Genomic DNA, 56,659 nt, shown 5'->3' on the forward strand with positions numbered 1-56,659 from the left:
CAGAGCTGAAGTCCACAAACAGGATCCTGGCGTAGGTTCCTGGGGAGTCCAGATGCTGCAGGATGAAGTGTAGGGCCATGTTGATGGCGTCGTCTACAGACCTGTTGGCTCTATATGCAAACTGCAGGGGGTCCAGGAGGGGGGCCGTGAGGGTCTTGAGATGGGAGAGAACCAGGCGCTCAAAAGACTTCATGACCACAGATGTCAGAGCCACGGGTCTGTAGTCATTTAGTCCAGTGATCCTAGGTTTCTTGGGGACAGGGACTATGGTAGAGGACTTGAAGCAGGCAGGCACATGACATGCCTGCAGTGAGGAGTTGAAGATGCCAGAAAACACTGGGGCCAGCTCGTTTGCACAGTGTCTGAGGGTGGCAGGAGACACGCCGTCTGGGCCGGGAGCTTTCCGAGCATTCAGGTTCTTAAACTGCTTCCTCACATCTGCTTCATGAATATGAAGAGTTGTGGTCGGAGGAGGTGGTGTGAAATCCTCTTTTGTGTGGGGTGAGGGGGCGGGTGTTGCAGGTGAACAGTTTGAAGGTGGTGATGGCTCTATGGAGGGGGGGGAGGTGGGGGAATGAGTGTCCAAAGTGCCTCTATTGTTGGGGTCGTTGGAGGTGTGAAGGCTGCCTGATGGCTCGTCAAAACGGCAGTAAAAGTCGTTAAGGGTGTTGGCTAAGAGCAAGTCATCAGTGGAGTGGGGGGTTTTAGGCTTGTAGTTTGTAATATTCCTAAAACCTTTCCACACAGAGGCCGAGTCATTCTCTGAGATCTGCTGCTGCATCTTCTCAGAGTGCTGATGTTTGGCAATGTCCACTTCTTTAGTGAACCTGTACTTGGCCTCTCTGTAGCAGTCCCTGTCTCCGCTTCTGAACGCCTTACTCTTTTCCAGCCACAGCTTTTTGAGTTTAGGAGTAAACCAGGGTTTGTCATTGTTATAACTCACCCTGGTGCGTGATGGCACAATGCTGTCCTCACAGAAGTGGATATAGGAGGTGACAGTGTCCGTAAACTCGTCCAAGCTGTTAGAAGCAGCCTTCATTGTGTCCCAGCCTGTAGACTCCAAACACGTGCGAAGCTCCTCCACAGCCTCGTTGCTCCACAGTTTTTTAGTCCTCACGACAGGTTTGGAGAGCTTCAGCCTCTGTCTGTACGCGGGGATTAGGTGGATCATGACGTGGTCAGAAAGTCCGAGTGAAGCGCGGGGCACCGCGCGATAGGCCCCGCTGATCGTGCTGTAGCCGTGGTCTAATGTCCTCTCCTCTCTGGTCGGGCATTTAATATACTGCTTATATTTTGGAAGCTCATGGCTCAGATTGGCTTTGTTAAAGTCCCCAAGAGCAATGATGAGAGAGTCCGGGAATGTCCGCTCCGTGTGGAGAATCTGCTCCGCGAGTGCGCACTGAGCTGCCTGCGCATCTGCGTCTGGCGGGATGTAAACAGCGGCCAGGATGAATGAAGCAAACTCCCGCGGAGAATAAAACGGTTTGCAGTGAATAAAAAGATATTCCAGAGAGGGAGAGCAGTGCTGAGCAATCACTGTTACATCTGTGCACCAGCCACTATTGATGTAGAAGCAGACACCTCCACCTTTGGTTTTACCGGAGAGAGCGGCCTGCCGGTCCGCGCGCAGCAGATGAAAGCCCTCCAGCTTGAGCGCGCAGTCCGGGATGTCCTCACTGAGCCACGACTCCGTAAAACATAAGACACAGGAGGAGGCAAAGTCTTTGTTCATGCTTCTCATCAGGGCCAGTTCGTCTATCTTATTCCAGAGTGAGCGTACATTAGAAAGGAAGATCCCAGGAAGGGCCGTTCTCAGTCCGCGTTTCCTCAAACGCACGAGTACGCCGGCTCGCTTACCTCTCTTTCGACGTCTCACTTTCCTGATCAGAGTCAGCAGTAAATCTGCCGCAGATACGACAAATATTGGAAATAAATCCACAGGCGTTGTAGTCCTGCAGTTAAGGAGCTCTTCTCTGGTGTAAGAATATCCAGAGGAGTGCCCAGACACAGAAGAAATGCACAAAAACAAGACAAAAGTAACGCACTGAAGCACCAGGGCATCCATACGCGGCGCCATCTTGGTTTGGTTTTTAGCTAATATTTCTCTTAAAATTGTATTTTTGGGGGGCGTTCACTTCAAATATTTGGTGTGTTTTCAGTGTTCTATTAATCTCCTAGGACCTGGCGTCCACATATGTGGACATCACTTTTTGGGTTGTCTAGACCAAAATACTAAATTTTGCTCTACAAGGGCCTGATATCCACTTACGAGGACAGTATACTGCCACTGCTCTATCGAAATTTAAACCAAATGTGCTCATATGTGGATCTCATTTTTCTCAGAAACAAAAATCAGGTAAAAAATAAAAATCAGGCAATTCTTTGTTGTTACATTCATCAGGTCCCAATCAGCCCAAATAGCAAAGAGAAATATAAATGCACGCCATGAAAGAGTTCATGTCTTAGGAGGTTACGTTTTGGAAATCATTACATTCTTTTTTTTTCTTTTTAATGTACAGTACATTTGACATAAATAGACTTCCTGGCCGCTCCCTTAGAAATAGGGTGAGAAGTTCAGCCATCCAGGAGGGGCTCAGAGTAGAGCCACTGCTCCTCCACATTAAAAGGAGCCAGCTGAGGTGGTTCGGGCATCTGACAAGGATAAGATAAGATAAGATAAGATAAGATAAGATAAGATAAGATAAGATAAGATAAGATAAGATAAGATAAGATAAGATAACCTTTATTAGTCCCACACGTGGGAAATTTATTTTGTCACAGCAGGAAGTGGACAGTGCAAAAGTTATGAGGCAAAAATTAGAATACAATAAGAATAAATACAGTACACAGCTGTACAGAATAGAATAAAATAAAATACTATATACAGTAGAATAAAATAAAATAAATATACAATAAGATAAAAATAGAATACAAATACAAATACTATATACAACTGAGTAAAAATACAACGATGACAGAAAGGATTATTGCACTTAGTATTATTGCATATGTATGGATGTGTGTGCTTGATCAGTTAAAGTCTTTATTATGGAGTCTGACAGTAGTGGGGAGGAAAGACCTGCGAAATCTCTCCGTCCCACACCGTGGGTGCCGCAGTCTCCCACTGAAGGAGCTGCTCAGTGCTGTCACAGTCTGCTGCATGGGGTGGGAGACGTTGTCCAACAGGGATGACAGCTTAGCCGCCGTTCTCCTGTCACTCACCACCTCCACTGGGTCCAGAGGGCATCCTAGAACAGAGCTGGCCCTTCGGATCACCCTGTTCAGTCTCTTCCTGTCCCCAGCAGAGATGCTGCCGCCCCAGCAGACCACGCCATAAAAGATAGCAGAAGCCACAACAGAGTCATAGAATTTCTTCAGGAGTGGGCCCTCCACCCCAAACGACCTGAGTCTCCGCAGCAGGTACAGCCTGCTCTGCCCTTTCCTGTAGAGGGCGTCTGAGTTATGAGTCCAGTCCAGTCTATTGTTCAGATGATGCTTCCTGGGTGCCTCCTGGGTGAGGTGTTCTGGGTATGTCCCACCGGCAGACCCAGGACACACTGAAGAGATTATATCTCTCGGCTGGCCTGGGAATGCCTTGGTGTTCCCCAGGACAAGCTGGAGGAGGTGGCTGGGAGAGGGAGGTCTGGGCTTCTCTGCATAGGCTGCTCCCCCCGTGACCCGGCCCTGGATAAGCGGAAGAAGATGGATGGATGGATGGACGGATTTGACATAGCCCAACAGGGTTCCAACTTTTTGTAAGTGCAGTCATAAATCTGTCCCCATGAGTTTAAGGACACAGGATGTCATGTGCTGTAAACCTTGTGAACCAAATGTGTAAGTTGCTATATTGGGCTATATAAATAAAACTGACAAATGTGGAATGCTTGAGTAAATTTCCTCAGCTACATTACACCAGTAAAAGAAATCATTGATCATTAACGCGACATGTTTTTAAGTCTGATTTCCAGAGGAAGCAAGGTCAGTTATATTTCATTTAAATAGGCTGACTGTGTAGCTACAAATCTAAAAGCAGAGACACCTTAATGGCAAATAGGAAACTATAAAAAAGCGCTATAATGTTCTATTAGTAAAAGACATATTTGCTGAGCCCACAGTCATCAAGAGAGACCGGAGCATGAAAAAGGAACCTTGAATTTCTCTGGAAAATCTTACGTTTCTATCAAAGACACAGTGCTAGTTTTCACTTTTGACTGCACACCCAGGGTCTGTCATTTATCAGCCTCTTGTAGTGCTTCATCAGCTCAAAATGCTCTCACTAGGATCTCAATTACTGTGACGCAACTGTGCTCTATAAACAAACCATTGTGTGCTGCTTAGGAGCAAAATACAGTTTATATTGCCACAAATAGATTCAGTAACTACCGTGCAATCTGAATCTGATGATGTTTAAGAGAAGCGCAGAGCTCTGCAGTTATGTAAAAACATGAGGCAAGCAGGGGTCTGAGATGAAAGGTTGAGGAAAGGAAAACATAGCGCTAGATTTGGGATGAACTAGTGTTCATCCCAGATATGTCAGTTTTCCACTCGGAGTGAGCTATCAATAGACCTCGCTTTGGGAAACTCTGATTCCATTATAAGCTTGTTTTTCTGTTTTGTCTCCATGACAATTGGCCTTCAAAGAGAAAGCTGAAGAACACTAATTTCCAAAAATATACACAGCAAGCCTCATTTCCTGAAGACTGTCCCTCATCTCAGTCTCAGGATCTTCCTTTTGTAAAGAACCATCACCAAGATTTCAGAAACACTGAACCTCCCCACTGATATCAACCACCAAGCATTTTTACTCTAATTAGATTTCATATACTAAAGTAAGAATATATTTTTACTTATTAAATGAAGTTTACCACCAATTGTTCTGTTATTTATTGTCTAAATTAATCAGCTGCCACCTGTGTCTTAAAATAAAGCTATAACCTTAAACCAGAACAATGAAGCTGTGGCTCAATAGTGACCCAAGACTCACTTTGATAACTGATTCATTTTACTGTGAAATCAAACATGTTTTTTATGTCTCCATATTATTGTGAATGTGGTGCAGTGCAAAGGCATTACATCAAAGTTGGTGGTTTTCCATCTTCATTCAACTTTTACCAAGTTTTCCTGTCTATTGTGGCTGCTTTTAACACAGCATTGCAACTAGTATTTGTATTTGTATTTCTGAATTACTTTAACTACTAGAAGACTTTGGTTTTAGAACTGAGCCAGGTAACATGAAGCCTATGTGGTAGTACAAAATGGAATGACTTCCAAAGTTGCCCTTTGGACTGTAAAAGTGAGTTAGGGGTAATCACACCTAAATCACCAACTTGTATTATCAGCAGGTGGAGATATATATTTAATATATTTAAAGCCACAAAGTCAGTAGTGAGCAAAAAACGTATGAAGCACATTTCAGGGCCTGTAATTGGTGGAAAAGATAAAACTAGGCGGCTAATATTTAAATACATTAAAATTTGTTTATAATGTTTTTTTAAATGTCATTTTTTTATTTTGGCTTGAAATCTCCAGAGATGTTCAGTCAGGTTCATGTATGGGTTCTGGCTGGGCCATTCAGGAACATTCACAGAGTGGTCCCAAAGCCACTCCTGTGTTCTCTTGCCTGTGTGTTTAGGGCAGAGGTTGAAAACCTGCAGCTCAATAGCCGCATACATATACTATATGTATTAATTTATGCTCCCCTAGTTACATCTATCATCTGCCCATCTGTCCCCCATTACCCCCTGCTGCTCTTTTTGGTTTGGTAGGAGGAGCTAAAATTGTTCTTTTGATAGTGAAGGCTGCCTGGCTTGGGTTCATTGTCCTGTTGGAAGATAAACCTTCACCCCAGTCAGAGGTCCAGAGCACTCTGGAGCAGGTTATCATGAAGGATGTCTCTGTACATTTTGGCATTCATATTTTTCTTGATGCTGAGTAGTCTCCAAGTTTCTATTGCTGAAAAGTCCCTACAGCATGATGCTGCCACCACCGTGCTTCACTGTAGGGATGGTATTGGACAGGTGATGAGCAGTGCCTGAGTTTCCTCCAGACTTGACGTTTGGTATTCAGGCCAGAGACCTCAAACTGGCCACTCTACCATACAGGCCTCATTGGTTGAGTTCTGAAGAAATAGTTGTGCTCCTGAAAGGACAGTGCCATGTCGGAGTGACCATCAGATTCTTGGTCATTTCCCTGACTAAGGCCCTTCTACTACTCTGGGAAGAGTCCTGGTGGTTCCAAACTTCTTCCATTTATGATGATAGAGGACACTGTTCATTAGGAACTTCAATGGGTTTTTTTTTTTTAACTTTGTCATTATTTGTTAATTATGTGTTAATTTAATCTATTTTGGCATATGACTGTAACATGTGAAGTCCTGTGAATACTTTCCAGATGTACTATATTCAACATCTAATGATCAAGTACAGCGGTCCCCAACCGCCGGGCCAGAGTTGAGGCCTGGGTGTGAAATTTATGGTTTTCAGGGTTTTTATAGGATTTTATCGTTATTTTTTTAAAATCATTTTTATCATTAACTTGGTTTCCCTGGGTATTTTCCCGTGTGTTATGTATAAATTTTCTTTCTTTTTTTTTGGTACCGGTACTGTTTTTATTTTGTTGTATTTATCCGCGACACCTTAAAGGCCAGTCCGTGAAAATATTGTCGGACATAAACCGGTCCGTGGCGCAAAAAAGGTTGGGGACTGGTGGTTTAAAATACATAAATAACCAAAAACAAATGCATAATGTTGATGTCCTTAACAGTAACTAGAATCTTAGAGTTGCAGAACTACTGCTCTATGTTACACAATGTTCCCACTGAGGTACCTCATTGTTACAGTGGCATTTTCAGTTATTTCATGTGTTTGTTTCATTCATATCACATTGTAAATGGTGAGAGCAGGAGTATGTGAGGGGTGTCAGGCTTGTACAATATAGAAATTGAAGGGGTGAGTCTGTTGTGGCAGCCCAGGGAGGAAACAATGGCCGGCTTCATGAGTTCAGAGTACAGCTGGTTAACATTCCCAACTAGCGTTACTACACTGCAGATTGAGGCTCCAAATGTGTGCTACAGCTTGGCACATTTAGCATGGCTGCTTTGCTAATAAATAATGCAAGCAAAATAATACTGGATAAATGTAAAAGGAGTGATGAATAAATGCTATCACAGTAAATTTATTAGTGATTATCGTGATTTATTGGGGATTCGAAATCGATGCTAGTTTGTCGTAGCCCTTTCTCTGCGTGTGTGAAGCAAAAACACTGTGTTATACTGCCATCCGCTCATCTCTTCATTAGAATGCAGCACCAGTCTGCAGCTGCACACAGCAGAGAGAGAAGAATGATGAAACCAGAGCTAAAAATAGCTGCCTCCCAGGATCCCCCTCTTATGGCACTGTAAACACTCAGAGAGCCAGCGACAGGCAGTGGCTGGCAGCATGTGTGTGTGCGTGCATGTGTGTGTACATGTATACATGGATAAGGATCCTGTGTGTGTTGGACATACTGCAGTCCTCGCCCTCCCCTCCCCCTTCATAAACTGGTGTTTAGATTGGCAAGCATTCATCATTGAGCCGCTGTACAATTAGAACCATCTGTGGGATTTTTACTTGAACAAGCCGAGGGAGCGTTAGTGCCTTACAGCTCTACAGAAGAAACAGTCACCTTGATAAAGCTTAGAGACACGTTCCCATTAAGAAAGGGCAAATTCCAATTGGGCAAAACCTGACATTATCCAAGCAAAGTTGTGGCCTTAGTTTGTAGTCCACATGTCAACTGCTGGTTTCTCTGAACTATTATAGCAGTGAATGAACAACTCAGGTTATTATAAAAATGCTTATTGTTATTATGGAATGAAATTAAGGATTAAAAACCATTTAATTCACTGTTTTTTTGACCAGTAACATTGTTTAATCGTTCCCTAAATTAGTCAAAACAAGAAGTCAAAAGCACACCACCTATGTGGATAAGAAACCAAGTCACAGCTTTGGAACCTTGCTAGAAATCTTATTCCTCATCCCAGGAATAAGTGAAAACAGTTGAAAAATCTAATTGCATGAACCTGCTTTGAAACTAAAAATTGACATGTAAAAAATAATGAGGACCACTGCATTAAATGGAATCTGGGTCACTTTTCTTAAATCTCAAGACTCTGAAGATTCAGGGAACATCTTATGATTGATCTTTGAAGCGATCTGAGTATGAGTAGTTAACTGACTTTAACTATGGTTTCTAGAAATGAAAGCATTGGTTTCTCTCCAGGACAGTCACACACTGCATCTGTTCATGGCAACAGACAGCATTTAGTCTTTGTTTAAAGAGGCAGTCAGCCTTATCAGAGGAACAGGTTGTCCACTTTTTACACACTATATGCAAACAGTGTCAGATTCTGCACACATGCCACAGTAAGGTTAGCTTCCTGCTGATCTCCAAGTCAATTAGGCACCATCATAAAAATAAGATGCAAACCTCCTGCTTACTTCACACGTTTCGCAAATTTACAAATGAATATGCTTTACTCTGTAAAACAATTGGTGTGACGCAGTAAATACATCTCTATATACTTCTGTTTCCCGCAGATTGAATTGAGTAGATTACATGAACAGTTCAGCCAATCTCACAGGCTCATTCAACAGCAAATCCGCATGGCTAAAGAGGACAACATGTGCACCACAGGCTGGAAACAACACAGGAACACCCCTGGAGATTTAAACAGTAGGTCTGAGCCAGATGAGGCTGTGACAACCTGATGCAAAAATAAAGAGTGCAGCTTCACCACATTCGACCCAAGAACCAAATAAATGCAAGTGTTGAGTGCTGACTTAGAGTCCTAATGCATCTGTGCAATGAAAGAAAAGAAGTGTTCAGATAGATGTGTATCTGTGACACCTGTGAGCTCACTGTAAACAAATTAGACTGGTAATATAAGATGGGGCCTGAAAAACAATCAGGAAAATATTCAACTGAATTCTAAAATTAATGTAGTAATACCAGGATGAGGATGAGTGATCTCCTCATATTTTTTAGTGGCAGTCAGTAATTTTGAGTTACAAACATGTAAAATGTTAAAAAATAAATAAATAAATAAAAAGTTTCTAAAAAAAAGTCACGGACGTCTTTTTCATATCATGCAAAGAAGAATTTGTCAGTGGTTCTAGCCATTTCTTTCTTTGTCAAAGCAAAGCTGCGAGTGACAGCTGTTTCAGCGCTATGAACAGCCTTAGAGCCCAACTCAAGTGGTCGGTCTATAGAGCCATGCTATATATATGTATGTGTGTGTGTGTGTATTTGAGGAAAGTTTAACACAAGGTATATCACATATTACACACGTTTGAAACATCGTTTGAAATTCCACAAACAAATGTAGTCATCTGTTTAACCCAGTCCTTGAAGAGAAAGATTATCTCTTACTGCAGCTCCTGTCATAGACAATCCACCATGGGCAAAGTTTGACAGGCCTCACAGGGAACATAACACACTGGTCTCCAGCTCAGTTTATCTTATGTCCAATTCAGGCTGAAACTTATGCTGGACAAGAATTATGCTGCCTCCTCACTTGGTGTTTGCTAGTCAAACAACAGAAGTTATTGCATTCTTCTACACAATGAAGAGGGCTCACATCATCAATTTCCCCAAATCTAACTAGCTAATGAGAGACTAATAACTCTTTAATAACACATTAGACATGCACCACCTAAGTAGCCAGTTTAATTTATTGATTACAGCAAATCACCGACACAAGTATCAACATTGGACAGCCATGACAGAGCCCATTATGCTGTCTCTTTAACATCTGTAAGTCCAAATCCTCGTTTTGGCTGTTTTAAAGCAAAAAGTATTTGCTGGTGTGCGGAAACACACAAGAATCATTGTGGCTCCCAAACCACCCTTAAAAGCTTTGATGATGGCTTGAAGTTCATAAGGTCAGAATCTGTATATGGGACTAAATGTGTGGTTACACTACATTAGCAGCAGCCTGTCATTGAAGATAAATATGAAATCTGAAACAGAGTCCAAAGATATATTCAAATCTCTCCTGTGCAGTCATCTGCTCTGCATCCATGTGGTTTCCTGAAAGGATTGCCACGTCATGCACAAAGATGCATTATTTTGTGCGTGTCTGTGCAATAATACAGCCTTCATGTTCTCAGATTCAGGATAGATCAGAGATCATAGAGAAACTGAGGGAGATAGGTTTCCATGGCAATACCGTTTCTTTTTTCCTTGTCCACTGTTTGACGTCACATCAGGCTCCCTGGTAAACCTTTAACACAAGGGTGTGTGTGCACAGATGAGAGCAGAAGAGGTACTAATAGAAAAGTAGGTTACACAAGGCTGCAAAGATTCATATTCATACTCTGTGAATGTAGTAGAAGCATGAGTGTCTGACCTGCTTAATAGCACTGCACGTCTTAGATACACGATCTCTCTCACGTTTTAAATGTAGCTAGCACAACAAAATAATTCTCGTTCTTATTTTCTAACACCCTCAAGTCCCTTTTTATTCATTCTCAGTTTGTACGAGAAGATCGGCTTGGGGGGTGTCTGCTTTTTTAAACTGCTGTTGCTGCAGCTTTAATGCTACACATCAATCACCTCGTGAAGGCTTTTTGGTTTTTTAAACTCAGCCTTACCCTGGTCCAACACTGGTCCCGGTCCAACACTCTGTGTGCAATTCCGCCATCTTGTGGTAACTCGTGACTCTTGTGGCTTGATCAAGCAGCAAAAAACAGCCTCTGAACATGAGATACAACCAATAAAACTTCCTGTAATTCTTAAAGAGTTAATGCAGTTCATTTTTTCAAACAACTTTAAATTAAAGCTCAGTTTGCACTTCAGCTACGTGATGATTTTTTAATTCATAATCCACTATGGTGGTAAAGTTATATAAGTACTTATATAATAAGGAAGTAAATAAACACAAGTAATCGTTTAACATATTTAAAAATATTTTTGCATTAAATGTGTTAATTTTTCATATATTCATTAGATTATGGTGTTTATGCTTTTTTCATTTTTTTTCTTGTATTGTCTAATCTACATAGTGTAAATTCTTTCAATTGTTTTACACCAGGTTCTATTCTAGTGTATAAATGTGCTGTCACTGTCTATCATCAGCCTGAGCAGATAAGTGACTTACAGTGGGGCAAAAAAGTATTTAGTCAGCCACCGATTGTGCAAGTTCCCCCACCTAAAATGATGACAGAGGTCAGTAATTTGCACCAGAGGTACACTTCAACTGTGAGAGACAGAATGTGAAAAAAAAAAATCCATGAATCCACATGGTAGGATTTGTAAAGAATTTATTCGTAAATCAGGGTGGAAAATAAGTATTTGGTCAATAACAAAAATACAACCCAATACTTTGTAACATAACCTTTGTTGGCAATAACAGAGGTCAAACGTTTACTATAGGTCTTTACCAGGTTTGCACACACAGTAGCTGGTATTTTGGCCCATTCCTCCATGCAGATCTTCTCGAGAGCAGTGATGTTTTGGGGCTGTCGCCGAGCAACACGGACTTTCAACTCCCGCCACAGATTTTCTATGGGGTTGAGGTCTGGAGACTGGCTAGGCCACTCCAGGACTTTCAAATGCTTCTTACGGAGCCACTCCTTTGTTGCCCGGGCGGTGTGTTTTGGATCATTGTCATGTTGGAAGACCCAGCCTCATTTCATCTTCAAAGTTCTCACTGATGGAAGGAGGTTTTGGCTCAAAATCTCACGATACATGGCCCCATTCATTCTGTCCTTAACACGGATCAGTCGTCCTGTCCCCTTGGCAGAAAAACAGCCCCATAGCATGATGTTTCCACCCCCATGCTTCACAGTAGGTATGGTGTTCTTGGGATGCAACTCAGTATTCTTCTTCCTCCAAACACAACGAGTTGAGTTTATACCAAAAAGTTCTACTTTGGTTTCATCTGACCACATGACATTCTCCCAATCCTCTGCTATATCATCCATGTGCTCTCTGGCAAACTTCAGACGGGCCTGGACATGCACTGGCTTCAGCAGCGGAACACGTCTGGCACTGCGGGATTTGATTCCCTGCCGTTGTAGTGTGTTACTGATGGTGACCTTTGTTACTTTGGTCCCAGCTCTCTGCAGGTCATTCACCAGGTCCCCCCGTGTGGTTCTGGGATCTTTGCTCACCGTTCTCATGATCATTTTGACCCCACGGGATGAGATCTTGCGTGGAGCCCCAGATCGAGGGAGATTATCAGTGGTCTTGTATGTCTTCCATTTTCTGATGATTGCTCCCACAGTTGATTTTTTCACACCAAGCTGCTTGCCTATTGTAGATTCACTCTTCCCAGTCTGGTGCAGGTCTACAATACTTTTCCTGGTGTCCTTCGAAAGCTCTTTGGTCTTGGCCATGGCGGAGTTTGGAGTCTGACTGTTTGAGGCTGTGGACAGGTGTCTTTTATACAGATGATGAGTTCAAACAGGTGCCATTCATACAGGTAACGAGTGGGGGACAGAAAAGCTTCTTACAGAAGACGTTACAGGTCTGTGAGAGCCAGAGATTTTCCTTGTTTGAGGTGACCAAATACTTATTTTCCACCCTGATTTACAAATAAATTCTTTACAAATCCTACCATGTGGATTCATGGATTTTTTTTTCACATTCTGTCTCTCACAGTTGAAGTGTACCTCTGGTGCAAATTACTGACCTCTGTCATCATTTTAAGTGGGGGAACTTGCACAATCGGTGGCTGACTAAATACTTTTTTGCCCCACTGTATTTAAAGACAACTTTCAAATATTCCAGCAACAGTAAGTGGCTAAAAGGTCAAGCACTAATGTAATAAAACAACATGCGAAATACATAAAAACTGCATCGCCTGCAAAGCACCATTCATCTACTACTGATCAAGATAAGGTAGAATAAGAAATTATGGAGAATAACATTTTAGGAAGGAGCTCAAATTGGGATCATTTTGCCTGAGCCTGCATAGAGCCTAAATCCATATTAAGGTCCCAGCAGGTCTGCATGAGTGCCAGGTGCATGCTGACAAGGTGTTAACAAAAGTCCATGTGTTTGCTTCAGTGGCTGCTGTGGGATGGAAACTGTGAAGTTATTGGCTGGCCGAGGGTGTCGTGGGCTCTCAGCCACATCGCAGAGACACGACCTCTCAGTAGTGGGCATCTCAGAGGACATGAGGGTGACAGGAGACCGAAAGCAAATATATCTCGTCTGTCTACAGCACAAGCCAGAAGCGATTTTAGCATCGCCTTTAATAAATTACCCTCCCCTATACAGTACATGCCACTTTTTACAGCAAGTTGATTTTGATTTGATTGGTAATTTATTTCAACATGTGAACAATATACAAGTACATTTAGAAAAGAAATAAGAGAGAAAAAAAATACTATACAAATTACATACAAAAAAAACATTCTGATTAATTTACATGTTGAAAGGGAGTGGGAAGAAGTATACACTTATTTAATCCCACCCCTGTCCCATAAATTATCAGTGAATATTTAGTCAGCTTCCTTACTGATATAATTTGTAATAAAAATAGTGAACAGATTTCTGATATACTATATACTATAATATCACATCATGAATTTTTTGTTTGTTTGTTTTTAAATAGAGACATTCACTTAATTTAAATATTTTCCTTTTCTTTATAGATCGAGAAGATCATATTTTTATAACTCTTTTTGAACAGTTTTATGTTTGGACATTGCTTTAATTCCATATTCAGTTTGTTCCATAGTTTCACTCCATGAACAGAAACACAAAAGCCTTTTCTTGTAGTACGTACCTTCATTGTTTTGAAGTTACAAAAACCCCTTAAATTATAACTTCCTTCTTTCAAAAAAACCATACTCTGAATATTACCTGGCAGTTCTTTATTTTTTGCTTTGAATAGAATTTGTGCTGTTTGGAATTTCACTATATCGTCAATTTTCAATATTTCAGACTGCAAAAATAGTGAGTTTGTATGTTCCCTATAACCTGCATTGTGGATGATTCGAATTGCTTTCTTTTGAAGAGTAAAAAGTGAATGTAATGTGGTTTTATAGTTATTGCCCCAGACCTCTGCACAATAGCTTAAGTATGGTGAAACCAGTGAACAGTAGAGAATATGAAGTGATGTTCTGTCGAATACCTGTTTTGCCTTGTTTAGTATTGCAATGCTTCGTGATACTTTGGAATGAATATATCTTACGTGAGCTCTCCAGTTAAGTTTTTCATCTATTATTACCCCCAGAAATTTATTTTCACTGACTCTTTCAATATCAACACCATTTATTTGAATCTTTGCATTTGTATTTAAACTACTATTTCCAAATAACATCAGTTTAGATTTATTCAAATTTAATGATAATTTGTTTTTATCAAGTTGGCTTATTATGTTTTCATTTCTTATACTGGGTTTTCAGAGTGTGCATATCAAATAAGTTATTTGCAATATTAAACATAGCTATTGCATTTTCAGGCTCTTTCTTGTGTTGTTGGTATGTTACTCAGTATTTCATACGACATAAACTTCCAAAGCTATGGTTCCACTGCAGAAACACACTTAATTGACACATACCGGTAAATATGAAGCTTCATTGGAAATGACAACTGCACAACTTCAAGCGACACGAGGAATCATACATTGAGTAATAGAGAACCACCTGTCCCAACCATTGTATAATAATTTAGCTCTTTTTACCCAGTTTTCATAGAGTTTCATGGGACGCATCAGGAACCAAATTAGCAAAGAGTTGAAAGTCAAGTCAACTTTATGTATATAGCACATTTAAAAGACATCAAGTGTCGGCCAAAGTGCTGAACAGAGGGATAATATAATCAAATAAAAAAGAATTAAAATAGGTAAGATAAAAAACATTGTAAGACATCCACATATATATAGACACACAGAGGCAGACTCTTATATACACTTGTTTGTAGAAATACATATGTACATGCACATATGCACATACATATACAAAAGTGTACACATTCACACACAAGCACAAATACGTGAACATAACATACGTGTATAAGTATACACATGCAAACATCATCCAGTGACATAAAAGACACTAAAACTGAATAAAAGTGTCAAAGAAATCTGAAAGCCTTTGAAAATAGGTTGGTCTTCAAATTTGATTTGAAGATTTCCAAAGAGGAAGAGAATTTTATAAAAGAGGGAAGATTGTTCCAGAGTCTCGGAGCGGCAGTGGAGAAAGCCCTGTCACCTGGATATTATGTCTCATTTATAACAGTGGTGTCTGCACAAAATAAGTCCTGAATGAGGTGTATGGGGACGGAGGACTGTTATCTCACAAGTTATCCACCTCACATTCCCCACCCAGTGAGCACTGTTTTGTCTAAACTGGTGCTAAACTGTGAACTGATTGCCTTATAGTCATTTGTGAATGTTAAGTCTCAACTCCAGTGTAATTTGACAAATTTCTCTGACCACAAACATTAGTACTGCATTATTAATTGCATGTCATTTTTGTGCCCAGACATTTTGCATGAAACAGTGATGGTTCTTGTTACCACTGTATCACAGGCTTCTAACAGCAGCTTGCCAACCTTTTAAACAGCCCATTAGGAGTACTGCTGGGAAAAAACATAGTAATCAGTGATACCGCCAGAGTAGCTGTGCTCATTTTTAAAATGAACTTTTTCATTGCTATTCTTATCCCTGTTTAAGACAGCTGGATTTCTCTCCATCTACCCTGTGTTTTCTCTCCCTCCTTGACTTTTTTCATTGTTGCCATACAAGGTAACTCTTGCAGCCAGAAACTGCATTCTTTTCCCAAGATTAGCATGATTCCTCTCAGCTCCTGAGACAAATCACAGCCGTCGACTTGTAAACACCAGAGCTGGAGGAAACAGGCAGCTCGGGGGTTCTTCAGCCAAAATCTTTTAGGACTAAAGCTGTTGTAAGTGCTGTACTCTACAGAAACTACAATAAAACAGGAGTATGCACATGATCCAGATGAGTGTACCCCGTTAGCTACAACAGCTAATTCCTGCAAAATCTACAGAAAATCTCCACCTGAGTCTTCATGATCTTACCCTCAGCTGGACTGTGAAGGACTGGGATGGATTGATACCACTGAGATCTCTGTTTTTATTACAATTGTGAACATTTTAAATGCATCAATTTTCCAATACAGTTATACTTGCCTTCTGTGTTGTTGATTGTGTCGTTGATGTTTTGTGTTTATGAAATCGCCACTTTCATATTTTACAGCCAATTACATGCGTCAAGAAGGGAACATATATTCAGTTCTTGATGACGTTGTTATCTGCATGTCCTTTTTTCTCTGCATTTTGTAAATATGTAAATATGTAAATGCACACAGTTATTATAAATGCATTCTGCAGTTTTCTGGGTCTGTCTAGATCTAGATGTCTTATTTCTAAAAGCATTAATTTATTTATTTCTTCACAGTTTTTTATTTTAATGTATTAATTTATTCACTGTTCTTATGTATTTATTTATTATTTTTTGTTTTATTCTTGTGCTATTGCTGCATTTTCAAGAATTTAATGCAATTGTATGACCGATAAAAGTTTACTGGGTGGTTATTCGTACACATTGTTTTGGATGTAAATAGCAGGTCTGTCTTAGCCACCCATATAATTTATAGTTATACATAATAACAAAAGCTTTCTGAATCATAAAAATCTGCACTGAAATCATTCCCTGCTCCATTACAGAGAATGATTTCTGTGCAAATCACTTCTCTGACACACTAAAGCTATTCTCTCTTTATAGAGCTGTGTAGAGGACACTACTGGAACTGAAATAGAAACGGAGCCTTCACTAATAATTAAACATAAACGCTTTCTGAAAGTTTGTTGTAATGATGCAAATGGAGAAACAGACAGACCCAGACTGCTGCTCCCCACACGATCCATAAGAGGGTGCACTTTCTCTCTTCTCATGCTCTCTCTCTGTCCCTCTATCTCTCTATCTCTCTCTCGTTGTCCTATCCAGTCAGGACATGAAGGGTCACCACAAACAAAGAGGCTTTAGAGGTGAATAACCCCAGCTAGGAGAACATGCTGGCTGGGCTCCCTTTGTGTTGCTGCGGTCATAGTGTTGTTCCAGCGAGCGTCAGCACTAACAGCAGCTGGTGTGCTTCAAGCTCTTACTGGCAAATCCCACTGAGTCATCAGCAGGCTGTTCCTCTTTGTCCACAGGTTTAGGTGAGCCCTGTGACCTCCTTGTTGGAGTCCTGTCTGCTGGGTGTCACACTGCAGCACCACCTGCACTGACATTAGGACACAGCAGGGTGGGATACAGGCACCCTTTAAAACACCTGTTGTTCTAACTCGAGCAAGATGTGACCGTGTGCTTACTTTGCCATCCTTAACATTATTACCTTCCTTATGTACTGTTTTCTTCTGTCCATGCTGTGATGCCTGTAAGCTGCTCTTTTGCTAACATTTAGCCAAACTTAGCCAAGTTAACCCTTTAACATTTAAACAAACTACATACATGGCAACATTTATTTCATTTGATGCGATGAAAAAAGGAAGCATGAAATAATGACTGAACACATATTTGCACCGAGACATTAAAGAGGTAATAAAGGACTATTGTTCCTGTCAAGTTGAACTCTTCGAATAGTTTACACCAGGAGTGTCGGACTCCAGGCCTCGAGGGCCGGTGTCCTGCAGGTTTTAGATCTCACTCTGGGTCAACACACCTGAATAAAATGATTAGCTCATTCCCAGGCCTCTGGAGAACTTCAAGACATGTTGAGGAGGTCATTTAGCCATTTATAATATTAGTGATGTGCGGATCGATACTGAAATATTGATTCCTCCCATACCAGTCATTTATGCTCTAAAATCGATTCTCATATTAAAATATCGATATTTTAGTAATTTAGGGTAAATTTGTAGTTTATAGAGTGGAAAGAAACTATATCATTCGGATTGTCTACATTGGAAGGAACTACTTCCTCTTCCGCCTTTAATAGTCATGTGTGAAATACAGCTGTATAAATGTGTCGCAGCCCCTGGCGTGCACACTCACAACAGTGGCTGAGCGTAAACGGAGTCATGTGTGGACGTATTTTACCGATACATGTGGCAAGAAAGTGAGGTGTTGTGGCAACACCTCTAACCTTGTCAAACACCTCAGAGCAAATCATATCACAGAATATGACGAGCGTATGTTGAGGCGAACTGAAGAGGAGAGGGACAGGTGCTGCTAGGGCGAGACAGACGTCTCTCACGGGGAGATGCAAAAAAAGGTTTTTGTACAAAGTATTGGTATCGGATCAGTATCGCTGATACCACCCTGAATTTTACTTGGTTTCAGATCGGAAAGGAAATCAGTGGCATCGCACATCACTATGTAATATATCTCAACTCCTAGGTTACTTTTTAAAATTCCCAGCTGCAAGAAATATCCCCACATTCAGTCAACAGCATCTCCATAAATCCACGGACTCCTTAATGATGACTGATTGAGAAATAAAATAAGTCTCTGTTCCAATCAACACGTTAAAAAATGTGGGGGAAAAATGTAAATAAACACTTTCTAACACTGAGTCACGACACTGATGTTATTGAATCTTGGTTAATACTTCTCTGCATCTCTTCAATAGCTGTTCTGTTATGTTTATGAGAATATTAGAGGAGCCGTATTGGTTACTATAAGCATTTCCTCTTCTTTTAGCTGCTCTGTTCAGCGGTCGCCAGATCTGCCTCCATCTCGCCCAGTGCTTAACATCCTTTTCTGTCACACCAACCCTCTCCACGGCTTCCTTCATGACATTCATGAATCCTCTCTGACATCTTCCTCTTTTCCTCCTGCCTGGCAACTCAATATTTTATATCTTTTGTCCAATATGCCCACTATCCTTCTGTACATGTTCCCAACCATCTGTTCAGCCTGAGCTGGTCACTCCCAGAGAAAACCTCAGCATATTCAACTCTGACAGCCTAACGCCTCCAGTGCCACCATCTCCAAACTATACATTACAGTAAGTCTCATTTTCATCTTGTTGCTGTCCTTCTTTCACAAGTCACCCCGACACCCATCCCCACCCACTCCATCCTGCTTATACCTATTCTCAGTGAATTTAATGTAAACAATATTCATAAAATTGTTCAAATTCATTTGGTAATGATGTCATTAATCTGTATTGCTTGAGGAAAAGCTTAGATCAGGTCGTGGATGCAGTAAAGAGGGCGTTACGAGTAAAAGAAGAATTAGAGGAATTTTAAAGTTTAATAAATCATGCTCTTTTTCATCAGGACAGAGGAGGGTTTGAAAATCATTTTACACTTTCCAGCACTCATGAGCATGAAGGGATACACATACTGAGCACAATTCTTTTTTATTAAATGTGCAAAGAACATGAGATAGACTGAAAACATGCGATAGACTGTCTAAATGTCATGGACACGGCGGAAAGACCCCACATTGGGACTCATTGCAGCCCACTCATTGAAGCGGCGGTACTCTCCTCTTTCCAGGAGATACTGGCGTCCACGATAGTTGGGAAGCTCGTAGAAGACCCAGGCGCCATCCTGCACTTGGGCAGAGTGAACCTCCCGGTGGTGCCAGCGGTCGGGCAGGTTGTTCTCATCTTCAGTGCAGTCCAACATCTGACCGCTGAAGTCAGGACGCTCATAAACACGGACCCTGAATGCACCAGAGGTCTGTAATGCAAACATCAGTTCAGTCTGAGTGGTAATACCATTTGTGTTTTACAACAGTGCTAACTGGCATCTACAGCCATGTGAATGCAGTATGCATTTTAAAAAAAATCTATTTGAAAAAGACACTAGCAAATATCCGACATTGATCTTGGAATATAAATCATTTATCATTTCTAAGCTCTTCAGTCTAATTTGTCATAAAACTGATTAAAACCTGAACCTAAGTGAAGACTAACTGGGGTTTTCATTGTCAATAAATGTAACATCTGGAATAGACAGTTAAACTATCACACTAATGACATGAGGTGAAAAGTTACTAAAGACTGATTAATTCCACTCACGTTCCGTATGATCCGACATGACCTGATGCTGTCATTGTAGCCCATCCAGCTCTGATAATGTGGATACTCCCCCCTGGTCAGTATGTACTGGTAGCCCATGTAGTTAGGCCTCTCGTAGAGTACCCAGGACCCACTCTCTACGCGGATAGAGTTGCAGTGACTGAAATGGGCGTTCAGCTCTGGACAGTCACTGCTGCACTCATAATAGCGACCTTGGAAGTTTCTGTCTTCATAAAATACGATCTGTGAATGGATATGCATATTCACACTTCATGCTCGAGGTGCTGCTGCTGCAGTTGAATCTTTAAATCAGATAATGTTCGTCCTCCTACCTTTCCCACACGGTCCATGTTTGGCCCTCACACCAATTTTTGAGCACCGTTTCTTTATCCCACCTTTTACATAGACATTATTGCCTACAGCCTTGGTCCAGATTTATATATGCAGTGTATGTGGGCACACTGAAATGCACTGCCAGGGGCATCATTGTTATTTTAATAGCCTCAGCATTTATATCAGCACAATGGCTGATGCTGCATTTGTTTTAGCTTTATACAGTGTTTACAGTGGCTGACCTTTTGATCTGTCAAAGCCTGATTCCAGAAACGATTTATTGATCCAATTAAAGTGTCTGCTGCAAAGCTGTTGCAGCTGCACCTGATGCTGTAAAGTTGGCTTGTGGGCACATAGCAACATGATACTGGCTTTAACTAGGCTTGAGTGGAGGGGACAGGTGATGCTCCACCCTCCATCAGCAACCCCACCTTGGTACAAAGTCAGCTGACAGCTATCACATGAGCTCTGCCAGACGTGGTGTACAGCTACATGTAGAATTAGGAGCAATACAACGTTTGAGAGAATATATATTTTCATTTCCTCTAACTTGTGGTGAAAAGATTGAGATCATGCGATCTCCCCTTAATGTATTCACAAGAAGAGACAAGTGCAATGACACATTCAAATTAAAACAATATATTTGATTAACAGGTCACATTTTAAGCCTTTATGATTCTTCTGATGGAGCCTACAACTGCTTTCAGAGCTCCCCACTCTGAGCAGTGGTGGTACTCCCCTTTCTCCAGCAGGTACTGACGGCCGCTGAAGTTGGGGTGTTCAAAGAACACCCAGGTCCCCTCTAGAACCTTGCAGGACTGGACTTCTTGCCGGAGCCATTTATCCTGGACTGACTTTATGCTTTCTGTCAGCTCCAGAGATTGGCCAATAAAGTTAAGTCGTTCATACAGCATCAGCTTGTAGGGCCCTTTGGGCTGAAAGTAAAGAAATGTAGTCAGTTTGACGTGTGACGTGTTTTTCTACTGATCACTTCTAGGCGGAGACTTACATTTCTGATGATCCTGCAGGATCTTACACAGTCATTGAATCCCATCCAGGAGCTGTAATTATTGTACTCTCCTGGACCAATGACATATTGGTAGCCGGTAAAGTTGTTGCGTTCGTACAGAACCCACCAGCCACCTTCTACTTTCACTGAATTGCATCGGCGGATGTAACCATGCAGGTTTGCTGAGTCCCCTTTGCAGTCATAGGACTTTCCTTTGAAGTCCCGATCTTCAAAAAACACAATCTAGAAAGAGCAGAATTATACAGAATTTTACTCGCATCGAATTCAATCTGAATCTGTGTTAACTGAAATATCTACAGCACTAAATTTAGAGCCCAATTAGATCGTCTATGAATGCTGTAAATTCTCACCTTCTCCATCTGCCGAGCCTAAAATACTACACTAAGTTACCAACGTAGTACTCTTTATACATGGCAGAGACAATGCTACCAAATGCATGGTTAGCAGTGCCTGTAACCATGATTACAATTCAAATATTCGTCTAGAGTCTGCCTATTGTTCTTACTCACTGAATTGCTTTTCCGAACACAATGATTGTTTAGCAGTGCCAAGAATCTAAACCTGCTTGGTCTAAACAGATTTGAAGCACAGCTATAAATGTGTGTGTGCAGTTTTGTGTAAAGCTTTTGTTAAGCTGTTGATTATGAAAGTTTGAGTTCAAATAAAATCTATGATCCTTTTTTTAACCTTTTTTCTTTTGTATTATTATCTGCATGCAATCATGGAAACAAGTAGTGTATGTGTATCCTTGAATGATGAAACATTAACTGAACTGGTGTACAGAGGTCCCTCATTTATCGTGGGAGTTACGTTCTAAAAATAACCCACGAGAAGTGAAATCGGCGAAGTAGCGAACTTTATTTTTTACAATTATTATAGATGTTTTAAGGCTGTAAAACCCCTCACTACACACTTTATACACGTTTCTCAGAGAGGCATGAAAATTTTCACACTTTTCTCTGTTGTTTAAACACAAAGTTCAAACCTTGTAGAAAAACAAGTCCAGTATTATATAACGAAACCAAAGGCTCCCGCAGGTGACGATGTTTCGTTGACATTGTTGTGTTTGTTAGGGAGAAAACTTACAAACATACAGTACAGCACATTCAAATATACAGATTTATGTATATTTGAATACGAGGCTGCGAAAAGGTGAACCACGTTATAGCGAGGGACCACTGGACTCACAAATCATATCTCTTAGGAAAAATTCCCAATATCAAAAAAAAAAAAAAGAAAAAACATATAAAAGTAGAGTATTTTGAGTCAAGTTCCCAATCAGGGAATTTGCTAAAACCAACACTAACAAATATGAGAACATTACAGCAATGTTTTAGTAAGTTCATAACCTTACAAGATCATTATAACCTGTTCACATCCACCAATGACCAGCCAGCAGCTTAGGGTGTGTCTTTGAAATAGAAATAGCTTCAAATCAACTCTCTTAGATGGAGTTCTTCCCTTTATACTACAGGTGTACTATCCATTATTCTATTTCAAATATGTAAGAAGACAAAATGTAACCTAACCCAGAATAGGTCACTTGCAATGTGATGGTTATGTGATGGAAGTTAAGAAATTCAATTATGATGCATTTTATCAATGTAAAAACAATCATTTTAAGTTTAGCCCTATTCATGTTATAGGTTCTATATTGGTACAGTGATTATTGATTTTTGATTTTACAGTTGAAAATGGCCATCTGAAAATGCATTTTTCTGTTATTTTCGTCATGAACCTAAATACTGCAGGATGCCTAAAAATGAAGCTTATGTTATACTCAGTTAATTTGTTTAGTAAAGTTCAGTAACCACAGAGTGATATAGCAACCTAGTGTGTACCACAGAGTGTAATAAACACAGTGTATCAGTGCTTATACAAAAAAGTGTACATACACTTTTCTAAAATGATCAAATGAAAATAAACACTATATCATCGTTTTATATCTTATTTTACATATTTGTACTGAGCCATAGAGTGGAAACGTAAAAACTACAACTTTGCAAGAGGGTCTTTATCTTTATGCAGCCATCATTTCACTCAGCAACATGCATTATTTGAAAATGTTTAACTTTTATGGGTTTGTAAAAGAACTTTCATCTTCCTGTTGTTAAATTTACTTGTTTTTTCTCATCTGATTATGCATATATATAACTAGACCTCTGGGTTGACTTAAGCAACTTCAAAAAAGGTTTAAAGAAGATGAAGGAGAGACTAAAAGCAGCTGACATAACAGGTAATGTAATAAGAAGCAACAGAGGCTGCATTGTTATGAGTAAGAAGGGTATTTATTTATTTAAGTATAGCACTTGGAGTGCTGGAAAGAAGTACAGGGTATAGGAGGGAAAAACAGTGTTGGAGGGAGGAACTTCCGGATCTTCTTCAAGAGTTCTAGAACTTATTTAAAGGTTACAAGACATCCATGGTATCAAGACTCTGTTGGTTGTCTTATCAGCAAGACAACCAACAATAACCAAGCAATGTTCTAGAATACAGAGTCCTGCAGCTTGATCCGTCTGTCAGATTAAGAACATTGTTGGCTTGGATAATTTTTTCACAAGCTGCAGAACCCTACTTTGGTGCTGCTGCTCTAGAGTTCTGTGACCATTCGGAAGGATCCTGCAGCAGGGGAGTTGGCGCCCCAGTCTGTATAGTTGGGGTACTCTCCACGTTCCAGGAAATACTGGTGTCCATGGTAGTCTGGTTGCTCATACAGGACCCATGCACCATCCATCACTACGCAGGAGCGCAATTCCCGAAACTTGAAGGTCTCATAAACTGATGGGCAGTCTTCGACACACTCAGCTGCCTGGCCTCCAAAATCCTGCTTGTCGTAGAATCTGATCTTCCAGGATTTTCCATAGACCTGTAGCAAGTCAAATCTCACAAAATCAAGTTGGTGTTTTGCATTAAATAATAATACTTTGAACTCAAAACTACACATGGTTTCTTGGCTGTTTTCCCACTTTCCTTAAATAATTGATGTGCATTGGCACGGGCATAAAGCACCCAGCTGCCAAATCATGAGCCTTTTATCTCTCCTTTTTGTCTGTTGGTCTTTGACTGATTACTGCTTGGTTGGTGCACTCTGTGGTATTTTGCTGCAGCCAAGCACTCCTCTACAACTTGTTAGAATAGGCTTATTGAACCTTGGAGAAACTGGGTCACATTATGATATTGTCAGAGCTGTTACATTAAAAAGGAAAATCAATTCTAAAGAATGAATGTTAGTGTCTACCGCCTTACATTTTTAATTGAACGACATGACTTGATGCCATCGTTGAATCCCATCCAATGCTGGTGATCGGGGTATTCACCCGGGCTCAGGATGTACTGGGAGCCTGTGTAGTTGGGATGCTCATACAGCACCCAGCACCCACTATCCACCTTAATGGAATTGCAGCGACTAAAATATGAGGTCAGGTCAGGACTGTCAGTACTGCACTCATGACTACAGCCTTGGAAGTTCTTGTCTTCAAAGAACGCAATCTGGATAGATGAATATACAAAAATTACTCAGTATTTTACAACATTAGAATACTTTGACTTCTTATGCAAATAAGACAGGCGATAGTTTGCACTCTATTCACTCAAACAGCATTTGTTCCTTACCTTCACCATTGTTACTGATATTGCTTGCCTGCCATCCAGCTGCAGCTGTGTTGTGGCTTATATTGAAAAGTAGAATGTGCAGACGAGGGAAAGCTATTGTCATCTAAATTACCTTGATTTGCATATCAGCAAAATGGTTTGGTCAAGTTTGATTTCCCTTTGTCTACATGTGATAGCCTCATATCAAAGAAGTGCCAAATGTGACATGTAAAAGTACTACTACTTGATGATAAATGTGTTGTTGTTTTTTCCACTGAATTCTTAGTCTCGGTCAGCACTCTCTTTTTGTACACCTGGAAATCATTTGGTTATTTATCTACATTTACAGTTTGTTTTTTGCAGGATGAGATAACTAATGCATTTTATCATGAGGGCAAGAAGAAGCAAGGCAGTTATTTAGTTTTGGATGACTGTTGGCTGTATTTAGCCCTGAAAATAGGATCTCTTGCTGCTTTTGTCAATAATTTATATCCATATTTGTCTTGTTCTTGTCAGTGATTCATGTATTTTGCACGCTAATCTAAAGACCTTTTCACCTGTAAACAAGTGCGCTCCCACAGACTGCCAAATTAAAGTTTAAATATCTTCTATAATATGACTTGTATAAACAGTGGTACTATTGGACATAATATCCATTAAATTTTCTGTTATTTTCTTTGATGAGCGATCAAAAAGGTTGGTAATTACAGGTCACTGTTGGCTTAGGATGCTCCATGATGGGCATGGTTTCTGATTATAGTACATATTAAATAGAGTTAGACTTAATTTGGTTTTCATTTTAGTTACATTTAATTCAGTAGTCTGATGATCTTGTGTATGTTTAAATACATACAAAAGTTACATAAAAATGCTAAACAGTCATTAAACTAGTTAAAAATGATTAAATACACACTAAACACTCTACGTTAAAGCCATCATTACTGCCAGCGATACACTTAATTGTAAATGCTTTTGGTTTTCTTGTATCTCTTATATAATGCATTGTATACATTGTACACTGAAAAACGCTTTGCTCAAAGCAAATGCAGAAATTCGCTGACTTCTTTAATTTCCATTCTTGCTCTTTTTCCCAAATCTCTTTAACCTTGTGAGGTATAGACCATAATTGATCAGTCATGATCTATTACCCAACCCTCACCCTGTGCTGTCTGTATGTCATACTAATCTGTTCTTATTTAACTGTTCATCAAAGTATTGGCATTTTCAGTTTGTTTTCCTTTTCTCCAAAACATAGAGGATGACTCACAGATTCTCATGGAGACACAGCTGGGAAAAAGCCAGAGAAAAACAAAATATTAGATCTTTGGTTGGTATTCTCAAAATCAAATGCATCTGCAGTGGGGGAAATCAATATTTCCCCCACTGCAGATAGATAGAAAGATTGACTTGATAGACTTGATTTTGCCACCATATAGTTGCCCCTTGCTCACCATTAGAAAGAATGCAGCTTGTATGCACTTCATCACAGGACCTGCAAAACTAATGGGGGAGGGGTGTGTGTGTTTTGTTTTTGTTTTTTTCTTTAAACAGACGTGTTGCATTTCATGGCATTATGATTGCAAATACAAATTTTTGCAGATGCAGTAAAGTAAACCTATGGTCGTTTGAAAATGATGATAGTGAATTCTTACTGGTCTGAATTGATACATCCAAAAAAAGTACAACAATTAAGCCAAACACACAGGTTAAATGTGACCAAATGAAGATTTGTGTGAAGACATGTAGAAACTGTAGCTCAGTTCTCCTCCCTCCTCTCCGGCCTTGTGTCTTCCATCCACTTCCCCTCCCTTTGTTCTGGATCGTGATGGCACAAATGAAATTAACAGCGATCGCAGAGCTGCTTATTCATCAGCTTCCAGATAATTTGAATGACAAAACCCTGTTACAGCGCGTATCAAGTATAAAAGCTGTCTGGCAGCCACAGGTTGTTGGACAGTTTCCCACAAATACAGAACATCAAACATGGGCAAGGTATGCAGAGAGCAGACCGGAAAACAAGCACTTTTCAAATTTAAGACAAACTCTGCAGATGAACAATGGAGAGAAATAAAAGAGAAGGTCAGCTCTGACATCTTTTCTAAATCAATTTTGTAACGTTTTTTCTTTCTTTTCCACAGATCATCTTCTACGAGGACAGGAACTTCCAGGGTCGCTCCTATGAGTGCATGAGCGACTGCTCTGACATGTCCTCCTACCTGAGCCGCTGCAACTCCTGCAGGGTGGAGAACGGCTGCTTCATGGTCTACGATCGCCCCAACTACATGGGGAACCAGTATTTTCTGAGGAGGGGCGAGTACTCGGATTACATGTCTTTTGGCATGAGTGACTCTATCCGATCCTGCCGATTAATTCCTCAGGTACTCAGGGATTACAACAAGGAAAACATGTCTAGTTCATATAATATCATAGTTTATATGATATTAGAAACTATGATATTGTTGAGCTGATGAAACTGCTTTTCACACACTAAGTCTGCAAATCTGATATCAGCAACATTTCACTGTAGCCTTTAACGGTCCAACGTTTCCTCTCCTCCTTTAACTAACAGCACAGAGGCTCCTACAGGATAAGGATCTATGAGAGGGAGAACTTCCAGGGCCCGAATCACGAGCTGATGGACGACTGCGACAACATCATGGACCGCTACAGCCTGTCTGACTGCCAGTCATGCAATGTGATAGATGGCCACTGGCTGATGTACGAGCAGCCCCACTACAGAGGCAGGATGGTCTACCTGAGACCTGGCGAGTACAGGAGCATGAGAGATATCGGATATAGTGGCATGAGGCTCAGCTCTGCTAGACGTATAATGGATTCCTGTTGATGCAAAGGAAAATAATGCGCTGAATAATAAAGTGAAAGATTAAACTAATGCCATCTGATATTGAGTAGATTTGTGATGTACGTGTGTGCGGGTGGGTGTGTACGTGTTTGTGTGTGACTGTGTATTCATATCTCTGTGGGGACCAAAACTGTAAGTTTACTATACTTTTGGGAACCAACAATTCTTATGGGGACAGAATCCCAGTCCCCACAAGTTTAAAGGTATTTTTCAGACTCAAAATGTGGTTTTAGTGTCAGGGTTACAATTAGGTTATGGTTAGGGTAAGGAGCTAGGGAAGGCATTATGTCAGTTAGACGTTCCCACAAAGATATGAATACATGGTAGTGTGTGTGTGTGTGTGTGTGTGGGGGGGGGGGGGGGGGGGGAGTCGGGTGTCAACTACACTGTAATATATGAACTCATGCTAAAAAGCACACTACAGAGCTATAATAGCATACATAATAGAGGGATATTCAATTCCTCTAATTTCTAATGCAATTCTAGTTTATTTATAATAATCACAAAAACAGTTGCCCCAATCTCCATTAGAGAAGATCCTACAACGCATACAATAATAATACAAGAGCACATGTGTAACTTAAGACAGTATTATATCTGCTATGAAAATATCATGTTGCAGAAATATGTACAAAATGCAGTTAAATTACACATTGTCACAACAGTGTATATAAAAGATGTGTGCCTTAAACCAGATTTCTTTCTCCAACAGGAGGTGCCGCCTCTTGTTGCAAAAAGAATTGCAAAAATCTAAAATAAAATTCCCATTTATTTCTCTTGATCTCAGGCCAAACTAAACAGTTCATGATCTCAAGTTTCTTTATATCTAGTTTCAAGTCATGCTTCTCCTTTTGTAAAATATGGTCAATATGAGAGTCAAAATGATAAAAAAGCAGGATATGCATTTCCTTGATTGTCATGTCATGTTTCAAAAGCAATGGTGAAGACACTCTGGATTTTATATGCTACACAGGTTACAACACACAGTTTAGACTGAATGATTTGTATTCACAATAAATGTTATTAGTAATATCACACATACAATTAAACACGCTTCTTCTGGGCTATAGTCTCAGCAGCATATTAAACATATCACCTCCCCATAAGGAGAATCACGTGCTAACGGCTGTCTAAATGACTCGGGTAAAGTTTGTAGCATGCGTGCTTGTTGTTTTTGTCTGCTTCCACTTGTCTTTGCACTAGGATGCTGTCGGAGTAAATGTGCAGTCATATTCGTTGTGTTCCCACTAGTGCTGTCAGCGTTAATCTCGTTTAAATGACGTTAACGGCACAACACGGCAAATCTCCGTTAACGAGCTACCGTGGATCGCCCCGTGCGTGGGGCTGGACAGCCAACACGTTAACGAGCTAACTGCGCTAACACACTAGCTCCCACCCATGTAATTGAGCATTGCGTGGCGTAGTTCCAAACGCCAGATCTGAATGAGGGTGGGGGAGGTTCAATTTGCCATGTTGCAAGGAGAGCTTAACTTCTGTCTCGCTGGCTTGCCCTGCGCTCAGTGAATCTGCGTTCGACTACTCCGCCTAGGCTGCACTGTCGAGCGCAGATCCACTGAGCGCTCAACACAGACAGCATCGTCAGAAGGAAAGTTGATAAAATAAATTTAAAGTTTTGTATTGTTCGATACATATGTGTACCGAACCGAAAGCACTGTATCGAATGGTTCAATATCGATACGAGTATCGTTGCACCCCTAATAGATATATATAGATATAGACAGTGTTGGGAAGGTTACTTTTAAAATGTATTCCGTTACAGAATACAGAATACATGCCCCAAAATGTATTCTGTAACGTATTCCGTTACGTTACTCAATGACAGTAACGTATTCTGAATACTTTGGATTACTTAATATATTATCATGCTTTTTACAACAACGTGAATGTACTATTGCTGTGTGATTTATTACTATTACTGAAGGTCCGCGACTCCGAACTGTAGTAAAGGGACCTCTGACTAATACGGCGGGGTCCCTGTCGGCTTGTAGCCGAAAAATAGCTTTACTTTGTTGTGTGGGTCAACTTTTCTTGCGAGAGACAGAGAGAGGCGTTGAAAGACTGCTGCAACGGAACTTATTGTTTTCGGAGGAAAACACAAACACGGTGTACAGTCGAGTCTTAATAACTTACTTACAACTGGGCTCGTCAGGCAATCTTCTTGGCTGAAGTGGTTATTATTATATTTACATGCTTCCAGCTCCCGTTTTTCTTCGATGACAACTCGTACCTTTCCACTCCCCTTTTTCTCCCTCCTCGCGCTCACAGACATATAACGTGTATGGCAGTCCATTCTCCCTGCAGCACGGACTACACTGCCCATAATGCTACATTCTTTAGAGCTATGCTTGTAGCATTCTGCCTGTTAGCTTAGCACAACAACAACAACAACAACAACGAAAAGGCGCTCTCTCACCCAGGAAACACACAGTCGCAGAGAGAGAGAGAGCGTCACCATGTAACCATGGCAACCGTAACGCTGCCGCCTGGAACAACAGAACGTAGCTGTCAAACAAAACCCAAACAGTCCTGACCCGCGACAATATGAAACAGGAAAGTACCGCAGTGTAATCCATTTATTTCAACAAAGTAACTTTATTCTGAATACCACCTTTTTAAACGGTAACTGTAACGGAATACAGTTACTCATATTTTGTATTTTAAATACGTAACGGCGGTACATGTATTCCGTTACTCCCCAACACTGGATATAGATACATACAATGCTGAGGATGATGTACATCAGAGGTCCCTAACCTTTTTTTTGCAACGGACCGGTTTATGTCTGACAATATTTTCACAGACAGGCCTTTAAGGTGTCGCAGATAAATACAACAAAATAAAAGCAGTACTGGTACCAAAAAAAAAGACGATTTATTCATAACACACGGGAAAAGACCCAGGGATAAAAATGATTAAAACAAATAATGATAAAAACTGATTAAAAACCCCGAAAACCATCAATTTCACACCCAAGCCTCAACTCTCGCAGCCCGGTACCAAACGACTCACGGACTTGGCCTGGGGTTTGGGGACCGCTGATGTACATGATGCAGTGGTAGACCGTGATCACCAGTCAGTATTGGTAACTAGTAAATGTGTTTGCGGAGATGTAAATGCTGTGATGTAAAAACTACAGTCTTTTCTTCACAAATGTAACTGTGTTTAAATCTAAAGTTGAAGCATTTGTACATTTGATCAGTTGCTCAGCTCTGATATGCATTCACATAAGAGTAACAGAGTGCTTTTCAACACACAGCAATCACTGACAGTACAAAGAGTCCCAGCTGATACATCTGTTCACTGTCACCCACCTGTACCCCATATGAGAGCCACAGAGGTTGGCACTGCACCAGATGCATACAGTCTGGAATAATAACCATTTACAGAGCGATTTAACAAACATTATAGCCCTGTATGGTATCCTGCTGAGTAAGATATTCAAAACAATGGCTCCATAGATCATTTAGCCATCATGATGGGTATAAAAGTGACAGAGAGCTTGGCTGGGCCAAGTACGAGTGGAATCAGGGACAGAATTGACGACCAAAATGGGCAGAGTAAGAGAGAAATTTACAAACTGTTGCTGTAATTGAGACCAATAAACACTTGATTAAATCATACATTAAACTGTTTTATTTTCAGATCATCTTCTATGAGGACAGGAATTTTCAGGGTCGCTCCTATGAGACCAGCAGTGACTGTGCTGAGCTCACCTCCTACCTGAGCCGCTGCAACTCCTGTAGGGTGGAGAGCGGCTGCTTCATGGTGTACGAACGTTCCAACTACATGGGTCACCAGATGCTGGTGAGAAGGGGAGAGTACCCTGACAACCAGCGGCTGATGGGAATGAGCATGAGCGACTGCATCCGTTCCTGCCGCATGATTCCCATGGTATGTAAGACCTGAAAATATATAGAAATACACAGAAACTATGGGGTACCCCACATGTTTCAAAATAAAAGCATCTATCAGGCACTGAGAATGTTTTTTGCTTGCATGTGCTGTGCACAAACTTGTAAGCTTCTTAATCATTTTGTGCTTTACTTCTATCTACTTCTATTTTCTGCAGCTATATGTGTTAAACAACAACTCTAATATTGCTGATAAAGTAATGATCTGTCCTTTCACAGCACAGAGGGCCTTTCAGCATGAAGATCTATGAGAGGGATAACTTCGGTGGTCAGATGCACGAGCTGATGGACGACTGCGAGAACATCATGGACCGCTACCGCATGTCTGACTGCCAGTCTGCCAACGTGATGGATGGCCACTGGCTGATGTACGAGCAGCCTCATTATAGAGGCAGGATGATGTACCTGAGACCTGGAGAGTACAGGAGCTTCAGGGAGATGGGAATGGGTCCCACGGACATGAGGATTGGATCCATCAGACGTATCATGGAATCCTGTTAGGCAAGACAGACAAAATAAATAAACTGTTAATAAACAGTTCATATCTGTTTCAGTTCATCATTTGGGTCGACTTCCCTGGCAAACTCACAAACCTGAGAGAAAAGTGCATGAATTATCAGCAACTGGCTGCTCTTACTGTTGATAGTTTATCCACAGTGTCACTTAATTCTTCTACTTATGAAATGTGTGGTGTCATATGAAGCACATGCCACTGAAAAATAAATTACTTAAATGTAAATAAAGCCGACATTACAGAACAACAGTTGTCTTTTATTTATGTTAATGCATGGTGCACTCCTGGTTAGCATAGGGCTGCTTTTCAGTCAGTTTTAATTTCCTGTTCTGCTCTGTGAAAACAGAAACAGAAAGTGTGTACATAAGAACATCTTTTGGTTTTATTGAAATACATTTTGTGTGGCAGAAATAACAGCGATGCATAAATCAGATGTATACAGGTAACATAAATGGTTAGCACACACTACACACAGCGCACCCAGTAACTTATACTCAATCCCAGCCTATTGGTCTTGATATGTCATTATGTCTTCAGACTTTCTACTTGTTACAATTCTCATAATGGCCATCAATAATGAAAGTGAAGGGTAATGATAGCTCTACTTGCCCTGCGTGTCCTAAAGATGGAGATTTTACAGCTGTGGTGAGGACACTGCATATAAACTAAAAGAAGCTTCCGCATCTTGTTTGTTCTGGATCCTGAAGGAAGGAAGATTTAGAGCCACAAGAGAACACTTTACTTTTATGTAAGCTAGCAAGGTCATGACAATGTTGGAACACAGCTGTTTGACAAGAATTTAAAAGGGCTACTCAGTAATGGTCTTTCGCATCAGAGCTGGCTGAAAGAGCATGGGTCCCAAACTTCAATGAGCTGTGGCACTGTCATCTCATGTGAGGGCCACTTTAGTGTTAAGGTTGTACAATAAAACAAACAAACAAATATTTATGAAAATGTAAATGTTTTTTCTCACTCTTAACTAATTGAAGCCTTTCATGAACTACCAAATGAATATAATAACTATAACTGTTTGTATTTAACAAAATGACACATAAGTGAAAACTTTTCTTTACAAATAACTAACAAAGTCAATCCCTCAACATGTTTGTGCTCTCTGCTCATATTGCCTTATTAAATCACTTTGTGCTTTTTAAAGAACTTATTTTAACATTGGACTCAACAACAAACAAATCCTCCCCAACAAAAAAATTAACTTCAAGGGTCAAATTGCATTATATTTCTTCACGTAGGGGTGATGTAGGCCGCAAGTGGCCCCCGGGCCGCGAGTTTGAGACCCCTGTTGTAGAGCGTGGAATATTTAATTTTTGTGTTGACAGTTTGGATTTTTGAAGCAGGCAAAGTCTTTATAAGCTGAAGGTTGCTCATTTTGGCCTTTACATTCTCGAGGTAATGCTGACTGAATATGGCAATGTTTTTCTGGTGGAAATGTAACAAAAACATTATAGTGGGATTGTTTAATCCCACTATAATGGGATTAAACAATCCCATTATAGTCCATAATATCCATATTGCACAGGCTCTCCACCATATCTCCCTGACAACTTATTTTTTTCTGTTTTCTGATCCGTATACAATCCATAACAAGTAGAAAGTCTGAAGACATAAGTGAAGTTATCTTTTTATGGAGCACAACCATTGCAGATATAAATAATTTGGTGATGCTTTTCCTATTAAAACTGGTCAAATTGCCCACTGTGATAAATGTCTATACCAACCTGATCTCATGTTGTCTGTTCATTTGAACCAAATAAACAGCAACTCTGCAGTGAATCTTATTAAATGGTATCCTGACAGACTTAGTGCTGGATGCTGTTTTCTAACTTCATCATTTTAACTTGTTCACATATTAGTATTCCCACAACTTGCACTCCTCACGAGCAGCCAAAAAATGCTCAGTTTATTTAAATTATTAGTTCAGAGGAAATTGATTACATGAAATGTTTCAGTTATTCATGTTTTTAAATCTTATCATGTTGCTCACTTGTAGCTGAACAAATTTCTAAAAACAAAAGAGAAGAAAACACTAAAACTTTCTACCTTTACATATTGCACAGGCTCTCCACCATATCTCCCTGACAACTTATTTTTTTCTGTTTTCTGATCCGCATCTAATGCTCTACTTAACTGGACAATAAATCAGTTTTTGTGTGTTTTCATACCTCAAAAAAGGAAATGATCTCTACAGTGTTCATGTTTATATTTATAGTGTTTTATATTTTTACATAAACATATAATGACTTCAAAAACATCTGTTAGTAAATGAAATGTCCTTTACACTGAAGACAGAAATGGTTGTCATACTACAGTTGGAAGCTTCTATTTATTTTCTTTATGTGTAGCAACAATACCACATGTATACACTACATGCATTTCCACTAGTGTGGCGTCACAAAATAACCCTTTAGTTCCCTGACTGCTCAGTAGGCTTCTATGCTGTGTTGCTGGGTCAGGGGTTTGCACAATAGACGCCACACATCCTATGTTCCCACGCTGCAGGTATAAAAGTAACAGCTACCACTGACAGGAATACACAGAAGCCACAGCTCAGTCCTGAGGAACCACCAGAAGACCGTGACCATGGGCAAAGTATGTAAAGCATGGGAAAGATGTTTATTCATTAAAAAAAACAATCTGTGGATTCCTATTCTAACGAGCTTTGTTGTTCTTTCAGATCATCTTCTACGAGGACAGGAACTTCCAGGGCCGCTCCTATGAGTGCATGAGCGACTGCTCTGACATGTCCTCCTACCTGAGCAGGTGTCACTCCTGCAGGGTGGAGAGCGGCTGCTTCATGGTCTACGACCGCCCCAACTACATGGGAAACCAGTATTTCATGAGGAGGGGCGAGTACGCTGACTACATGAGCATGATGGGCATGAGTGGTGGTATCAGGTCTTGCCGTACGATCCCCATGGTAGGTGTAAAGTGGTGGTACTTCCATATAAGACCTTTTTGGAATTAACATAAGTTTCATGCTTAATTTTATTTTGTCTTGTGTCTATAAAACAGTACAGAGGCCAGTTCAGGATGAGGATCTATGAGAGGGAGAACTTCGGTGGTCAGATGTACGAGCTGATGGACGACTGCGACAGCATCATGGACCGTTACCGCATGTCCGACTGCATGTCCTGCAACGTGATGGATGGCCACTGGCTGATGTACGAGCAGCCCCACTACAGAGGCAGGATGATGTACATGAGGCCCGGAGAGTACAGGAGCTTCAGGGAGATGGGAATGAGCGGGATGAGGTTCATGAGCATGAGGCGCATCATGGACATGTGCTAATTTTACATTTTGACTTCAATAAATGATATAAATTTCTAAATTCTTGTGTCATGACATTTACTTTCATCACTGTGAACCTTTTTAAGATCATTCATACTGAATTCAAATGCATTGAGTATCAGTGGAAACCACCGAGTACAAAACATGTTTTCATTCTTCTTTTGAATGGCATCTCCAAAAGACTGAATTACCACCTGTTTCTATTTGATTTGTAGAAGTCAGCTGTGGTAGACAGCGATATATGGATATGCATCCATATATATGAAGAGATTTGCTTCATTTTGGGTTCAGGGTCAACAAATTATCAGTATTTATTAGTAGTAGTCATTGTTTTGGAGCATCAAAGTGATATAGTTTATGGATGTAGTTCCATTCTGCCAGCTGAAAAGCACAATGTCAGCAGTAGTGATGTTCTGATTTGCAAAAGGAGAAATTAATCTGAAAGGCAATAACAGTACAAAGATATAAGGAACATAATTGTGTAGTGTTTTTCTTCAACTATCTGAGTATTCAGGTGAATATATTTCACCAAATCTTTACCCTGATTGGTTTTGACAGACTGCTCGAGAGCCAATTAGAATGCCTGAATAAGTAACATGACCACAACAGAGATGACGTTTGAGAACTGACCGATAAAAGCAAGGCACCAACGAAAAGTCAGTGGCTCATATGGAGAAACTGGAAGAGTAGGTTTCAAATAAATTTTACCAGCTGACCATATTTGATGGTTGTGGAATTCCAGGTGGAGTTTATCTTTTTTTCTTACTGTCCCTGCATGTGTTTCTTCTAGATACCCCAGTTTCCTCTTACAGTCCATATGCATTAGGTTAATGGTGATTCTCAGTTGGCCATGGATGCAGATGTAAGAACATGTGGCTGTCTGTCTCAGTATAGTAAGAACATGTAAACCCCAGCCATCTAAGGATTCAAACCCAGGACCTTCTTACTGTGAGTCAGTGATGCTAACCACGGAACCACTGTGCTGCCTCTAAATCCAGTTCCCCTACAATCCTAAATGATTTCAGATCATTTGCACTTAAATCAGTTTTGATAAAAATATTTGAAAACTGGTGAGGTAGGCGATCTTGAGAAAAACAGCAGGTGGTTGACCCGGTCTCTCTACAGGCTAGTGGGAAGAGTAGAAGATGCCACAGTAACTTTGTTCAACTCAGTTTTAAAAAACTTGGAGAGAAAAGGTTCTCAGCCACAATATTAAAACCACTAATGAGGCGAGGTGATTAATGAGTATTGATCATTCTGTTACAATCCTTTGCTTTTCCAGAAAAGTTTAGAGCATTGCATTCCTGTGGATCTTACTTTGACACTGAGCGTCTGCCTGAACTTAGCTCTGAAGTGACTTGTGACACACAACAGAGATTCCAAGGCTTTGTTTTGACATCCAAACTCCCCAGATGACAGTCCAATCAAAGAACTCCTTAATGAGCAAGAACAAACCTTTCCTCCACAACTGCCTTTTAGAAATGTACTGGAAACACTTTAAAACTACTTCAACAGAGGGAACATGTCTGTGTGAAAAGAGGAAGTAAAGCTTGTAGAAGTGCAATGAATACAGTTATTTCCTTTTCTAAAGTGGTGTTTTTTCAAGGTGTTTGATCTTTTTTATGAAAATAGTTTATGATCAGAAATTATTATCAAAATTATTCAAAAGAAAGACAATGAAAGTAAAAAAAAAAAAAAGACTAAATACCTAATGATCTCACGGCCCAATTCCTATTTTTAAAACTTCATAGCAATGGAAAATGTCAAAAGATGAAGACTAAAGAACATATACATTCATCTGCACAATATGAATCTGCTGAAATCATTTATTCTGTTCATGAAATTGTCACGGTCTGGCTGGCAGACCGTGGGGAGATGGGGAAATAGGACCCAAACGCCGGACTCTTCAGTGCAACAGTGTTTATTTACAAGGTGGTGAAGTAAACAACAATAAATCCCCAGTTTCCCAGACTCCCGTGTAGTGTCTTCTTCCCAAAAGTCCCTCTCTGCCCCAGTGTCCCTTGCACTCCCCGTGCTCACTGCTCTTTCTCGTCCCACACTATTCCTGAGGGGAAAACAATAGAGGCAGCCGTTACACACTTATCCCAGCAGGGATACACTCACACTTGACTGTGCTTGAAGACTGACGTGTAGTCAAACGTAATAATCCAGCGTCGGTGGAAGCTCCATCGCTCATCTAAATAGCTCCCCCGACAAGCCCAGATGAGGAGCAGGTGTGCGGCAAGGACTTCGGGTGTGGCCAGCCCTCAAGTTAGGCCACACCCCCAGGGCTGAAGGTGCCTGTAACTTGGCCACAGAAGAAAGGCAACACACACACACACACCTGCCTACATACAGATGTGCACAGGGGCAGTGCAGACAACACACCAAATAATAATAATAATAATAATAATAATAATAATAATGATGATAATAATAATAATAATAACAATAACAACAACAGTCATAGTCCCCACTGCCCACGGACCCTGAGTCCCCAGAGCCGGGTCCGTGACAGAAATAACAAACAAACAACTCTCTTTTTTTGTAAATACCACCACTTGAAAACAAATTAAATATACAAATACCTGCCATAGCATTGAAAATCACAAATTCAAACTCAGTTATAACAAATCACCAAGTATACTATTTCTTTTTCCCTCTTTAACTCATACTCAGGAGTTTGGCAAAAGTTCGTATTATTAGCCTTGAGGGGCTCACTTTTACATACCTGATGAAAACAAATCCACAAACTACTATCTATTTATCTGGCTTGATAACTGCTATCTGGCTTGTTCATATAAACTCACTATTGTACTATACAGCTTGCAGAAAAATCTATACTTTTCAAAAGTCATTCACATCTATATAAATAACGTTCTAAGCTATTTTTATTTAAAAAAAAAAAAACAACCTCTGCTCTTGTGAAAGGAAAATTCTGTTAAGAGGTTATGACCTTGTTGGTATATGGGTAAGCAACTAAAAACTGTATAGGCTTCTATAACAGCTTGCTGTGTCAGGGCTTTGAACAATGGACAGGCAAACTGTCTTTGTCTCTGGCCAGGTATAAATACAACTTGTTCAGACAGCCAGTGCATCAGTTCAAAAACAGTTCTCTAAGAGACCTGAATCACCGCAGTCAACATGGGCAAAGTAGGAAACTAAATTGTTAAATCAACATTAATTAGCCTATACTTAAGTTATCTTGGAGAGCATGATTGTAAAAATGTCCTTTAAACCCATTGTACTTTTTTCAGATCATCTTCTACGAGGACAGGAACTTCCAGGGTCGCTCCTATGAGTGCATGAGCGACTGTCCCGACATGTCCTCCTACCTGAGCAGGTGTCACTCCTGCAGGGTGGAGAGCGGCTGCTTCATGGTCTATGACCGCCCCAACTTCATGGGAAACCAGTATTTCATGAGGAGGGGCGAGTACGCTGACTACATGAGCATGATGGGCATGAGCGGTGGTATCAGGTCTTGCCGTATGATCCCCATGGTAGGTGTAAAGTGGTGGTACTTCCATATAAGACCTTTTTGGAATTAACATAAGTTTCATGCTTAATTTTATTTTGTCTTGTGTCTATAAAACAGCACAGAGGCCAGTTCAGGATGAAGATCTATGAGAGGGAGAACTTCGGTGGTCAGATGTACGAGCTGATGGACGACTGCGACAGCATCATGGACCGCTACCGCATGTCCGACTGCCAGTCGTGCCATGTGATGGATGGCCACTGGCTGATGTACGAGCAAGCCCACTACAGAGGCAGGATGATGTACATGAGGCCCGGAGAGTACAGGAGCTTCAGGGAGATGGGAATGAGCGGGATGAGGTTCATGAGCATGAGGCGCATCATGGACATGTGCTAATTTTACATTTTGACTTCAATAAATGATATAAATTTCTAAATTCTTGTGTCTTGACATTTCATTTCATTTCTAACTCAGAGAAGTAACATTTTAGTATCACAGTCATTAAGAAGTAATCCATTACATTACAGCATCACATCCTCAGAAACAAATTCATAAGAATACTTTTGCTTTACCAACATATAACACCACATACACAATGGTTTATTATGCATTTGGGTATTGCATAAAAATAGAAAATAAAGTACATCAAGTAAATAAGAATATCTTTTGGTTTTAATGAAATACATTTTGTGTGGCAGAAATAAGAGCGATGCAAAAATCAGATGTATACAGGTAACATAAATGGAGCTAGGATTAGGTTAGCACACACTACACACAGCAGATCTCAGTAATGGTTTTTGGCATCAGAGCTGGCTGAAAATCTGGACAACTTAATCAGAGATGTGCTTTCTGAACACTGGAGAAAGCAATACAAGTAAAAAATGGATGCTCTTTTGGTATATCTCTAGATACTCCAGGGGTACATAACTATGTTCAAAAAGTATGAAAAAGTGATTTTGTCCACTAACAGTTCCAATATTGTCATGTCATCGCAGGAGGTAGAATTTATGTTATTGTGAAAAAAATCATCAAGACAAACACTGTGCAAGATGTCCCAAATAAGATTCTCAATTAGTTCTCTACTTTCAAGGTTGTAGAGCATGGAATATTTTATTTTTGTGTTGACAGTTTGGATTTTTGAATTAGGCAAAGTCTTTAGAAGCTGAAGGTTGCTCATTTTTGTTTTACCAACATTGAACACCCCTTAGCATTTACATTGATCCTGTTGGTTATATGGTTCACTTTACATATGACTGCATTACTTAACCTTACTGCATAGGAAGTTGGCATTGGTGGCATCTCCTATATCACATTACCAGCTTGTTTATTTCCCCCTGAGGACACGCTTCAGCCAAAAATCAGAACAGTGTCGTGGAGCTGCGGAGCTTCTTAGTAGCTGGCAGAAACTGATTGTCACCACAAAGTGTTGATTCAAAATGTCCTCTAGCACCAATCACAGGTATGGTCATAGCGTCAGTTGCTACTGATAAATGAAAAACAGCAGTTTCAAGTGGGGGATGCTGTGGGGTAAACAGTTTTTCATGATGGGCGGTGAGGGGGTGCAACATATTCAGTTTTAGAATTCATATTTAATGTTAATTATAGCTACACATACTTCACAGTGTGTCTCTATCCAGCCTTCCTCCCTCACCCCAAACGTCGCGACAGATGGCCGTCCCTCTCTGAGCCTGGTTCTGCTGGAGTTTTCCTCCTGTTTAAATGGTGTTTTTCCTTTCCACTTTGACCAAAGTGCTAGCTCACCGAGGGTTACATGATTGTTGAGGTTTTTTCAGTTTTCTTTGTATTATTGTATGGTCTTATGTTACAGCATAGAGCACCTTGAGGCAACTGTTGCTGTGATTTGGCGCTATATAAATAGAAATGCATTGAATTAAAAATGTACTTTTACAATGTAATGGCCTTTCTTGTTGCCATCTCACTTGCTGACAAGTACTTTAAAACATTCATTTGTAACCACTGCCAGTAGGAATTGGGCAGGTACCCTGTCAAACTAAACTGTTAAACGAAACAAAACTTGAGTTTCTGAAATAACCCCCAATGTGAAAAATACTATTGACATATTTACATGGCAACTTTAACTTTAACTTTGTATTTCTTCTTATACAGTACTATAGACAGCACAATCTTATGGGTTTACTATATCCATGTGTGATTTTAGACTTCAAATAAATGCACTGGCTGCTCTCATTTACTATATAATGTACTGCATTTACTTCATGCTACGTCCACACGTACACAGGTATTTTTGAAAACAGATTTTCCATTTTCGTTTTTTTTTAATATATATATATTATTCCGTCCACACGTGCAGTTTTGAAAAATATCTCCGTCCACATGTAAACGCGAAAAACGCTGTCAAACGTTGTCAAGAACATGCCAAATCCTAGCTGTGTCGGAAATGTTGGCCAAACAGAAGTCTAGAAGCCTGGGAGGGAAAGAGTAAACAGGGTTTTATGCAAACCTGCAGTACTTCTGGAAAGTTTTTGTGTTTTTCGGGAAAGGTAGCTAATTTTGTGTTACTTTTCAAGTGCCTTCATTTCAACCAAAACAGTATTTTGGCTGGTGTAGACTCACAATTTAGGAATGAACAAAATGCATACAGCATGCATAAATTTTAATTTTAAAAAAATTAAATTTATTCCAAACCGACATCAGAGTCAGGATGTAGGTTGTGAGAGCGTCTGTGTTGAATGGAGAATGCCTCTGATGCCTCTGTCTTTCTAAATGGTGGGACAGTAACTGCATGTGTGTATATGTAAGCGTGTATAAACTGCAGATAGACAGATTAACAGCAACAGTATTTTGTCTACATCTGCCATTGTAGAAATGTATCTCACGTCAAAAACGGCACACACCTTTGACTTTGTGTGAGTAAATCTCTGTTTTCCTCGTCCACACATAAACGCAAAAACTGAGTTTTCGAAAATCTCCACCCTGGCAGGAGTTTTTAAAAAATCTCCATTTTCAGTGATCGAAAATGCAGTTTATGTGTGGACGAAAGACGCAAACGCACAGAAAAATCTGCGTTTTCAAAAGTACCCGTGTACGTGTGGACGTAGCCTCAGTCTCAACTACAGTGCAGTGAAAAAGTTGCACCCTCCTGATTTCTACTTTTTTTTTTTTTTTACATATTTGTCATATTGAAATGTTTCAGATGATGAAACTAATTTTAATATTAAACAAAGATAATCCAAGTAAATGTAAAAGCTGCAAGAAGGTCCTGAGTGGCTTTGTAACTCTTTCCACACTGACAGGTGTGACTGACTTTGTCTGATTCTTTAGATTGTGGCATGTGTTCCTTTGTGAGATCTATTAGCCTACTTCAGTTTGAGACACAGGTTCTATTTAAGTGATTTCTTAACTCAAAAGATGTGGCTGTAATCAGACCCGCGGGTGCATTTTTAGTGATATTATATGTATTTATTTGTTTTTGAGCTAAATTAACTTTGTTTCGGATGCTGTAAACAGTTTCCAAACTTACTCAATATCTTATCCAACTTTGAGTTGGGATTTAAAAATAGTATTTTTTATCTTATCTTAATGAATCAAATTGTTTTATGCAGGTATCAGGTATCAATAGCAACTTTTTTAAAGAACTAAACTTGTATAATACTACTCTCACGATGAATTAGTCCCCTCATCTAGTGTTGCTTGAATGACAGAATGATGTCATGTAACACTAACAAATTCACTATTATTAGATACATAATGACAAGTGAGCCGAGTCTGGCCCTTTGGCAAATATATGTGATTGATTTTTAGTTTTCTGTTAACACAGAAACTTAACACAAATCCATTGAAGATTCCGATGAAAATCTAAATATTTAATTCCAATACACAGGACCTTATAATGTATTGATGCTACTTTGAAATAAAATGTAATTGATTTGTTATATTTACACCTGCCTTATTCAAACCATAAACTCCTAAGAGGCAGTTTGCTTTGAAGTTTTGGTTTATAGTTTTGATTTTGATTTCTCTCTGTGTTTTTTAATAGCTACAAGTAGTAGAGACACAATTTGTAACAATCTATTAACCACCATATATTATGAAACACTAAAAGGGTAAAGCGTAGACTGAAATAAATAGCTTTTTCTTTCTCAAATCCATAGAAAAACATGTTCTCAGCTTAAACGTTAAAGAAATCCTTTAGGTTAAGGCAGATAAAGGGCTTTCGTTAATGACATCAATGTTTAGTACTGAAAATGTATCCTTTCGTGAGACTATCATGGTCTCACGAAAGGATACTCATTTCTATAAATTAGCCACTTACAAATGACAGGGCCATACAGTGTGGTTTGAAAGGCTAAAAAAGGGACTATTGTCTGTTTCACTGTATTGTAACTCCAAAAAATGCTCATTGTATTGAGTTCCCTATGGAAAAATCCATTCTAAAGTCTTCTAGGGGATCCAGTCACATGGACATGTAACAAATGTCCTGCACTCTATAGGCCTCTATACCATGTTGATGAGTCAGGGCTTTACACAATGGGAGCCAGAGATTCTTTGGGTTCAGCCAGGTATAAAAGTAACAGTTAAAACAGGACCATCATCAGTGTACCACTCACACAGTTTCACGAAGTAGTAACACACTGTGAAGCAACTAACTGGGACCATGGGCAGGGTATGCGTATTCACCTCATTAACTGCTGTCATCATTGGCTGAATTTTGTATTATTTTGAGCGTGGTTGTTGACGTGTGTCTGCTGAATCTAACTCCAAACCAATGTATCCCTGTTTTTCAGATCATCTTCTACGAGGACAGGAACTTCCAGGGTCGCTCCTATGAGTGCATGAGCGACTGCTCTGACATGTCCAACTACCTGAGCAGGTGTCACTCCTGCAGGGTGGAGAGCGGCTGCTTCATGGTCTATGACCGCCCCAACTTCATGGGAAACCAGTATTTCATGAGGAGGGGCGAGTACGCTGACTACATGAGCATGATGGGCATGAGGGACTGCATCAGGTCTTGCCGTATGATCCCCATGGTAGGAAAGCTGTGCTGTGGATATCATTTTCCTCCAGATATTCTAGAAGGGTTTTCTGATTCTTTGTTGTGAACTGTTTCCCCTACAGCACAGAGGCCAGTTCAGGATGAGGATCTATGAGAGGGAGAACTTCGGTGGTCAGATGTACGAGCTGATGGACGACTGCGACAGCATCATGGACCGCTACCGCATGTCCGACTGCATGTCCTGCAACGTGATGGATGGCCACTGGCTGATGTACGAGCAGCCCCACTACAGAGGCAGGATGATGTACATGAGGCCCGGAGAGTACAGGAGCTTCAGGGACATGGGAATGAGCGGGATGAGGTTCATGAGCATGAGGCGCATCATGGACATGTAAAAAATATATATATATAGAATGAACAAATAAATAAAACTTTTGACTAAATGTTTGTGTGTTACATTGATTATTATTAATTTTACCATTCTTGTATCATGTCACTAAAGCCATCCGATGATTTTAGTACAGAATAACTACATCTTTGGCATCAGCACTGACACAACTGGATGGACAACCAGGTATAACAGATGGGCTCAACTTAATTAGGTGTTGCATAAAAGAAATCACAACCACGTTTCCGAAAAACTTGGCGTCCTGTGCAAAATGCAGATAAAAACAGAAAACAGTTATTTATATATAAGAGAAGGCCATAATATATTCACAGTACTGTAGAATACAATAAATTGAGAAAATTAATAATTTTCAGAAAACCTTTGGCTCTTTTTAAATTCAATTCAAATAAGTGATACTAAAATACAAATAACTGGAGGAACATTTTTGCAACCAGTAATGTTAATTGGCAACAGGTCGGTAACACGACCATGGGCATAAATTATGAGGTGCCGTAAGGGACATTATTACTGAAACGCTCTCACACACACTACTGAAACGCTCTCACACACACTACTGAAATTTTACCTCTCACACACACTACTGAAACGCTCTCACACACACTACTGAAACGCTCTCACACACACTACTGAAATTTTACCTCTCACACACACTACTGAAACGCTCTCACACACACTACTGAAACGCTCTCACACACACTACTGAAATTTTACCTCTCACACACACTACTGAAACGCTCTCACACACACTACTGAAACACTCTCACACACACTACTGAAATTTTACCTCTCACACACACTACTGAAACGCTCTCACACACACTACTGAAACGCTCTCACACACACTACTGAAACGCTCTCACACACACTACTGAAATGCTCTCACACACACTACTGAAATGCTCTCACACACACTACTGAAATTTTACCTCTCACACACACTACTGAAACGCTCTCACACACACTACTGAAACGCTCTCACACACACTACTGAAACGCTCTCACACACACTACTGAATCGCTCTCACACACACTACTGAAACGCTCTCACACACACTACTGAAACGCTCTCACACACACTACTGAAACGCTCTCACACACACTACTGAATCGCTCTCACACACACTACTGAAACGCTCTCACACACACTACTGAAACGCTCTCACACACACTACTGAAACGCTCTCACACACACTACTGAAACGCTCTCACACAAACTACTGAAACGCTCTCACACACACTACTGAATCGCTCTCACACACACTACTGAAACGCTCTCACACACACAACTGAAACGCTCTCACACACACTACTGAATCGCTCTCACACACACTAATGAAAACCAAGAGGATTTCAATTGAACAGGAAGGCATTTTAGCTGCACAGGAAGGTGAGGAAAAACAAATAACACGTTAATGCACAGCTAACACCGCGGTGACGTCGACAACAGTCTGTTAGAGGTATAATTGAAAAATATTTTGCCTTCATCAGTGACTATCCAAACATTGTTGTAGGGTAGCAGCCTATTGCAACAAGTCGGGGCATCCTGGCTATGCTAGCTGCCCGTATAATCTGGAAAGACTGTGTCTGACAGTACCTCATCTACAATGAAATTACATCAGATCCTTGTCATTTTTTACATACTTTCTTTGTTTTTTGAGGTGAGAACCAATGAAGAAGATGTTGAAAGATTTTTTACTTGTGCTCTGCAATGTATTGGGGCGCTCCAAAATGAAAATTCGGACAATATCAGACAAGAGCGGCTTTATAGAGAGCTAGATGATCATACACGAACTCTATCAGAATTTCTTGCTGCTGTATCTCGATATGATCCCAATAATAGGGTTGCCACCAACCTACTACAATCCTTGTATAGATGCTTTTGCAGCTTGCTACATGAATATGATGCTAGACAGAGATCTGCTTATGTGACCCACAGATTGTTACCCCCAACCACCTTGAGTGGTCATCCAGGTCGGCCACGATACACTATATCTGCTGAACAGATTTCTCACTTTGTTTCCATTGGTATGACATGGCAGAGAATTGCATCATGCTTTGGAATAAGTCGAAGAACCCTGTACAGACACAGACAAACTTTGGGAGTTGAGCCATTAAGCTATGTGGATATTTCAAATCAAGAACTGAATGGCCTTGTGACGGATATCCTACAGAACACTCCAAATGCAGGGGAAGTATACATTCTTGGAAGTCTGAGATCTCGTGGCTTAAGAGTTCAACGTTGGAGGGTCAGACAAAGTCTACAGGAAGTGGATCCTATTGGACGTGCATTTAGACGTCGTCATGCGATAAGGCGAAGGATCTATAGTGTTCAGGCCCCCAACCACTTATGGTAAGTTCACTGGTTTGAAACAAATGATCAGGCCTTGTGTTTAAAAGTATTAACACAATACATCAAAATTAATGGTCCTTCATTCAAAACATTACTGAAGTTAATCTATATGATCAGCATAAGATAATAATAATAAAAAAATAATAACAATAACCAAAAAAACTGAAATTGATATAAGTATGTTAAATATTTGGGGGATTCATAGTACATCAATTTAGATGTTGTCTAATGTATATACTGTTGAGTTGTTTAATCCTTTATTTTACATCACAATTTTAATCTCTAACATCAATTGTGCCAGGTAAACGTAGTGTGGAAAAAGACATTTTATGCCACTGTGTGTATGTGTGTGCACGTGTGTGTGTGTGTGAGAGACAGAGGTGTGCTGTTGTTGAAGTAAATGTACAAAATGAAACCTCTAGTTTTTGTTTAAGTACAGGGTCAGGAATTCACTACTAAATAATATGAACAAACATGTGGAACTGTAGTAATGCTTTCTGATCTCTCAACAGGCATTTTGACGGCAACCACAAATTGATTAGATGGCGCTTGGTCCTGCATGGCTGTGTTGATGGCTTCAGCCGAACTATCATATACTTACGTTGCTTATCCAATAACAGAGCCTCAAGTGTCTTGTCATTATTTTTGGAAGGAATACAAAACTTTGGTTTGCCCTTAAGGGTCAGGTGTGATCATGGTATGGAAAATATACAGGTTGCTCGTTTTATGTTACAGAGAAGAGGAGTAGGCAGTGTTATTACAGGTGTTTCAGTACATAACCAAAGAATTGAAAGACTGTGGGCAGAACTCAACAGAGTTGTATCAAGACACTTTATAAATATCTTTAACTTTATGGAAGAACAGGGTATGTTGGATTCACTGAATGAGCTACATCTTTTTTGTCTGCATTATGTTTATTTGCCAAGGATTGAAAGAGCATTAACAGAATTTGTCAATCAGTGGAACAACCATGGTCTCTCTACACAAGGAGGACAGACCCCTCTTCAGCTGTGGCATACAGGTGTCACAAACAATGTGGGAATCCTGTCGTTTATAAATGACATTTTTCATGTTGATAACTATTATGGCGTTGATGAAGAAGGGCCATTACCAGAACTTCAAACAAACAATAATGTCAATATTCCAGCTATTGACATCAACATAAATGAGACTGCAATGAACATAATTCAACAAGTGAATCCATTAGAAAATGATGGAAATCATGGAATAGATGTGTTTTCTTCACTTTTACACCTTCTACATTAAATAAAATATTTTGCAAAAAATAAAAAAAAGATATATAAAAAACATTTCAGAAAACATATGTGATCGAAACTAACATATTGAAACCATTTTCTTTAAAATGATAAAATGACAGCTCTGTTGTCAAACAGAAACTGACACAGGCAGAAGAATAAACAGACACAAAGACAACCAAATCAAAAACCGATGGACATACACATGAAATGAGTAAAGTGACACAAATTTTGTATATTCAAACTCAACAATCTAAATTAACTTCTGACGTGCTGTTAAACAATTGGTATCTACCTGTATGAATCCTGAAGAACAATCACTTCTTGTCAAATTGATGTCTTAAAACATCAATTTGACTGAAGCAGGTAAATTTGGAAATATTAAAACCTTAACAAGTTAATACTCAATACTCACTTTGAATCAAAAGAGAGACCAATACAAAAGAGAAACACGCAAACTCCTCCAGCATAATGTGTTCATACCCTGCCAAAGCCGTAAGTGTTACCTAATGCAAAATCAAACTTCTCCTTGAACAGCTGGTATGAAACATGCAGTGGCAGCCTAATGCAGTTAACACACGTGTTGGCAAGAGGGAAAATTGGTGTAGAAGAGAAGTCATCGTCTCCTCTATGAATGAACTCAATCGAGGGTGTTGGGGAAAAGCCAATAGGTGGCACCGCAGTTGCTCCAGTTGCAAAGGCCAATATCTTCTGTAATTTGGAAGGTCCTTCTTCTTCTGCATAAAACAGAGAAGGAAAAAAGTGTTAAAAGGTTATTTCATTTGGCCAACATAAATTGTCAGTGAGTACAAATCTAAAGCAAGAATCTTAATGACTGTTATTGCAATGACTATAGAGCATGCTTTTCATCTTTCAATAGTCTCAAAGAACTATGTAAAAATGTTACTACAACCAAGAGGGTAATGTGGTGTTATTGTTATATGAGTATGTTATTTAAAATAAAGATTTCAGAAATGCTAACCTATAAATCGTTACATCTATTTATTGTGCACTAAAGTGACAATTACCTTCTGCATCTTGCAGATAGTCTCTCCAGAAGGTAACAACTGTCTCCTCAGCAGCTCTTCTGTTGCTTCCTTCTGGAGATAGATGAATGTTGAAAAGATCATCCACCTGGTCAGCAGTCAGCATATGTGGCTCATAGCAGAACAGCGGGCGAAAACTGTCTGGATGCCTCCTCATTTTCTCGAGAACCCCAAGAGTTTTCAGACCTTCACAAAATCTGGATAAACAGCACAAAGAAATTTTATTCAATAATTCTGCAATTTCATGCTTCTAAGTTAATTGTATATTATCAATTTGGCACAATCAGTTATACTAGGTTATTAACTGGCCATTTTGATTAATAGGTAAGATTTTTATCACATTTTAATTAATATGAAAAACACAGAATACCAAAATACCTTTGAAATGGACCTTGAACCCTGTGGATGACCTGAAACATGACAATATCATGTACCAGCAGATCCCTGTCTCTTAGTGAACGCATAGGCCTCAGGCATCCTGCATTGGCCAAGTAATCAAGCAGAGGTTCTTTTGACTTTTCAAGGTCCTCAAGGGTTGTACTTTGAGATATCTAGCATCACAAAGAGCAGAGGAAGGGCTTGTTATGGAAGTTACTCAGTAGTCTTATAACCTATTAGAAGGAACCCAGCCACCAGTGGTCTACACAATCACAATATGCCCGCGCGTACATTGGAAGTCAAATGACTACACATATTTTTTTAATATGTTTACAATGTGCTTAAAAAAATGATAAAATATACTCTTTCGTCTACCCTTATCTACTGAATCTTAGTTTAATATAGCAGCAAAATATAAAAACTTGGCATTCAGCAATGGCCAGACTGATCCGGATAAACATTCCCTGCAAAAGAAAACTGGAACACAAACTATTTTCAATTCACTATAAGATTTATAAAATAAACATATAGAGACCTTTTGGACTTTTTCAAAGAGTTCCAGGTCAGCTATGTCTTCCAGGGCTGGATTTGCTGAATTTCCAACCAGAAGGGAAAATACTGTTGGTGACAGAAAGTTAGGTGGTGGACCACCATGTACCAAGCTCACTGCAATGGCTCTCCCAGAGATGTAGTACCAGTCCCCTCTGAGAGCTGCAAAGCAACAGAATAAAAGGAAAAGCAAAATTGTCAGTAATGTTGCCTGTAAAAATAAATATCAGTTAAACAGTTCCCACTATTAATCTTAGAAAAATAGGTAATTACCAGTACTGTCAAGAGCCAAGTTCTTGCAGTTTTCTTTCCCCTCAAACATGGCTGACCTGGCAATGGTGTCCATCAATAGTCTCAAGAATTCCCTCCTTGGCCCACCTAAATCAACCCCTTCCTCATTTTTCCCCATATCATCTGAGAATTTCACACAGATCATCAAGTTGGGATCATAAGATAGCCTTTGAAAACCACGCAAGGCTCCCTCCCACACAGCAGAGCGATTTATATTAAATTTGCACTGCTGTTTTGTGCTAATTTTGCTTGATAGTTCCAGCAGTATCTCTTGAACAGGGACTTTTTCTGCACTAAAAAAAGAAAATAAAACAGAAAATAAAATATATCAGCCATGTAGTCATGTTACAGAATTTGAGAATATGTGTCACACTGATCATAGAGAGTTAAAGCTTTAAAGGTTTATATTGATTTGACAATTCTGGAAAGCCCAAATTATGTCTCAAACTCAAATTCTGTATGTTTGTTACTCACATCTGATTCTCCAAGCTCGCAATTATAGCTTGATTTAAATCCTCATCATCTGAAGAATCGCCAGAAAGCGATGCCACGAGAGTTAAATATGAAGAATAATCTTCATCATTAACGCTCATGGCAGGGATGTCTTCACTTCTTGCATTGAAATCTCTGCTGTGACTGCTTGTGCTAGGTTTGTCATCACTTCTTGCCATGTAGCCTTCATCACAAATGCTGTTCCCATCACTTCCTTGCTTTGCTCGTTGCCTTTTACCAACACTCCTTCGAATACAGTTGGTCCCAGTATCATCTTCTTCATCACTGCTAGTGCCAGGGTTATCACCTTTAACATGACTTCTTAACCTTGTAGTGACTTGGCTGCTCATGTCTTGTTGGATTTTTGAACTATCAACTTCAAAACAATCATTGTCACTGTCCTTATCAGTTGCACAACTGCTTAATGCTGATTTGGAGCTGATGTGGGAAGGATCTTTGTCTTCATCTGATTCACTCTTCAACAGAAAAAGACCAAAAACATATATCAAAAGCAAGTAATTATAGCTTATCTTAAAAAGATTAAAATAAGAAATATCCATATTGATTGCTCCCAAACACTTGTTTTAAATAAATATATTCTATTTTGTTAGAAGCCCAATTGTTGACATGTTTTTTCCCAAATCATGATTACTTTTCATTCTTTTAGTAACTTACTAAAAGTGTCCTTGATGGCCTTACATAGAGGGCTTTGGTTTTAAAAACCTTTAGGGTCAGCATCCCATTCAGCTCCTGACCAACTTGGAGCTTTGGAGACACCAGCTTATTGCCACAAGCCATTAGAAACTCGAGGCTACAAAAAATAAATAGGGACAACAGCAATTGCTAATTAGTTAAATATTTTAAGTATTAGTTAAATATTTTATTATATATTGTTCTGTTTGTGTGTATGCTTTTATGACTTAAATTCTACTGGTATAGTCATATGTTTTTATAATGATGAATGATATTTTAAACTTCTTTACTTTGGTATATTATCTTTAAGTACAAGTCATTACATGAATACACACAGTAACAATAAACAATAGTATTTTACCTGACATCCTCTGGAAGGCGTTCACCAAAGCTTTCCTTGAGGTGTTTCACGACAGTTTGGTTGTCCCAGGTCTTCTGGAATTCAAAAGCACTGAGGATGTGCCCATGTTTGTGTAACCATAATTTTGAACCTTGTTTGCACACTACTCCCCATGATGGAGTTGGAAGTAGTATAACATCTTTGTTGAAATGGTCATGCTGCTGGGCCATAGCTCTGAAATATAAATATTAGATACCATAAACAACAGCAAGTGATAACTAATAATACTGAGATGCAGACAGCAGAACACTATCCAAACCCCTACACAGAATGCTTTCATAGACAAAATTGTTGTAGTTAGGCAAACATAAGGGTTAATTTTATATACTTTTTTTTATACTTTTCCGAGAATACGTGCTTCTTTTGTGGTTCGGACTCCTTCTGACATTTCTTTGGAGGTGGAGGAAAACCAAAGTAATTGCTTAAAGGAGCTTCTTCGACATCTTTAAGAGTTCTAAACAAATGTCTGTCCTCCTCCAGAAAATCCTATGTACGCAAACACGCGTTGCAACTTCTTATCTTGTGCGTGTCTTTTGTTTTGACAGCGAATGCGCACCTGCGGACCACTTATGTGCAGCCCTGGTTATTTAGCTCGTCATATTGCAGCCACAGAAATTATTTTGTCCATGAAACCATAAAGCTGCACTTTCTTTTTGCCTTATAGTCTGATTTGTCATAACTTTTCCGTTTTGTGGTAAGTTTTTCTTTGGCTGTCACTTCTTCACCCTGACCTGTCTTATTTGGCTCAGCAGAACTAAAATATAAATCCTGCTGCTTTTACACACACACACACACACACACACACACACACACACACACACAACGCTCAGCGATTCTCTGCGCAATCAACCTCTCACATGTTTAAGCTGCGGGAGATTTCACTTGTCATGTTTGCATAGTAAGCTAACGATTGATAAGACGATGTCAGAGGAATTGGTGCACAAATTATCATCACTCACCAATCAGTGCTGTCGCTCTCTATACACAGTTGCATAACACATAATTGCAAAGTGAAAGCAAAAAACAAGCGCAAATTCAAACGCGATTTCAATATGTCACATATTGACAGTGGCTCACCGATGCCAATGACATAATTACCCAGCTACATTTCCGAAAGAATGCAAAAGCATAGACATATATTTTTCCTTCCTACGATAGCCCGACGGGCAGGGCAGAGATAGATTTTGGTAGCCTGGAAAAATCGCTAGCCCCGGGACGTCGGGCTAGCGATTTTGCGAGCCCTGTAGTATATTATTAAATATCAGACTATTACATATGGCCCCATTTCAGGCAAGTGAATACAAACTCATTAAACTTTGTAACTACCTTTTTCTTCTGGTGCCTGATGTCCAGCTGCCGAAGCATTGCCGAGTTTGATAACGTGGTGCAGGTGCACATTCTCTCCTGACTGTAGATGTCGCTGGCATGGGCAAGCTGCTACGTTGACGTGAGGGAAAGAGGGATGTTAAGTGACTATCCAGTCCGTCCACACTGGTACTTGCAACAGGTTGCTGCCCCACGACTGTGGCATTTGACAAAGTTCTGATGGTCTCTGCTGAGGATAATATACTGTTGAGTAATGCGGCTGCTTCACTTAGGCTACTAGCAGGTTGCTGAGTAGACATCTGTGTAGTGGTTTGAAGTGTACCACTTTTTCCTTCACTTTCCTGGTCTGGACACAACTTCCTGTTCATCTAAAACTCCTTCCTGTTCAACTGAAATGCCTTCCTGTTTAACTGAAACGCCTTCCTGTTCAACTGAAACGCCTTCCTGTTTAACTGAAATGCCTTCCTGTTCAACTGAAACGCCTTCCTGTTTAACTGAAATGCCTTCCTGTTCAACTGAAATGCCTTGGATTTTCAGTAGTGTGTGTGAGAGCGTTTCAGTAGTGTGTGTGAGAGGTAAAATTTCAGTAGTGTGTGTGAGAGCGTTTCAGTAGTGTGTGTGAGAGCATTTCAGTAGTGTGTGTGAGAGCATTTCAGTAGTGTGTGTGAGAGCGTTTCAGTAGTGTGTGTGAGAGCGTTTCAGTAGTGTGTGTGAGAGGTAAAATTTCAGTAGTGTGTGTGAGAGCGTTTCAGTAGTGTGTGTGAGAGCATTTCAGTAGTGTGTGTGAGAGCGTTTCAGTAGTGTGTGTGAGAGCGTTTCAGTAGTGTGTGTGAGAGCGTTTCAGTAGTGTGTGTGAGAGCGTTTCAGTAGTGTGTGTGAGAGGTAAAATTTCAGTAGTGTGTGTGAGAGCGTTTCAGTAGTGTGTGTGAGAGCGTTTCAGTAGTGTGTGTGAGAGGTAAAATTTCAGTAGTGTGTGTGAGAGCGTTTCAGTAGTGTGTGTGAGAGCGTTTCAGTAGTGTGTGTGAGAGCGTTTCAGTAGTGTGTGTGAGAGGTAAAATTTCAGTAGTGTGTGTGAGAGCGTTTCAGTAGTGTGTGTGAGAGCATTTCAGTAGTGTGTGTGTGAGAGCGTTTCAGTAGTGTGTGTGAGAGGTAAAATTTCAGTAGTGTGTGTGAGAGCGTTTCAGTAGTGTGTGTGAGAGGTAAAATTTCAGTAGTGTGTGTGAGAGCGTTTCAGTAGTGTGTGTGAGAGCATTTCAGTAGTGTGTGTGAGAGGTAAAATTTCAGTAGTGTGTGTGAGAGCGTTTCAGTAGTGTGTGTGAGAGCGTTTCAGTAGTGTGTGTGAGAGGTAAAATTTCAGTAGTGTGTGTGAGAGCGTTTCAGTAGTGTGTGTGAGAGCGTTTCAGTAGTGTGTGTGAGAGGTAAAATTTCAGTAGTGTGTGTGAGAGCGTTTCAGTAGTGTGTGTGAGAGCGTTTCAGTAGTGTGTGTGAGAGCGTTTCAGTAGTGTGTGTGAGAGCATTTCAGTAGTGTGTGTGAGAGCGTTTCAGTAGTGTGTGTGAGAGCGTTTCAGTAGTGTGTGTGAGAGGTAAAATTTCAGTAGTGTGTGTGAGAGCGTTTCAGTAGTGTGTGTGAGAGGTAAAATTTCAGTAGTGTGTGTGAGAGCGTTTCAGTAGTGTGTGTGAGAGGTAAAATTTCAGTAGTGTGTGTGAGAGCGTTTCAGTAGTGTGTGTGAGAGCGTTTCAGTAGTGTGTGTGAGAGCGTTTCAGTAATAATGTCCCTTACGGCACCTCATAATAAATGGAGCAACTTATAGAGACAGAGTTTCTCAAAAGTAAAAATGTCTGCTAAAACTGCATCTACACATTGTAGAATACGTTCGGAATGAATGTTAAAAGCAAAACTTTCAATATTTCATCATCTACGGTACATGGAGAATTCCAAAAATATGGATAAATCGATTTCTGCAAGGGACAAGACAGTAGCTGCAAAGGACCCCATTCATTCTTTATAACACTAATTTTCACTCCACCTGAACCATAAATTCTGCTGTACACATATGAAGCAGCTTCACTCTTGATAGGATTTCTACTATGTTAGAATTCTGCCTTACTGCTGTTATTTCGGAAATGAGGGTTTCTACAGGCAAAAGCATGTCACTCATAGTAGCCAACTTTCACAAGGAGAAAGTAGAATATAAAACTCTTCAAACTGGCACCTAGTCACTGGTTCTGATATGTGGTTCAAAACCAAAACCAGGAGAGTGGAGTAGCAGGTTCAGGGGGCAGTGTTAGTGGAGGTTGAAGGGCATCTGTAACTCAGATTTTCCATCATGTTTCTCCTATATTAGTAGCTGCCAAGACCTGGAGGACAGAGGAGGGAACAGAGAGCAGATAGAGCGCATGGGCCAGCAGCTGAGCTTGAGAGAGGGAACTGAAAAGCATCCCAGTGTCACTGTTGCTCAAAAAACACTGTGTAAATAAAATGTTCACTGACCAAATTGTGCAAAGTTGGAGCAGGCAGAGGTGCACCTGCAAGAGCTGGACCGGGCCAAGGCCCAGACCAAAGTCTTGGAGAATCTTCTCACTTGGTCTTGCTCTTCGCCAGCATCATCACCGCTCCTCCAAGCTTTCCTTGAGGTCTTCCAGTGAATGGTGGATGCGTGTCGTTGGCCCCCAGAAGAGTGTACCCTGCAGCTGTTCCCACTGCTGCCCAGGGATGCCCAGGCAGTGGTGTTTTTAACCCAGTCCAGTTTATTATCTCTGTGTGGACTGAGGTATTTATAGTCTTCCACAATGACCACATCAACCCCTTGGATAGAAACAGGGGTCACAGATTTCCTGGTCCTCCTGAAACCCACAATCAATGCTTTGGTCTTTGTCACATTGAGCTGCAGATGAGTCTGCTCACACCAGGAGTCCACCACAGACTTTGATCAGTCTCCTCACCCTTAGTGATGCATCCAAACACCACAGCATCATCAGAAAACTTGGCAGAAGAAGATGTCAGGTATCTGTGCAGTGGCTGAAGTCTGTAGTGTAGAGTGTGAACAGGAAAGAGGAGAGGACAGTCCCATGTGAAGCTCCTGTGTTGCTGATCACCTTGTAAGGCACACAATGTTGAAGTCGTTCTGCCAGGTAATCAACAATTAAGGACACAAGAGAAGAATCCACCTACATCGCTGTCACTTATCACCCAGGACAGTCGGACTGATGGAGTTGAATGCACTGGACAAGTTGAGAAACATGACCCTCACAGTGCTGACGGGCTAGTCCAGATAGGTTTGGATACGATTGAGAAGGTAGATTATGGCGTCCTCAGCTCTGAGGCTGCGGTAAGAAAATTGAAGGGGTTCCAGATGTGGTCTGACGTTGGAGTTGGTCAAGGATGAGTCTTTCTAGGGTCCTAAGGACATGGGAAGTCTGTGCCACGGGTCTGCGATACTGGGGGCCACCAGGACATGGTGT

At 40.2% G+C, this 56,659-nt stretch overlaps 7 protein-coding genes and 1 long non-coding RNA gene across 8 annotated transcripts; 3 read left to right on the forward strand and 5 right to left on the reverse strand.

The window, feature by feature from the left end:
• Window positions 1-19,194: 19,194 nt before the first annotated feature.
• On the reverse strand, window positions 19,195-20,480 carry LOC113007846 (gamma-crystallin M2-like). The gene is made up of 3 exons (XM_026144846.2): window positions 20,321-20,480; window positions 19,989-20,231; window positions 19,195-19,647 (listed from the first exon to the last, which is right to left on the reverse strand). Exons 1-3 carry the CDS (start codon window positions 20,336-20,338, stop codon window positions 19,375-19,377), a joined length of 534 nt encoding a protein of 177 aa, XP_026000631.2. The 5' UTR covers window positions 20,339-20,480; the 3' UTR covers window positions 19,195-19,374.
• A 464-nt stretch (window positions 20,481-20,944) lies between these two features.
• On the reverse strand, window positions 20,945-21,838 carry LOC113007849 (gamma-crystallin S-1-like). Its single transcript, XM_026144849.2, has 3 exons — window positions 21,702-21,838; window positions 21,331-21,573; window positions 20,945-21,256 (listed from the first exon to the last, which is right to left on the reverse strand). The coding sequence occupies exons 1-3, from the start codon at window positions 21,708-21,710 to the stop codon at window positions 20,984-20,986; spliced, it is 525 nt and encodes a 174-aa protein (XP_026000634.1). The 5' UTR covers window positions 21,711-21,838; the 3' UTR covers window positions 20,945-20,983.
• A 1,779-nt stretch (window positions 21,839-23,617) lies between these two features.
• On the reverse strand, window positions 23,618-25,104 carry LOC113007847 (gamma-crystallin M2-like). The gene is made up of 3 exons (XM_026144847.2): window positions 24,964-25,104; window positions 24,598-24,840; window positions 23,618-24,217 (listed from the first exon to the last, which is right to left on the reverse strand). Exons 1-3 carry the CDS (start codon window positions 24,970-24,972, stop codon window positions 23,942-23,944), a joined length of 528 nt encoding a protein of 175 aa, XP_026000632.1. The 5' UTR covers window positions 24,973-25,104; the 3' UTR covers window positions 23,618-23,941.
• Window positions 25,105-26,794: 1,690 nt separating this feature from the next.
• On the forward strand, window positions 26,795-32,277 carry LOC113007845 (uncharacterized). Its single transcript, XM_026144845.2, has 6 exons — window positions 26,795-26,934; window positions 27,081-27,320; window positions 27,512-27,784; window positions 31,321-31,383; window positions 31,469-31,717; window positions 31,957-32,277. Exons 1-6 carry the CDS (start codon window positions 26,926-26,928, stop codon window positions 32,236-32,238), a joined length of 1,116 nt encoding a protein of 371 aa, XP_026000630.2. The 5' UTR covers window positions 26,795-26,925; the 3' UTR covers window positions 32,239-32,277.
• A 2,461-nt stretch (window positions 32,278-34,738) lies between these two features.
• On the forward strand, window positions 34,739-39,468 carry LOC113008377 (uncharacterized). The gene is made up of 6 exons (XM_026145742.2): window positions 34,739-34,858; window positions 34,944-35,186; window positions 35,282-35,554; window positions 38,687-38,710; window positions 38,815-39,057; window positions 39,153-39,468. Exons 1-6 carry the CDS (start codon window positions 34,850-34,852, stop codon window positions 39,426-39,428), a joined length of 1,068 nt encoding a protein of 355 aa, XP_026001527.2. The 5' UTR covers window positions 34,739-34,849; the 3' UTR covers window positions 39,429-39,468.
• On the reverse strand, window positions 37,463-37,901 carry LOC113007426 (uncharacterized). The gene is made up of 2 exons (XR_003269907.2): window positions 37,706-37,901; window positions 37,463-37,622 (listed from the first exon to the last, which is right to left on the reverse strand). It is a non-coding gene; the product is annotated as an uncharacterized LOC113007426 (long non-coding RNA).
• Window positions 39,469-43,339: 3,871 nt separating the features above from the next.
• Window positions 43,340-44,450, forward strand: LOC113007424 (gamma-crystallin M3-like). The gene is made up of 3 exons (XM_026143976.2): window positions 43,340-43,677; window positions 43,799-44,041; window positions 44,130-44,450. The coding sequence occupies exons 1-3, from the start codon at window positions 43,669-43,671 to the stop codon at window positions 44,400-44,402; spliced, it is 525 nt and encodes a 174-aa protein (XP_025999761.2). The 5' UTR covers window positions 43,340-43,668; the 3' UTR covers window positions 44,403-44,450.
• Window positions 44,451-49,625: 5,175 nt separating this feature from the next.
• On the reverse strand, window positions 49,626-51,248 carry LOC145421189 (G2/M phase-specific E3 ubiquitin-protein ligase-like). The gene is made up of 4 exons (XM_080291090.1): window positions 50,761-51,248; window positions 50,269-50,579; window positions 49,982-50,157; window positions 49,626-49,679 (listed from the first exon to the last, which is right to left on the reverse strand). The coding sequence occupies exons 1-4, from the start codon at window positions 51,126-51,128 to the stop codon at window positions 49,626-49,628; spliced, it is 909 nt and encodes a 302-aa protein (XP_080147216.1). The 5' UTR covers window positions 51,129-51,248.
• Window positions 51,249-56,659: the final 5,411 nt, after the last annotated feature.

Source organism: Astatotilapia calliptera, chromosome 16 (assembly GCF_964374335.1).
Source record: "Astatotilapia calliptera chromosome 16, fAstCal68.1, whole genome shotgun sequence".
In the NCBI taxonomy this organism is placed as follows: Eukaryota; Metazoa; Chordata; class Actinopteri; order Cichliformes; family Cichlidae; genus Astatotilapia; species Astatotilapia calliptera.

Coding starts and splice junctions, on each gene's coding strand:
- LOC113007846 (XM_026144846.2), bottom strand. Junction 19,648..19,988: donor CATGTCGGATCATACGGAAC/GTGAGTGGAATT, acceptor TTTGCATTACAG/ACCTCTGGTGCATTCAGGGT.
- LOC145421189 (XM_080291090.1), bottom strand. CDS start 51,128: ATGAGCAGCCAAGTCACTACAAGGTTAAGAAGTCATGTTAAAGGTGAT. Junction 50,580..50,760: donor GCGAGCTTGGAGAATCAGAT/GTGAGTAACAAA, acceptor TTCTTTTTTTAG/TGCAGAAAAAGTCCCTGTTC. Junction 50,158..50,268: donor CTTGGCTCTTGACAGTACTG/GTAATTACCTAT, acceptor GTTGCTTTGCAG/CTCTCAGAGGGGACTGGTAC.
- LOC113007849 (XM_026144849.2), bottom strand. Junction 21,257..21,330: donor CCTGCAGGATCATCAGAAAT/GTAAGTCTCCGC, acceptor CTTTACTTTCAG/CCCAAAGGGCCCTACAAGCT.
- LOC113007845 (XM_026144845.2), top strand. Junction 31,384..31,468: donor TGACGACCAAAATGGGCAGA/GTAAGAGAGAAA, acceptor TTTTATTTTCAG/ATCATCTTCTATGAGGACAG. Junction 31,718..31,956: donor CCTGCCGCATGATTCCCATG/GTATGTAAGACC, acceptor GTCCTTTCACAG/CACAGAGGGCCTTTCAGCAT.
- LOC113007847 (XM_026144847.2), bottom strand. Junction 24,218..24,597: donor CATGTCGTTCAATTAAAAAT/GTAAGGCGGTAG, acceptor GACTTGCTACAG/GTCTATGGAAAATCCTGGAA.
- LOC113008377 (XM_026145742.2), top strand. Junction 35,187..35,281: donor CTTGCCGTACGATCCCCATG/GTAGGTGTAAAG, acceptor TCTATAAAACAG/TACAGAGGCCAGTTCAGGAT. Junction 39,058..39,152: donor CTTGCCGTATGATCCCCATG/GTAGGTGTAAAG, acceptor TCTATAAAACAG/CACAGAGGCCAGTTCAGGAT.
- LOC113007424 (XM_026143976.2), top strand. Junction 44,042..44,129: donor CTTGCCGTATGATCCCCATG/GTAGGAAAGCTG, acceptor TTTCCCCTACAG/CACAGAGGCCAGTTCAGGAT.